Raw genomic sequence first — 57,039 nt, 5'->3', positions numbered from 1 at the left:
TCGAGAGGTCCCAGATTGGAGAGGGTGCAGGCTGGGCTGAGGGGACCCCCCCTCCCCATGCACAAATTTCATGCACTGGGCCTCCAGTCCTATATAATAAAAGCATAGTATACAAATTGTCCCCTCAATCGGGAGTTCATTCAGGAGTTCGACCAGGGGGTAGGGCTGGCTGGGGGAAGGGAGGGAGCGGCTGGCAGTGGCAGGCGACTGTCAGACGGGAGGGAGGCCCTGGCCAGCAGCAGCAGCCACAGGAGGCCAGTGGGAAGGGAGGGAATACCCTGCTGGTAGCCAGCAGTTGCTAGGGACCTTACCAGTGCATGAATTTCTTGCACTGGGCCTTTAGTCCATATATATAAAAGCCTAAGCAACAAAATGACTGCTCGACCAGTTGCTATGATACACACTGACCATGAGGGGGCATACACTCAACGCAGAAGCTGCCCCCTGGTAGTTAGTGCACTCCCACAGTGTGAGTGCTGCTCAGCTGACCGACCCATCCTGGTGGCCCACCAGCCTGGTGGTAGCTACTCACTCCCTCAGTAGTCCTGCAGGTCCAATCTCCGGAGAATGGGCCAGTCACCAATGGACCAGCACCACTGGCAGGATCACGACAGCACTCCAGGCCTCCTGGAAGTTGGCCTTGGGCTCCGCTGCTGCTTTCCCTTCCTAGATGCTCTGCAAGGAAGAAACAATATAAAAGTGGCCGCCAAGTGAATCCTGACAACCTGTGCAAACGTCAGCGGGACGGATCCAGATCCCAGGCCAGCAAGGGCTTCCCACTACCCTCCCGGAGGGCCATGATGTCCCAGCCCCCTCACACCCCTTGGATCGGGCACCTGACACAGGGCCCATGGCTGGCAAGCGCCACTGCTGCAATGTGAGCCTCTCCCAATTGGGACTGACTGGGCGCGAGCCCATGGCAGGCGCCGTGGGGCCGAGATGAGCAGGAGCGGCAGGCAGGAGGCCCGATCCCCACAGACCACCCCAAAGAACCCCACCCATTCACGAATTCGTGCACTGGTCCTCTAATACTCCTATATAATTCCCATAAAGTGTTTAAAAGTTCTAGCCCATGACAAGCACTCATTTTTTTTAATTGCCCAATCAAATGAGACTACTGACCATTCCTAAAACACAAATTACCTTTCATACTTCTGTGCCTCTCTTCCAATTTTCTCAGCCTGGACTAATGTTCTCACTGACCATCTGTCCAAATTCTACAATCCTTTAAGTTCCACTACATATGAAACTCCATGAAGTCTTATGTAATAAACTAACTGGAACATCACTCTCCTTTGAATCCCTATAGTACTTTATGTCATCATTTTCTATTTTTTATATATTCAAAGCCCAATGTTATTTTATTTCTTTAATTTGAATTGAACCTAGAGAGAGGAAGGGAGGGAGAGAGGAAGAGAGAAACATTGATGTGAGGGAGAAACATTTATCGAACCCACAATGTAGGTATGTGGGCTGACCAGGAATGAAACCTGCCTCCTTTTGGTGTATCCGATGATGCTCCAACTTCTGAGCAACACTGGTCAGAGCTACTTTGTGTCATTCTTGATACACTAATTACATACTTCCCACTGTCTTAATCACCCATAATATTGTAATCTTTGTGTTTCTCAGGGCACCTGGTTCTTTATGTAGATAAGTAAGTATAGACTAATGATGTGTTTGCTGAATGAACTAATCCATCTATCAGCTCATTGAGACAATGACACAATGCCATGCCTCAGAAATCACTTCAGTAACTACATACATTTCTTACTCTTCAATGGTTAACTTTCTCATTAAATAGCAAAAACATTTTCAAGAAGACATTGTAAACATTTATTTTCTCAAATCCCTCTCTTTTGAAGTAGAATATAAATTAGTTTAATTTATATTATCGAGGTGACAGAGGATAAGAATACTTGTTTCACAGATGAAATGAAATCCTACCTCTGTAGTAATGTTGTCATCTTCCACAAAGTAGGCCGCTTCCAGTGGACATAGAGAGAATGGACGAGGAAGGGACTATCAAGGGAATCTGCTCCAGCGGGGAGACAGATCACCCTCACATTTTATATCTCTAACAGAAACCCATTGAGCACACCTGTTGAGAGGGTCCTGTGCCCCCCTAAAAGTTTAGGAACAGGAACTAAAATCAGTCCTATCACGAACAAGGAACATGGGTGGTGTCTTAGGCCCGGCTGTGGGCACACCTAAGAACTGCAATGGTCACTGTGGGCTGGTGAATGTCCAGCCAGTATGTTGGTGTGCATCCCCACAAAGAGGAAATCACATTTTCCAGTTGAGCTGGGTGTAGCCTTTCCTCTCTGCCAGAAGAAAATTCTACCCTCATTTAACTTGAGGGATACTATTTCATGAGTTATTGTCTTTCTTCCAATTTCTCATCTCTCCATCTTCCCCAATACTTCCCCACAGTCCCACATGTAAATTACATATGAAATAGATGTCACATGTTAAATGAAACTTTGTACATGTTTGACTAGCCTAGTGAAAAAGACCCTAAAAGTATCAGGTTGAATTGGAAAATAAAAGTATATTACCTGATAAAAAATTGTTGCAGCTGAAATTTCTAGACATAATAGACATCGAGCTATCGATCCAGAACAATACCTTTAAATCCATGTAGCATTAGTGTGAGTTCTCAGGTTGTTGACTCTGTTTGTGTTGTGCTACAATAGAAGTTGGCTAAGTCTTCATGTGATAGTAAACACCACAAGACTACACGGCATGTGGCCTCTGTCAAAACTATTCCATTGTGCCTTTGTAGCACAGAAGCAGCTGTAAACAAAATAAGAACAGATGCATGCGGCTGTGATTCAATGAAAATTTATTCATGAACAGTGAAATTCAAACCTTAATTTTTACATCACAAAATATTATTTGCTTTTTTTCGTGATTAAAAGACTAAAATGATTCCTAGTTTTGCAGGCTAGTCAAAAATAGATGGCAGGCCAGATTTTCCCATGGGTGGTAGTTTGCTGCCCCTGTATAATTTAAATTTGGGACCCATAAATTAGTTTAATATTATAAATCTACTAGTGGCCTGATGCATGAATGAAGATTCGTGCAAGCATGGGCCTTTGTTCCCCTGGCATGGGCCTTTGTTCCCCTGGCACCGCCTTCGCTCTGGCAGGAGCAGCCTTTCCGCTCTGGCCCGGAGTCACCTTTTTGTCTTCCCATGCTGCCCAGAGGCCAGGAGTGGCTGGGGTGGTGCAGAACACCTGTGTCATTGCCATGGCGACGATGCAAGCGTCCTGCCCTGGCCCCGGCCCCTCAGCGCCTATGTATGCAAATTAATCTGCCATCTTTGTTGGGTTAATTTGCATACTCCTGATTGGCTGGTGGGCATCGTGAAGGTATGGTCAATTAGCATGTTACTCTTTTATTAGGTAGATTTTGCTGTAGTGTATAGATGTCAAGTATATTCAGTTCATTGTTTCTAATGATTTTCTGCCTGCTAAATCTGCCCATTTGTAATAGAGGTGTATTGAGGTCTCCAATTATGATAGTAAATTTGTCTGATTTTCCTTGCAGTTTTATTCATTTTTGCTTCATGTAGTTTGTCACTCTGTTACTGGGTGTATAGATGTTAAGGATTGTTATATTTTCTTGGAGAATTGGCCACTTTATCATTATGTAATGCCCTTCAGTATCTCTGATATCTTTCCTTGCTTTGATGTTCTATCTAAAATTATTACAGCTACTCCTGCTTTATTTTGATTAATGTTAGCTTAATATATGTTTTCTATTTCTTTACCTTAATCTATATGTCTTTATAAAGTGAAGTTTCTTATAAACAACATTTAGTTGAGTTTGTTTGAGCCAGTCTGACAATTTGTCTTCTAGTTGGTGCATTTAGACTATTAATGTTCAAAATAATTATTAGCTATAAAGGAAACTAAAGATAAACACCACTAATCTCCCAAAACTTTATAGGTCATTTAAAAATTATTTTAATGTCAGAACCTTTACTGGCAAAACAAAACAAAACTTGTACAAATATTCCAAATTATAAATTAAATTGATCATATGAAATTCTCAAAAATAACACTAAATTATAAATTTCCAAATATTGTGAATAAATAAAAAGAAAAAAATATTGTGTTTTCAATTTAATATTTCAATGCTGGAGTACTTAAAAAATTGTTAGATAATTTAAGAATGCTATTTAAGCTTTCAAAAATTGAAAAGCATAGTGAAAAATCTTTTTGTGAGGCAGATTATTTTGTGATAGTATATATGATAACTATAGTTTTTGTTGGGAAAAAAATCAAATTTGGAATTTTTTATTAAATTTATTGAGATGACATTGGTTAATAAAATTATATAGGTTTCAAGTGTACATGTCCATGATACATTGTGTGCCCACCACCCAAAGTCAACTACAATGAAATACCAGCTCACATCTATTAGAATGGCTATTACTAATATTTATAATTTTAAAGAAAAATCTTATTTTAAAAATTCTTACTGAAATATCAAGAAAGTTATAGCAGAGAGGTAATTTGGGGAAGATGAGACGGGTAATTCTAAAACAATCCAGGAAGTCATATTAAAAGAGAAATGAGGGTTCATCTAAGACATCCAGTTTTCTTTTGACCAAAAGGAGATTAACAGCTATACTCATTTTTTAAAGGCAGTTTGTGACAGTGGAGGAACATATGGCAGAATAATCTTTGATATTTTTATAGGAGGTAAAAGCTTAAATTTGAACAAATGTTTAGTTCTGGGAATAAAAAATAAATATACTTAGGAAGTGCTCATATCAATTAAATTTTGTTCTTGGAAGAGTTAACTAGTTCTTTTTACCCTAATAACAATGTACAGATTGTTACATTGGTGGGACAAACTGCTCCCTATGGGCACAGTGGCTTCCTTAGAGAATATTGCTACTTGCACCCAGAAAAATCTGAGGTAAGAGAGACCAGAGAATCAATGAGAGAGACATGACTTTTCACCTCAGTACATGCAAACTACAATTGCTACACCGATAATCTCAAAAACTAAAAAATTACATGCTGTTTTTTAGATTTATATTCTGATGCTCCTGAATACCATAAGGGGACTACATCAAATATTTACTAAGCTTTTACTATGTCTCAGGCACAGCAGGGAATGTAAGCATAAGAAAGAAGCTGGCAACTGTTGGCTCAATAGAGTATACAAGGAATATATAGTACCTGATAGTAATCACAGATCATGTAATAAGTGGTATGGCTAATGTAAGCAGAGTGTGGAAGAGAGATGAAAAACAAATCTAAATGCACCACTTCACATCATTTTTAGATTACTGAACTTTTACTTCTATATGAACTACATAAATCAATTTGTAGAAAATTAAATTACAAAATCTTTTGTAATGAAAAATGACAGCTGTACAACTAATGGAAATAACAATAAAGAACTCAGCTATATCAACATCATGGAAAAGAATCTGGAAGTCAGATGTTAGAACATGTAAAGGAACATTTACAAATATGCATGTATCTAAGTAGAAGTCTAGAAGGTGATGAGGAAATTGAAACAGTGGTGTTAGCTCTGAGTAACATTCATTTTTCTTTTATAAAATATTCTTGAAATTAAAATAAAATTAAATACCTTGTAGAATTAAAATACTCATTATTTATTAGTTTTAATATGAATTTTTTTAGTATATTTTATTGATTTTTTACAGAGAGGAAGAGAGAGGGATAGAGAGTTAGAAACATCGATGAGAGAGAATCATCGATCAGCTGCCTCTTGCACACCCCCTACCGGGGATGTGCCTGCAACCAAGGTACATGCCCTTGACCGGAATCGAACCTGGGACCCTTGAGTCCGCAGGCCGACGCTCTATCCACTGAGCCAAACCGGTTTCGGCTTAATATGAATTTTTAACATTAAAAATCACTTCTTTTGTATTTCAGTATCACAGATTTTCAAGCACTTTTAACCACTGAAATGCTTTAAATAATGGTAAATTTACCAATGTTAGAATTATATAAAAATGCATATTTACAAGCCCCCTCCCCTTTTTATTATATTAAATGCATATGAGTAGGAAAATTTTGAAGCATGAATTTCATTTTAATTTTCTGGCTTTCACAGAAGTGTTTAGTTTACCAGTTGTATAATCCTCTCACTATAGTAGATTATATAATCATATGATGTGAAAAAAACTATCAGATTCTTTTACACATTTCCAAATTTATAGTCAGATTTTGTCAACTCTTTTTAGAATAAACTAAAAGAAAAGAAAACAGAATAAATTTTAATTCTCTTACAAATATCCATTGAATACTCTGGTTTCTCTTCAGATTGCATAAATCTTTCGCCTTTTACAAACATCCATTGAGTAGTTTAGATATCCCTCCTCAAATAGTCACATTTCAAATATATTTTGGAACTGCTTAATGTTATGCTTCTATGTTATGTTTTGGATATGCTGGGAGACCATGTTTAATTATTAATAAAACATATTAGGTAATAAGTACATTGTTCTGCTGATTATCATAGCACAATAATCAATGTTTAGCTCATAACCACAAAATGAATTAAATTATCATTGTATTTCACAGAAAATCAGATCATTAACATTTAAACAAAATAAAGTTTTTACATAGGAACAAAAGGACATTGTCTATTCTCAATGTCAATAATTTTACAAGTGAAGATCATGTTCCAAAACCCTTTTCTAATGAATTCTTAATAAATAAGCAAAGGCCATCGTGTACATTTACACCATGGAATACTATGCAGCAGTAAAAAAGGATCTCTTACCCTTTGAGACAGCATGGCCAAGTGAAATAAGCCAGTCAGAAAAAGACAAGTATCACATGATCTCACTTATATATGGAATCTAAAGAACAGAATAAACTGATAAACAAAATAGAACCAGAGACACAGAAGCATGGAACAGACTGTTGAATATCAGAGGGAATCGAGAGTGGGTGGGTGGGAGGGAAGAGATTGACCAAAGAATTATATTTATATATACCTAACCCATGGACACAGACAATAGTGTGGTGAAGGCCTAGGGCAGAGGGTGGGTGCGGGATAGAAGGGGTCAACAGGGAAAAAAAGGGACATCTGTAATACTTTCAACAATAAAGATTTTAAAAAAATAAGCAAAGGCAACATATTCCCAAAACCCTGTAACAATACCCTAATCAAATGTGAGATATATAAGCAATATATTCTCATTAAGTTTTGTCAAATATTAAGCATGTGATTGGAAAATAACATTGGTTATACAATAATTGTTTCTTTCTATGATGACTTTAAAATGTATTAATTTCACTCAAAAGACATTACTAAATACCTATTCTAGAACTTTTTCTAATGTTAGTATTGGGAAATGAGAACTGGTAAAAATATAAGTGATTTTATCAAACAAAAAATGATTCAAATAAATATTTTATTATGACTGGGACTAGAAGAACAATAGTGGAATATGCAGAAAAGTATGTATATGTAAAAAATACAGGTGAAAGTAGATTATTTTACAAAGTCTTTTTATAAAGATAAATATTAAATACTAAGAAAAGGAGTTAAGGAAGATTTGAAAGTTTTTCTGAATAATTTCATCAACAAAAGAGAATACCCCAGATCTAGATAAATGGAAGCATGTGACCAAGTGTCAACTCCCTTCCCTCTTCCCTTACCTGCTGACACTTGACAAAATAGAATATTTGACTTACAGAAACCTAAATACATGCTGAAACTAAACAATGGCGATAATCTCCTAAGGCAGTGGTCGGCAAACTCATTAGTCAACAGAGCCAAATATCAACAGTACAACGATTGAAATTTCTTTTGAGAGCCAAATTTTTTCAACTTAAACTTCTTCTAACGCCACTTCTTCAAAATAGACTCACCCAGGCCGTGGTATTTTGTGGAAGAGCCACACTCAAGGGGCCAAAGAGCCGCATGTGGCTCGCGAGCCGCAGTTTGCCCACCACGGTCCTAAGAAAACCAGAAATGAATACAAACAATGAATTAAATCATGGCCAACTAGAAATTCCAAATTCTAAAATAGCATCATAATATTCCTTATAGTGTTGGGAAACTCCATTGACTAACTTGATTAGAGATGAAAAGGCCTGTTTATAAGCAAGAACCACCTTCTATCACCCACCACATAGTTTTATAAACACACAGGACAAAAAAAACAAAGGAGAGAGAATCCAAATACAAGGGCAATTGAGTTTTGGGAGAATATTTTCTTGTAGTTGGGGACCAGCCACTGAAGTATTACTCAGGGGTAAAAGATATAAAAGAACATGAAAAACTGGGAAGTTCTTTATTTGGGAGCTACATTTGCCACCACTGTGGTTTAATAGCAAGATATTGGATGAAGACAGCTGATCATGTTGGAGCAATGGGAAAAAAAAGATAAATTGGTATCACAAAATCTATACTTAAATTTATTTCCTATGCATAGCCACATGGTCAAGAATGACGTGACATCAGAGGAATGGTGGTGTAAGGGCGCAACTTTTCCTCTGCCCCAGACATTTCAACAAGTTAACCATCTATAATTCAACATAGAAATCCCTGCTCAACACAAATGCATGCCTGAGAGACCCGCACACTAAAACGCATAAAGGTGGGCATCTGGAAGAAACGAGAAAACCAGAAGGGAGGAAAGTGCAGAAGGCTTGCAGACACAGCCCTGTAGCCAGGAGCTTGGGAGCTCGTGGCTCAGCTGGCCAGGAGAGGGAAGAAAGGTGGAGGAAGCAGGCATTTTCCTCTGGGCAGGAGGAACAAAGAGCTGTGGGAGGTGGATGGGGACGTGGGGGGAGCGGGGGGGGGGGGGGGGGTGGAGGAGCGGGGGGTGGTGGTGGGGAACAGTGAGGCACCAGCAGGGAGAGTTAAGAGTGTGTGAGAAAGGGCAGTGTCTGAGTTGGCAGGTACCTGACAAAGCACAGGGTCTTGCTATGCGGCTCCCCACTGTTGGCTGGCTGCTGTTTTTTTCAGACAGAAATGGAGTATCAAGAGCTTGGCCACGGCTTGAATTCCGAAGACTTGCCTCCTATTGCCTTTGGAGTCAGATCCAGGAGCATATCATCCATAAACCAAGAGCTGTTGCAATAGAATCGCTATTTCCCTCTGTGACTGATTCCCAGGAGGGGTGGTTGGGGCGGGACCCCATGAGGTCAGGGGTTGCCATTATGATGAAGGCAAAACAAACCCCACCCACAAGCAGGGCGGCTGTATTGTCACAGGCAACTGGGAGGCTCAAATCTGGGACTGCAGAGGTAAAAAATCTTGTAATTCAGCCCCATCTAGTGGAATATAGTAGAAAGAGCTCTTCAGAGATAAATGTGAAAACAGGAGGACAGCAAATACCAGGAGGAACCCAGTAACAATGATGACCAGAAAGAAAATGAAAAATCCCCAGAAAGTAGGTGTGAACTCATGGAAATATGATATAAATGACAGAGATTTCAACTCTGTCAGTTGCAGTTTTGAAAATACTCAACTAGATGTGAGAAAATACTGACAGGCAATTCAGTGCACTCAGAAAACAAATCAATGAACAAAAATGAGTATTTTACCAAGGAAATTGAAATTTTAAAGAAGAACCAATCAGAAATCCTGGAAATGATGCATGTAATTAAGGAGATTGAGAGTAAGTTACTGAGCATAGAAAACAGAACTAACCAGTTAGAGCCGTGGTCGGCAAACTGTGGCTCGCGAGCCACATGCGGCTCTTTGGCCCCTTGAGTGTGGCTCTTCCACAAAATACCACGGCCTGGGTGAGTCTCTTTTGAAAAAGTGGCGTTAGAAGAAGTTTAAGTTTAAAAAATTTGGCTCTCAAAAGAAATTTCAATCGTACTGTTGATATTTGGCTCTGTTGACTAATGAGTTTGCCAACCACTGAGTTAGAGGAAAGAACTAGTGATATTAAAGATAGGAATCAAGAAATGATGCAGAGGGAAGAAGAGAGAGACCTGAGAATAAAAAAGTTAAAAAAAAGAAGAGCTCTATGAGACCTCTCTGACTCCATCAGAAAAAGCAATATTAGAATTATAGGCATTGAGAAGGAGGAAGAGAGGGATCATGGAATGTAGAATCTATTAAAATAAATAGTGGATGAGAACTTCCCAAATCTATGGAAAGAACTAGATCCTCAAATCCATCAATAAAACAAATAGAACACCTAGTTACCTATCCAAAGAGGCCCTCTCCAAGGCACTTGGTATCGAAGCTGTCAAAAATTAATGACGAAAAAAAATTCTCAAAGCAGCCAGGGAAAAGAAGGAAGTGATCTAAAAGGAAAAACTAATCAGAATTTCATTTGATTTCTCAGCAGAAACTCTACAAGCCAAAGAGAGTGGAACCAAATACTCAAATGTCTGAAAGAGAGGGATTACCAGCCATGCATAATATCTGCAGCAAAATTATCCTTTAAATATGAAGGAGAAGTAAAGACATTTCCATCCATACAGAAGCTGGGGGATTTTATAACTAGAAAACCTCAATTGCAGGAAATACTCAAGGGCAGGCGTCCTCAAACTACCACGGGCCACATTCAGCTGTTTTTGCTGTTTTGTTTTGTTTTTTACTTCAAAATAAGATATGTGCAGTGTGCATAGGAATTTGTTCATAGTTTTTTTTAAACTATAGTCTAGCCCTCCAACCGTCTGAGGGACAGTGAACTGGCCCCCTGTTTAAAAAGTTTGAGGACCCCTGCTCAAGGGAGTTATTCTATCTGAAAAAAAGAACATAAGGTCATAACACTATAAGATCACCAAAAAATTTACAGCATATATACTGGATAACTGTGACAACAAAAACATGCAAGGGGAAGGAGGAAAGGTTTAAACTGGTAAAGGGAGATGAATATCAGATGCACTCAAAAGGGAAAAAAACTATGGTATATATGCAACTTCATTTTTCATAAACCTAATGGTAACCACACACAAAAATCCTCAAATCAGGACATATAGCTGAAAAAAAAAGGAAACAGTGGAGAGATGTATGGAATACCACCAAACAAAAACTACAGATGGAAACATAAAGGAAAAGAACCAATGGAGGCATAGAGCTACCAGAAAATAAAAGATAAGATGGATCTAGGAAATCCTCAGACTTCAGTAATTATCCTAAATGTAAATGGTCTGAATTCACTAATAAAGAGGCACAGAGTAGCAGAGTGGATCAAAAAAACAAAACCCAACAATATGCTGCCTACAAGAGAGACAACTAAGTTGCAAAGACAAAGGTGGATTCAAAGTAAAAAGGTAGAAAATGATTATTCAAGCAAATACCATACACAAAAAGGCAGATGTAGCCATACTTATAGCTGAAAAAATAGATTTCAAGATAACAAGAAGTAAAGATGGACATATCTACACTAATAAAAGAGAAACATGCAAATTAACCATCACTCTGCTATGCCAAGCCACACCTACCAGCCAATCAGGAGTGAGTATGCACATTAACACAACCAAGATGGTGGCCGGCCACAAAGCTGGAGCAAGCAGGAGGCTTGGGTTGCCCCTGGCAATGGAGGAAACCAAGCTTCCTGCCCGCCCTGGTGGCCCAAGCCTCCGCTGAAGGCTACAAAGTTTCAATTATAGAAGATAAATAAATCCTAGATACTTACTTCCAGCCGACCCTGGCCTCTGCTCAAGGAGGCGCTGAAAAAGAAAAAAAGGAGGGGCTGGGACCTTGGGTCACCAGGCGGTGATCAGGCCAGGATGGGATGGCAGGGGCTGTTGGAGGTAAGCAGACCAGCAGGGGAGCAGTTGGGGGTGAGCAGGCCAGTGGGGAGGGAAGGTGGGGGCAAACAGGCCAGCGGGGGGTGGGGGGGACAGTTGGGGGTGATCAGGCTGGCAGGGGGACATTTGGAGGCGAGCAGACTGGCAGCAGGGGGCAGTTGGGGGCAAGCAGGCTGGCAGGCAAGAGTGGTTAGGGGCCCAGGCAGGCAGGCAGGCAGGTGAGCCACTGGAGCCAGCATTCCCGGATTGTGAGAGGGATGTCCGACTGCCGGTTTAGGCCTGATCCCTGTAAACTGGCCCGATCCTTCCAGGGGTCCCAGATTGGAAAGGATGCAGGCTGGGCTGAGGAACACCCCCCCCATGCATGAATTTCATGCACCAGGACACTAGTTATAATGATAAAGGAAACACTACATCAGTAAAACAGAACACTTCTTAATATTTATGCACCCAACCAAGGAGCACCCAACCAGGGAGCACCGAAATATATAAAACAACTACTCACAGAACTAAAGGCAAAAACAGGTCAAAACACATAGTTGGATACCTTAATACTCTACTGTTAGCTCTAGACAGATCAACCAAACAGAAAATCAATAAAGAAGTACTGGCCTTAAAGAAAAACTAGACCAAATGGACATAATTGGCATTTAAAGAACATTTCATCCCAGAACATCAGATTATGCAATCCTTTCCAGTGCACAGGGAACATTCTCAAGGATGTTCTTTAAATAAAGAGGCACTCAAATCTTTAAAGGTATATCTGATCTTTAAATAAAGAAACCATATGTTGGGTCACAAAACTAGCATCAACAAATTTAAGAAGATTGAAATTATACCAAGCATATTCTCTGACCACGATGCCTTGAAATTAGAAATCAACTGCAGAAAGGAAGTAAAGAAACCCACAAGTATGTAGAGATTAAACAACATACTACTAAAAATGACTGGGTCAAAGAAAAAATAAAAGATGAGATCAAAAGATAGAGACAAATTAAAAATGACAATAAAACATATTAAAACCTCTGGGATGCAGCAAAAGCAGTAATAAGAGGGGATTTTATATCATTACAGGTCTATCTCAAGAAATAAGAGCAATTCTAAGTAAACAACCTAACATCACATCTTAAAGTACTTGAAAAAGAAGAACAAAAGCAACCCAAAGGCAGCAGAAGAAAGGAACTAATAAAAATTAGAGCAGAATTAAGTGAAATAAAGAACAAAAAGACTATACAAAGAATTAATAAAACAAAAATCTGGTTCTATGAAAAGATTAATAAAATTGACATGCCCCTGGTTAGATTCACTAAAGAAAAAAGGGGAAAGGCCTATATAAACAAAATCAGAAATGAGAGAGAAGTCACCACAGACATCACAGATATACAAATGATCATACTAGAATATTATAGAAGATTATATGCCACCAAATTCAATAACCTAGAAGAAATGGATAAGTTCCTAGAAATATATAACCTTCCTAGACTAAATCATGAAGAATTAGAAAATCTAAATAGACCGAACAGCAGTGAGGAAATGGAAACAATAATCAAAAACCTCCCAAAAAACAAAAGTCAAGGACCATATGGCTTCCCCAGTGATTTCTACCAAACATTCAAAGAATATTTAAAACCTATCCTCAAACTCTTCCAAAATATTGAAGAAGAAGCAATGCTTCCTAACACATACTACAAGGCACATATAACCCAGATACCAAAACTTGGCAAAGAAAACATACAAAAAAATACACAACAGACCAATAGCTCTGATGAATACAGATGCAAAAATCAAATACAACAGTACATCCAAAAATCATACATCATGATCAAGTGGGGTTCATTCCAGAGGCACAAGGATGGTTCAACATACACAAATCAATCAACACAATACACCACATTAACAAAAGAAAGAATAAAATCATATGATCTTATCAATAGATTCAGAAAAAGCATTTTGTAAGATACAACATCCATTTCTGATGAAAATAGTCAATAGAAATAGAAGGAAATGGCCTCAACATAATAAAGGCCATATATGATAAACCCTCAGCTAATATCATACTTAATGGTAAAAAACTGAAAACTTTTCCTCTAAGATCAGGAACAAGACAAGGATGTCCACTCTCACCACTCTTATCCAACATAGTGTTGGAAGTCCTAGCCAGAGCAATAAGGCAAGTAAAAGAAATAAAAGGAACTGTTGGACATTGAAATTGGGTCTCAAAAGAACTGTTCGTCCAGAAAGAAACTCACTACACACTGATTCATTTGCCTGTCACCATAATCATTATTGCTTGTCTCATTTTTGGTTCTTATAAGTGTATTTCTAATAGCACATGATCTCACTCATCTAGGGGAAATAATGAACAACATAGACTGATGAACAAGAACAGACCCAGAAACAAGGAGGTATGGATCAGACTGTCGGGCCTCAGGGGGAGGGTAGGGAAGGGTGGGGGTAAAGGGGGAGATCAACCAAAGGACTTGTGTGCAAGCATATGAGCCTAACCAGCGGTTAAGGACAACAGGGGGGTAGGGGCTCACAGACTGTAAGAGGGGGTAGGCTGGGCTGAGGGACTCCCCACCCCCAATGCACAAATTTCGTGCACTGGGCCTCTGGTGTGGGATATAAAACTAAAACTCATGAACACAAACAGCAGTATAGAAGGTGCCAGAGGGAAGAGGGTGGGAAGATAAGGGGGTCTTAATATAAGGTGACAGTAGAGGATTTGACTCTGGGTGGTGGAAACGGTGCAATACAGATCTTGTAACATAGAAACCCACACCTGAAACCTATATGTACATGCTGACCAATGTCACCCCAATCAATTTGATTAAAAAAGAAAAAAATGAATATCAAATCTTACCTCTCATAAAACACAAAACTTATTCTAGATGGATCATAGATCTGAGAGTGAAAGCTAAAATTATAAAGTTTCTGGAAGAAAATATCACCAAGTTTTGGCCATTTAGTGTAAGAAAAGATTTCTTTAGAGGTAGGCAAAATATTTTTATAAGCACTTTGCAAAAAAATAAAAAAATGATGGTCAATAAGCACAAGATAAGATGGTCAGCAAGTAAATAGATTACCAAATGATGGCAAACCTCCTCAATGATATACTCTACAATTAAACTCTACATTTAAAAGAAAGTGAACTGCTGATACATGTAACAACATAGGTGAAGCTAAAGTAATAGTCCTCTGTGAAATGAAGTAGACATAAAACTGTATATTACATGATTCCACTTACATAGAATTCCAGAAATTTGAAATATATAGTTATAAGGGGAAGGTCACCAATTGTCTGCAGCCAGGGGCAGATGAAGGGATGGGCTACAAAGGGGCATAAGGAATCCCTATAGGCATGTTGGATGTGGTCTTTTTCTTAATTGTGGTAATGATTCCACAGGTATATTATGGCTCAGGATTTGTAGAATCATATACATTCAGTGGATTATTTGTACAAATTATAAAACAAGATTTTGAACATGGTTGTGCATTGTGCTACAATTTTATTTACTTATTTATTTACTGCCAAATAAGTTTTTGGAAACATATGCATACACTTGTGAGCACTAAATTTTATTTATTTTTTTTAAAATTTTAATTTATTGTTTAAAGTATAACATATAGTAGTACATATATCTCCTTTTTTCCCCCATAGACCTTCCTCCAGCCTCCTCTACCCCCTGTCACATGCCCTCATACCACGCCCCCCAATGTCTTGTGTCCATTGGTTGTGCTTATATACATGCATACAAGTCCTTTGGTTGATCTCTTTCCCCCCTTCCCCAACACTCCCCAGCCTTCCTGCTATAATTTGACAGTCTGTTCAGTGCTTTACTGCCTCTATATCTATCTTTTTGTTCATCAGGTTATAGTGTTCTTTATTTTCCATAATGAGTGAGATCATGTGGTATTTTTCTTTCATTGCCTGGCTTATTTCACTTAACATAATGCTCTTCAGGTCCATCCATGCTGCTGCAAATGGTAAGAATTCCTTCTTTTTTATAGTAGCGTAGTATTCCATTGTGTAGATGTACCATAGTTTTCTAATCCACTCATCTGCTGATGAGCATTTAGGCTGTTTCCAAATCTTAGCTATGGTGAATTGTGCTGCTAAAAACATAGGGGTGCATATATCCTTTCTGACTGGTGTTTCTAGTTTCTTGGGATATATTCCTAGAAGTGGGATCACTGAGTCAAATGGCAGTTCCATTTTTAGTTTTTTGAGGAAACTCCATACTGTTCTCCACAGTGGCTACACCAGTCTGCATTCCCACCAGCAGTGCCCGAGGGTACCTTTTTCTCCACATCATCGCCAGCACTTGTCATTTGTTGATTTGTTGATGATAGCCATTCTGACAGGTGTGAGATGGTACCACATAGTCGTTTTTATTTGCATCTCTCAGATAATTAGTGACTTTGAGCATGTTTTCATATGCCTCTTGGCCTTCCTTCTGTCTTCTTTCGAAAATATTCTATTTAGGTCCGTTGCCCATTTTTTTATTGGATCATTTATCTTCCTTTTATTAAGTTGTATAAGTTCCCTGTAGATGTTATCACTGATAACATTTGCAAATATGTTCTCCCATGCAGTGGGCTTTTCATGTTGTTTTGTTGATGGTTTCTTTTGCTGTGCAAAAGCTTTTTATTTTGATGTAGTCCCATTTGTTTATTTTCTCTTTAGTTTCCACTGCCCTAGAAGCAGTATCGGTGAAGAAATTGCTTCGGCATATGTCTGAGATTTCTCTGCCTGTGGATTCCTCTAGTATTTTTATGGTTTCCCAACTTATGTTTAAGTCCTTTATCCATTTTGAGTTTATTTTTGTGTATGGTGAAAGTTGGTTACCTAATTTCATTTTTTTGCATGTGTCTGACCAAATTTTCCAGCAGCATTTATTGAAGAGTCTGTCCTGACTCCATTGTGTGTTCATGCCTTCTTTGTCAAATATTAATTGAGCATAGCGGTTTGGGTCAATATTTAGGTTCTCTATTCTATTCCATTGGTCTATATGTCTGTTCTTGTGCCAGTACCAGGCTGTTCTGAGAACAGTGGCTTTGTAATACAGCTTGAAATCTGGTATTGAGATCCCCCTACTTTGTTCTTCTTTTTCAGGATTTCTGTCGCAGTTCGAGGTATTTTTTTATTTCAAATGAATTTTTGGAAAGTTCTTTCTAGGTTTGTGAAATATGCCATTGGTATTGTAATGGGGAGTGCATTGAATCTATAGATGGCTTTGGGTAGTATGGACATTTTAATGATGTTGATTCTACCAATCCATGAACATGGTAGGTTCTTCCATCTGTTTACTTCTTCATCTATCTCTTTTTTCAGTGTCCTGTAGTTTTCCACTTATAGATCTTTTACCTCCTTATTTAAGTTTATTCCTAGGTATCTTAGTTGTTTTGGTGTGATGGTAAATGGGATTGCTTTTTAAGTCTCTCTTTCTGTAAGTTCACTATTGGTATATAGAAATGCCATAGATTTCTTTTTTTTTAAATTTCTTTATTGATTAAGGTGTCACATATTTGTCCTTATCCCCCCATTCCCATCCCACACCCCTCCCTACGGATGCCCCAACCCCCTGTTGAACTTAACCATTGGATAGGCTCATATGCATGCACACAAGTCCTTTGGTTGATCTCTCCCCCCTCTCCCCACCCTCCCCTATCCTCCCTCTAAGGCCCGCTAGTCCGATCGATGCCTCCTTGTTTCTGGTTCTGTTCTTGTTCATCAGTCTATGTTGTTCATCATTTCCCCTAGATGAGCGAGATCATGTGTCACTAGAGATATACTTATAAGAACTGAATGTGAGACGAGCAATAATAGTTATGCTTACAGGCAAATGAATCAGTCAGTAGTGAGTTTCTTTCTGGACCAACAGTTCTTTTGAGACCCAATTTCAATGTCCACCAGTTCCTTATGTGTACATGTCAGCACTGACCCCTCAGCTCTGGATGGTGGACAAATAGTGGTAACGGAGGTCCGACTCCCTCTGGTTTGGTCCATAGATTTCTTGGCGTTAATTTTGTATCCTGCTACATTGCCGAATTCATTTATTAAGTCTAATAGTACTTTGATGGAGTTTTTCTGTGTTTTTTTTTTTATGTACAATATCATGTCATCTGCAAATAAGGACAGCTTTATTTCTTTTTTTTCCAATTTGGATGCCTTTTATTTCTTCTTCTTGTCTAATAACAATGGCTAATAATTCCAGTACTACGTAGAACAGGAGTCGTGAGAGTGGGCATCACCGTCTTGTTCCTGTTCGTAGGGGAAATGGTTTTAGTTTTTGCCCATTGAGTATGATGTTGGCTGTGGGTTTATCATATATGGCTTCTATTATATTGAGGTATGATTCTTCTATTCCCACCTTGCTGAGAGTTTTTATCAAGAAAGGGTGTTGGATTTTGTCAAATGCTTTTTCTGCATCAATTGATATGACTATGTGGTTTTTATCTCTCAATTTGTTTATGTGATGTATCACATTTATTGACTTGCAGATATTGTACCATCCTTGCATCCCTGGGATAAATCCTACTTGGTCATGGTGTATGATCTTTCTGATGTACTGCTGGAGCCGATTTGCTAGAATTTTGTTGAGGATTTTGGCATCTATGTTCAGGAGGGATATTGGCCTGTAATTCTTTTTCATTGTGTTGTCTACATCTGGTTTTGGTATTAGGGTGATGCTGGCTTCATAGAAGGAGCTTGGAAGTGTTCCTTCCTCTTGAAGTTTTTTGAATAGTCTGAGGAGGATAGGTTTTAGTTCTTCCTTGAGTGTTTGGTAAAACTCCCCTGTGAAGCTGTCTGGCCCAGGCTTTTGTTTGCCGGAAGCTTTTTGATGACTGCTTCAATTTCTTTCATAGTTATTGGCCTATTGAGATGTTTAGATTCTTCCTGATTGAGTTTGGAAGGTTGTATTTTTCTAGGAATATGTTCATTTCCTCCAGGTTGTCCAGTTTGTTGGAATAGAGTTGTTCATATTATTTTTTAACAATACTTTATATTTCAGTTGGGTCTGTTGTTATTTCTCCTCTTTCATTTCTGATTTTGTTTATTTGAGTCCTCTGTCTTTGCTTCTTGGTGAGCCTGGATAGAGGGTCATCAATCTTGTTTATCCTTTCAAAGAACCAGCTCTTGGTTTTGTTGATCTTTTCTATTGTTTTTTGTTTGTTTGTTTGTTTGTTTCATCTCTATATCTTTTATCTGTGCTCTGATCTTTATTATTTCATTCCTTCTGCTTACACTGGGCTTTTCTTGTTGCTCTCTTTCTAACTCTTTGAGTTGTAGGGTTAGGTAATTTATTACCATTGTTTCTTGTTTTTTTGCAGTAGGCTTGTAGAGCTATGAACTTCCCTCTCAAGACTGCTTTTGCTGTGTCCCATAGATTTTGGATTGTTGTGTTTTCATTGTCGTTTGTTGCCATAATGTTTTTTATTTCTTCTTTGATCTCATTGGTAACCCAGTCATTGTTTAATAGCATGCTATTTAGTCTCCATGTGTTTGTTTTTTTTGTATTGTTTTTATTGTAGTTGATTTCCAGTTTTATGTCATTGTGATCTGAGAAGATGCTTGGTATGATTTCTATCTTCTTGAATTTGAAGAGACTTTTCCTGTGACCCAATATATGATCTATCTTTGTAAATGACCCATGTGCACTTGAGAAGAATGTATATTCTTTGTCTGGGGTGAAATGTTCTGAAGATGTCCATTAATTCCATCTGATCTAGTGAGTCATTTAGAATTGATGTTTCTTTGCTGATTTTTTGTTTAGAGGATTTGTCCAGTGGTGATAGTGTGGAATTAAAGTCCCCTACTATGATTATATTGCTGTCAATCTCTCCCTTGATATCCTCCAGGAATTTTTTATGTATTTGGGTGCTCCTATATTGGGTGCATATATGTTTATCAGAGTTATTTCTTCTTGTTGGATTGCTCGCTTTAGTAATATGAAGTGGCCTTCCTTATCTTTTTTTATGTTCTTCACTTTGAGATCTAATTTTTCAGATGTAAGTATTGCTACCCCAGCTTTGTTTTCATTTCCATTTGCCTGAAAAACCTTTTTCCATCCCTTCACCATAGGTCTGTGTGCGTCTTTTTTTCTGATGTGGGTTTCCTGGATACAGCAGATATATGGGTCATGTTTTCTTATCCACTCAGTTACCCTATGTCTTTTGATTGGGGCATTTAATCCATTTACATTTAAAGTTATTATTGATAGGTACTTGTTTGTAGACATTTTTATTCTTTATGCCTGTGTTCCTTCTTCCCTTCCTATTTTTTCTTTTTACAGCAGACCCTTCAGCATGTCTTGCATTGCTGGTTTGGTTGTAATAAACTCCCTTAGTCCTTTTTTTGTCTGTGAAGCTCATGATTCCACCTTCAATTTTGAATGATAGCCTTGCTGGGTATAGTATATCTACTTTGCCTTAGGAGAATTTGTGTTAATAAAAAACAAGGAGTCCAGAGCGACAAGATAACTTGGTTTCTTTATTTCGTCTCTGGACTCTTGATTAATTTACACACAGCACCTTCTCCAGATTCTTGAACCCCTTCTAGATGTTGGATTAAGACCCCCAGTACTGGTCACCCCAACTGCCCCCCTCTGCTGGCCTGGTCACCCCCAACTGCCCCCCTGCTGGCCTGGTCGCCCCACGCAGCCTGCTGTTCAATCGTTTGGTTGTCCCTCACTAACCCCCCTGACAGCCTGGTGGTAGGCAGCCATCTTGTGAGGGCATGAGGGTCAATTTGCATATTATATATTTATTATATTAGATTATTATACAGGATATTTTGGTTTGCCTTTAGATTTTGTCTTTGCATAAGGAGAGAGGGTTAATCCAGTTCATTACTTTGCTGTGGCTAGAAAAGGAAGCTACTGTTTTATTTTTAATCTGATTTTTTAAATTACTTTATTGATTGAGGTATCACATATTGGTCCTCAAACCCCTCCACACATATGCCCCCACCCCCCTGTTGTCCATGATCACTGGTTAGGCTCATATGCAAGCACACAAGTCCTTTGGTTGATCTATCTCCCTTATCCCCACCCTCCCCTACCTTCCCTCTGAGGTCTGACAGTCTGATCGATGCTGTTCTTGTTCTTCAGTCTATGTTGTTCATCATTTCCCCTAGATGAGTGAGCTCATGTGATACTAGGAATACACTTATAGGAACTGAAAATGAGACAAGCAATAATGGTTATGCTGAGAGGCAAATGAATCAGTCTATAGTGAGTTTCTTTCTGGGCCAACAGTTCTTTTGAGTCCCAATTTCTATGTCCAACAGTTCTTTATGTGTACATAACAGCAATGACATTTCAGTTCTGGATGGTGGACAAATGGTGGTAATGAAGGTCCAACCCTCTCTGGTTTGGTCCTGGGCAATCTGCAGTGACGCACATCTGCTGACTGCTAGTATGGCAAGGCATCGTCAGCGTCTTCCATCTCTGGACTGTTTCTCTTCTGTCTTCATGGCTGGAGCACTCCTGTCAATTCCTCTCTGTTGCAGGAATCCACATGGTCTCGGAGTTGTTTTCTGAAAATATACAAACATATTCTTGACCAAAAGTTAATAAAGGAATCTTTTCTATAAATTTGACTTGCGATCCTTTTTCATTTTTTGCCCAAACGATTTTTCTTTGGCTTGTTTTGATACCATGTAAGTTTTACCTGGGTGTCTGGCTGTTAGCATTACAAATGAAAGTTAATTTTCTAAAGTAAAAATTTTCTAGATGTAACTAGAAATAACTCTGATAAAATACAGGATATTTTTCCTTACATGATATTCTTCTACTATCCCCCTTTTTTGGTTTAAATATTAGGAGGCTTTTGGAAATTTTGTGCTGCAATCTTGATAGCTTTTAAATTTTACTTTTTTGCACTAAAATGTGACTGCTTTAGGTTCATTATATGTTATGCAATTTTACCATGAGATGAACCCAATAAAAATTTTAGTTAACACTTTAGGAACAGCTTTTTTATCTAGTACAATTGATTTTTCTAGAATATTTCTTATTTCGATTGGCCAATTTAAATTAGTCTGAAAACTTGACTACTATTTTACTGTCAAATTTAATACTCTAACAACCATCTTATTTTACCCTTTAAATATTAGTGGAGAGAATTATTTGCCTTCTTGAGTATGCCCTGAGCATTCCTGGTGCTAGGCTGGATTTAGATATTAAAGACCCTAATTCCCCGCTTCATGGGTGCAAGACATCTCCATCAGGTCTTGTTGCAGTGAGAGGGCATCTGCTGTTGGCCAAGTCTCTGTTACCTGGGTCCTGATTTGAGCTGGGCATGGGAAGCAAAGCACCCCAAGTTTGCAGGGGCCTGCACCCTCACCCCTGCTGAGGGAGGTCTCCTGCCCCCATGGCTGCTTTTCTTCACATGCCCAGCTCAAATTATTTTATTAGGAAACTATTAGGTAATTTTAGTTGGAAACTTTCTCCAAGGTATATTAAAATATTTTATGGGTTTTCCAGTACAAGTATTTCATACACTAGGGTTTTATCATTCAGTCAGGATCAAGAAGGCCTTATACATCCCCTTTGCACATATGAATTCCCTCTGAGCTTTAACCACCAAGTCTAAATATACTTGACCCTAGAAACATCTAAGAGTATAAGAGTTTAGTTTTTTATGTATGTCAAAAGTGCTGTTTAGATAAATAATATTTTGATGTTCTAAGCTGATTCATCATATTCAGGAACAATTATATTTTGTGTTTTCAAGTTTCCCTTTGCTAATATGTCCCAGGCTCTAATATAATTAAATATATTTATAAAAAGTTTACATCTTATCATCTTTTGTAGATGATTACACAAAGGATTCTAAATTTCACATGCTTCACTTTTTTTTTTTAAGTTTAAAATATGGATACTAATGCCTGGCCACTGTGGCTCCGTGGTTGAGTGTCAACCTATGAGCCAGGAAATCATGGTTCTTTTCCTGGTCAGGGCACATGCACTGGTTGTGGGTTCTATCCCTAGTGGGGGGCGTGAAGAAGGCAGCTGATCAATGATATCAATGATTCTCTCATCATTGATATTTCTATCTCTCTCTCCTCCCTTCCTTTTTGAAATCAATGAAAATTATTTTTTTAAAAATATGGGTACTTTAAGAAATAAAAGTTTCAAAATAATACTACAACATAATTATGTATTTTTCTTATGGTTTTTCTTTTTTTGGAAAATAGGGGGAAAGAAAACAGCTGCATTCTCTATCTGTGACAAAGTCTTTCAATAAATGAGACGAGCAACATCAGTAATAAATAAAGCAATTTACTTCTTTCAAATATGACTATCTCTACTCAATATCAAAGCTGTAGCCAGTGGTAGAGCCCAGCAGCTAGCATGGCTAAAGTGAGTACGTATTGGGAAATCAGGTTGTCACTCTGTCAGCTACATTATACTGACAATGACAGACTAAGATTCCTGTAGAAAACATTTTGGAGCTTTCCTTTTGAGTTCACTACTAAGGAACTATCCCATTTCACTTGGTCACGGATATCATTTGAGTGACAGAAATGTATTTCATTGCTGCTACTAAAAAGCAATTAGCTTTTACTTCCCATTGTAGGCAGAGTCTAGGGTGTTCTTTAATGAGAAATAGGAAGTAATGTACTAGATGTACTAAATTGTTTCTCCGTTTTCCCCCCATAGCTCCCCTCTACCCAGTTCCCACCCCACCTTCTGCCCTTACCTCCCCCTCACTGTCCTCATCCATAGGTGTACGATTTTTGTCCAGTCTCTTCCCACACCCCTTTTCCCCTGATAATTACCAATCCACTCCCTTTATATGCCCCTGATTCTATTATATTTACCAGTTTATTCTGTTCCTCAGATTTTTAATTCACTTGATTTTTAGATTCACTTGTTGATAGATATGTATTTGTTGTTCATAATATTTATTTTTACTTTTTTATTCTTCTTCCTCTTCTTAAAGAATACCTTTCAGCATTTCTTATAATACTGGTTTGGCAGTGATGAACTCCTTTAGCTTTTTTTTTTTTTTTTTTAAATCTGTAGAGCTCTTTATCTGACCTTCAACTCTGAATGATAACTTTTCAGGTAGAGTAATCTTGGTTGTAGGTCCTTGCTATTCATCACTTTGAATATTTCTTGCCATTCCTGTCTGGCCTGTATAGTTTCTGTTGAGAAATAAGCTGACAATCGTATGGGTGCTCCCTTGTAGGTAATTAACTGTTTTTCTCTTGCTGCTTTTAATATTCTCTCTTTGTCTTTTGCCCTTGGCATTTTAATTATGATGTGTCTTGGTGTGGATCTCCTTAGATTCTTTTTGTTTGGGGTACTGTGTGCTTCCTGGACTTGTAAATCTATTTCTTTCACCAGGTAGGGGAAGTTTTCAGTCATTATTTCTTCAAATAGGTTTTCAGTATCTTGCTCTCTCTTCTTCTGGCACCCCCATAATTTTGATGTTGCTACACTTGAAGTTGTCCTAGAGGCTCCTTACACTATCTTCAAATTTTTGGATTATTTTTGCTTTTTGCTTTCCCAGTTGAGTGTTTGTCGCTTCTTTGTATTTCAAATCTTTGACTTGATTCTTGCATTCCTCTAGTCTGCTGTTGAGTCTCTGTATAATATTTTTTATTTCAGTCAGTGTATGCTTAATTTCTAGTTGGTCCCTTATCATATCCTCAAGGGTCTCATTAAATTTATCAGCCTTTCTAGGAAATTCTTGAAAAAACCTTATAACTGTGGTTTTGAACTCTATATCCAGTCATTTGTTTTCCTCCATTTCTTTAGTTTGTGATCTGTTTCTTTGTCTCCACATTTTCACTACTTCCCTAAGTTGGTAGAGTAGCTTTGTGTGGTAGGTGACCTATAAGACACAATGGGTCAGCCTCCCAGTTACCTGAGGTGGACACTCTTGGTGTACCCCTTTGTGGACTGTGTGTACAGCCTTGTTGCAGTTAAGCCTTGATTGTTGTTGATGTCACTGGGAGGAATTGACCTCCAGGCCAATTGGCTGTGAGGACCCGCTTTGTCTATAATGGAAGAACTGCTGTGCTGGAGAGACGCTTATGGAGCAGGACTTGTTTCAGTGGGGCTTTGGTACTCACTGAGTCTGCCTCTTGAATGTGTCACTTATGGATGTGAGTAGTTGAAATCTGGTGTTGTCTCACACTGACCACTAGATAAACTAGCTTCTGGATCTCCAATGGGGTGCAGATCAGCTACTGTCTGAGGCCACCCAGCAGGAGCTACAGCAAGAACTACAGTTTTCTCCTCTTTGCATGGGGTTTGGAGGTTTTGGAGCTGTCTGACCAGAGCTGCAGTATGTTAGGTTAAGCTGAGATAGGGCAGGCCATTTATATGCAAAAGCCACTGGGTGAAGCTTGGGTGGTTTTGTAGACTGTGTGGAGTGGGGTTTCAGGGAATCACTAGGCTAGGGCGTAGGAAACAGCGTTGGCTGCCAGTCAGCCATCTCTGCGTCTCTGCGTCTCCAAGTACCCGTGTCCCACACCCCAGCGCAGTAAACAATGATTGTTGTATGCACCTCTGCAAGAAAGTCACTCTCACTTTCTGACCCGATGGCAGACAGTCCAGCTTCTCCCTGTAGGAGTTTGGGTCCCCAGCGTCTCCCCAGAAACTAGAGTTCAGAGTAATTGGTAGCTTGTCTCCCTTCGGATAGCCAGTCGCCCGCCTCCAGCCCAATTTGCACACCTCCGTACCTTAGCTTTTCAGTGCCTGTGCACATCTCAATGCTCTTTTCTCTTTCCCTCTAGTTGTAGAAATTTCACTCAGCCAGCTTTCCCATGGTTCTGGGTGATAGATGTTTTGTCTTTTAGTTGTAGTTTTGCAATTGTTGTGCAAGGCAGCAGTTTAGGTGTTTACCTATTCAAAAAGTAAAATACCTAGAAAAATCTAGCAAAATATGTACAATATCTCTACAATATAAATGACAAATCATTAATGACAGAAAATGATGTAACTAAAATGGAGAGAGAACAATATTCATAAACTATAAGCCTCAATATTTTTAAGATAGCAACACTTACCCCAATTTGAACTATGCATTAAATATAATTCCAATTATGCAAATTGATAAGCTGATTCTAAAAATGAATTTCCATAAAAAGAAAAAGTTGAAAGATTTGTTCTATCTAATTTCAAGAATGAAATTACAAAGAAAACTGATATTAGTGAAAAAGCAGACATGTAGATCAATGTAAGAAAATAGAGCATCCAGAAATTGGTCCATAGCCACGGAATTTATTTGTTTTTAACAAAGATGCCAAAGTAATTAAATTTAATTTGTATTCATAAAGATTGAGCATTCTCCCTTTTCAGATGCTGTGTATAAAAATTAACTCAAAATGCAATACATATGTAAATGTTCAACCCAAAACTATAAATTTTTTTGAATAAAATAGTTTATGATCTGGTAAAACATTTTTTAGATGAGCTCAACAAAACATGCAAGATAAAAGAAAAATAAATTGAGACTTCATAAAAAATTCTTCTTCAAAAGACATCATTTATACAATTAAGAGAAAAGCTGCTGAACTGCCAGGTGTCAAGGTGGTAAATTAGGACAACGAGCCAAACGAAAAGGCAGAATCAAGGCTTTGTTCACTTACCGTATGTATCAGTTTGTGAGGACTGCCATAACCAAGCAGCACATACTGGGTGGCTAGGAGTCTGAGATCAGGTGTCAGCAGAGTTGTTTCTTCTGCGGCCTCTCTCCTGGTCTTGTAGGTGAGCATCTTCTCCTTATGTCTTCATATGGCTTCCCTCTGTGTGTCTCTGTCCCAAATGTCTCTTTTATAAGGACACCAGTCATATTGGATTAGGGCCCAATGCACAACATCGCTTAACTTTAATTAGCTCTTTAAAGTCCATATTTCCCAAATACAGTCACATTCAGAAGTACTAGGGAGTTAGGAATTGTTCAGGGACACAGTCCAACCCATAACAATGTGATAGCGCAGCCAAGAGGCAAAGAAAAAGAAAAGTGCAGACTTGCCAATGTTCCCTTTTGCCTACGGAGTGGTCCTGGGAAGGGGTCAGTCCTATGATGTGCAGTGGGAAATCATCTCAGGGCTAAGGATCCTGAAAACACAACAACTAACTCCTGCCTTTTACTGACCCAGGAGGCCAAAGGAGGGGGAGGAGGACTGCTAGGAATGAGAAAGTGCTGAGTCAGAGTGGAGAAAACTTTGTTAATAAGGAGGTTGCAGCTGTGTGGTCTTTGAATGGAGGTACCTGGACAAGAAATGCTGATATGCGTATGAACCTGGCTAGCCCAGTGTTGGGGGCTGTGTCCTTGACTACCACTCCCTCCATGCTTAAACTCTCAAATCTAGGTGTTCATGAATACAATTTATAAATTAGTGAAAGTCTACATTTTAACATATTAAGAATATGTAATCTAGAAGCAATTAAAATAAATTTAAGGGATTACTGTACTAATAAAGGAACTGTGGAAATACACAGAGACTAACCAAATGAGAATGAGCAAAAGATGTTTATTTAGAGCTGGCTATCTAGCAAAGGAGTCAGCCATCAACACTTTTGTTTGGCACAGACTCAAGGCAGGCAGATGAATGGGAAAGCTTTATATGGAAAGAAAAGAAAAGGAAGGGCTTTAAGCATCCTCTGATTGGAGGCTGTCATCATGGAGAAGCTGTCAGTGGCCTAACTGGAAGCACAGCATCCTATATGATTGGTTCTGGGTATGTATTTGTCTTCCTCTGGTTGGTCCCAAGTTAAAAGCAGGGGCAAAAATTAGCGAAGCTGTCAGTTATTGATCAAGTCCTGGCTATTTGGGGCCAATGTCTTCTGAGGCTATGTGCAGCCTCCTTGGCCTGCTTGTTGCAGGTCGAGGGGCAGAATTCGACTTTATATATCGTCTGGCTATCATCCATTTGTATATTCAGTCTCTCAGTGAAAAAGCAGTAAAACATTAGTACAGAATATTATGATCAAATTGTTATCAAAGAATTGCACAGGTAGAATTTCTCCATTGCTAGTGGGAGTGGGGTTCTTACGATATCTTGAGAAAAAGAATTTTCTAAAACTCGTCATACAGAAGAATGAGATGTGGTAGAAAGGTTTATTTGTGTGAAATTATATCCCTGTTTCCAAAGTCCATTTCCCTTAAACCAGTCCTGGAAAAGGTATAGCTGGGGATTCAGAAGCAAAGCCAGTGTCCAAAGTTTCTGTTCCATGGTGGAGTTGAGTACAGCATAAGGCTAATTTTTAGTCCTTCAGTCCATGCGTGTGGATTCCACATGGCTGTAGATCATGTGGTTGAGTGCAAGGCATGAGAGCATACTCCTTGCAACAAGAATCCCAAGAGAGCAAGAGGGCCAAGGGAGGGAACTCCCTTTGTTCAGAGCTTATATATCTCAGGTTTTGTGCCCTGTTCTGGCCAGTTACCTGCTCCAAGGTGTGACTGCAGGTAATCACCTTTGCTATGTCACTCCGACTTTACAGGGCATGCACCTATTCTTTCTTTGTCCAACCCTACCCCCAGGATCTGTGGGGAACAGACCTAGCCAGTGTGAAACTGAGCTTCCTGGCACAAATGACATGCCTCTATCATATGGCCTTCCCTTTACTCCATTCCTGTTAATTAATAATCAGATTATATTCAGTTTCTAAATATAGCCCAAGTAATATATATTCCTTTGCATTGTTTTCTGAAAATTAGAACTTATGTGTGGATTTGAAAGTACCATTAATATGTTATATAGAATTAGAATTACATTGTAAAGTAGGAAAAGTGTTCACAAAGCACAAAATTACGTGAAATAAGCATGAACATTCTATAAAACACTGAGCAGAAAAAAAATCAAAGCCTGTAGTTTCCCAGAGGACAGCAAATGCAATGCAATTCAAAAATAATGCATACACAAGATCAACAGATTCCAGATCCTAAAGGCAAATTATAAGTTTTTAATTCACCATATTTGGGTGAATTAACCATATTGGAATAGCATGTTAGAGAAGACATATATTCAAGGCATTGATAAAATTAATAATGGGAGAACAAATAAAACTTTGAGCTCTCTCAGCCAGGGTAAAAATAAATGTCATTGCATTTGCTCCTTTATTTAAAAGAGTGAAGAATACCAAAACCTTAAAGAAAAGAAAGTAATGTTTTACTCTTAATACTGAAAGACATTTCTGAGTCTGGTAATTTGATATTCTTAATTATTAATGTCACATTTTACATAGTATAGTCTCTGAAATCAAACTGCCTATGATCAAATCCTATATTGGCCACTAACAAACTGGTGGGGAGATGCATGACAAAAGAGAAGTGAGTAAGAAGTTATAAAATAGTCACCCAGGCTTGGTAGAGTGGCCTTACATATTAGGTGTTCGATAGGTTTCAGTGGCACAGTCTCCCTAACCACCCAAGCTGGTCACTTGAAGTACACACCCCCCCATGTGGGCTGTACACCCTTCTCTTATAGTTGAGCCTTGATTGCTGTTGGCATCACAATAGGAAGGCTTTACCCCCAGGTGAATCAGCTGCAAGGACTGGCTATGACCACCAGCCTCTGATCACCACGGAGAATCAGCTGTGCAGGGGCCCACCCAACAGAGAAGGATTTATTTCAGTGGGGCTGATGCCAACTGAGTCTGCCCCTTGAGTATGTCACTTGTGGAGGTGGTTGGGTGTTGGTGCTTTTATGTGGTCTGAATCTTTGCACTGGGTGCACTGGCTCTGGGACCTCTGGGGAGGTACAGGCCAAGGTCAGCTGCCACCTGTGTTCTGCTTTGGGCCACCCAGCATGAGCTACAAAGTGATCTGCAGGTGGCTGCTAGCTCTGGAGGTGCCCAGGAGAGGCCAAGCTGTGAACCAAGGCTGGCTGCTGGTAGTGACAGACCTGGGGCCACTTAGTGAGAGGTACAGGACATGCTGAGGCCAGATGCAGCTTGTTTGAAAGATTTTAGGTAAATCTGAAGCATGAACCAAGATGGGCCATTCACTTGGAAAGACACTGGAAACAGCTTGTATGGGTCTGAAAATTGGGTGGGGTGGGACCTTAGGAAATCACCAGACTGGGGCATATTGTGTGATCCAGGTTGATGAAATCTCAAACGTGGTGTCCACCTGCTGGCTCTGTTGGGTGAGGGCTCATCAAAGGCACAAAGGCCTCTGCCAACACTTCTGTCTGGGAGAAAGCTGCCTCCCCAGCTTTTCCCCTGATACTGAACTCCCTGTATGTCTCTTGTGCCTTTTGAGCTGCTGCCCTAGTTGGAGCTCAGAGGGAACAAGTCCGAGTAAGTCTGAGTCCATGGGCCCTTTAAGAGGAACTGCCTGGGACTCCAGCAGCCATCCTTCAGCCTCAATCCCTGCTGGTTTTTATAGCCAGAAGTTATGGTGATTTCTCTTCCTGGCACTGGAACCTTGGGCTGCGGGGGCCTGGTGTGCAGCTGGGATCCCTCACTCCTCAGGGGGGACCTCCACAGCTGATGTATTTCACCCTATTTTTATCCACCACATATGGGTGTGGGACCAGCTTGTTCTGAGTCTCTACCCCTCCCTCCTGCCAGTCTTGATGTGGCTTCTTTAATTCCCTAGTTGTAGTATTTCCATTCACCCAGATTTCAGAAGGTCTTAAATGGTGGTTGTTCTGTAGTTCAGTTATAATTTTGATGTGGCTGTTCCTCTTCTATATCCTGGGTCATTTTCCTTATGAAAAGATAGAATATAACAATTCTGTGAACTACTGAATTTTTATCTCAGTTAATTTTTCTGCTACTCATGTTTCATTACTTATAATTCTTCTAACTTCTAATATTACAATCTATTCTACTCTTGTTCAAGCCTATGTCAGATAATACAGAATTTCTTATTTGTACATTTTTAAAAATCAGGTACAATGGACATATAACATTGTATTAGTTTCAGGTACACAACATAATGATTCAATATTTGTATATATTTCAAAATGATCCATTACCATACATACTTTTTTTGATGAGGACTTTTGAGAGTTACTCTCTTAGCAACTTTTAAATATGCAATACAGTATCTATACTAATAAAAGAGAAACATGCAAATTGACTGTCCCTCTGCTACACCCACAAGCTAATCAGGAGTGAGTATGCATATTAACCCAACAAAGATGGAGGCAGCCATGGAGCTGGAGTGAGCAGGAGGCTTGGGTTGCCCCCGGTGATGAAAGAAGCCAAGCTTCCTGCCCGCCCTGGCTGCCCCTAAAGGAGTGGCTGGGGGCCTGGGTCACCAGGGGCAACCCAGGCTTCCAGCTGGCCCTGGCCTATGCTCAAGGAGGTGCTGGAAAAAAAAAAAAAGGAGGGGCTGGGAGCCTGGGTCGCTGGGGGGTGTGGCCAGCCTGAAATGGCCCTCAGCCCCTTACCCAGGCTGGCCATGCCCCCATGGAGTAAGAGTCCCCACTGGGGGGTGTGGCCAGCCTGCAAACAGCCATCAGTTCCTCACCCAGGCTGGCCAGTCACCCCAGTGGGAACCCCCACCCTGAAGGGAATGTGGCCAGCTTGAAAACAGCCCTCAGCCTCTCACCCAGGCTGGCCAGGCACCCCAGCAGGAACCCCCACCCTGAAGGGGGTGTGGCCAGCTTGAAAACAGCCCTCATCCCCTCACCCAGGCTGGCCATGCTTTCTTCTAAGTTTCATAGTTTTAACTCTTACATTTAGGTTTGTTTTTTTTAAAATCCATTTTGAGTTAATTTTTGTAAGGTTAGGGTCAAGCTTTAAGGCTTCCATTGTTATTAAATGGTCACAAACTGGATGTGAAAAGGTTGTGGAATTTGCTGCTGTTAGAAATGTAGTGATAGCTTAGGCTATAGATGAAACACTAGTTTTATACTATTGATATTTCTGAATGTTTTGGGAGTTCAGAATAGTCTTCAGGTGGTTCTCAATGATGATTGTTCTATCATTTAGTTGTAATTTTGGATGTGGTCATGAGTAGAGGGAAGCAACCATAGTGTTTACCCACTCCATCATCTTGCCTAGTAGTCTGAGATGAATTATACTTATTTTTCATACTAGGTATAATTTTTCTCCTTTCTCAGAGATTGTGGAATGATCTGAAAGCAGCTTTGGATAAGATTGATCAGCAATACCTGAATGAACTTGTGGGTGGTCAAGAACCTGGAGAGGAAGATACACAGAATGATTTGAAAGTTCATGAAGAAAACACCACAATTGAAGAGTTAGAGGTAATCACTATTCCTACCTTACCTGATTCCCCATCACATCTTTCATTCCCTGGAGAAAATGTTTCAGTTCAACAGATTGCTCAGGTCAGAGCACCCTGTCTTCTTTGGTCATTACATAGGACCTTCCTTCATTTCATGCTTTCATTCATCCAGTCCCTTTTTTTTTTTCATTCTCTACTCAGATTCCCCTATTTCTTGCCTTCAAAAGTAATCATTCTAATATGTTTTATGTACATTGTTTTATTTGTTGGTGGTCTTCTAAAACTAGTAGTGTTTTGAGAGCATGTGCTTTTTATTTCCATAAATGGTTGTACTATAAAATTTATTTTCTGCTTTTTCCTTTTCATACTTTGAACTGTGTTTTTAATATCCATCCTTGATGCCTATGTACATCTAAAACTTTGCTTGTAACTGCTAAGTAATAGTTTATACCCCATGGCATTTACTACCTTCTACCTTCACTTACCTATAATGGTGGACAACTAGATTGCTCCCAGCTCTTATTATCACAAAGCTGTTTATATCACCCCTATGGACTCAGAAGTGGGATTGTTTGGTTTATGTATATTTAACTTGTATAACTACTGCTAAGTTGCTCTCCAAAATTGCTGTACTAGTCTGTACCCCACCAACTGGGTGTGTCTCACTTCCCTAACTCCTGTCAACACTGGGCAATCTCTTGCTTTCTAATTTTTGCCAGTGTAATGACTGTGGAGTGATATATGTAATCGCAAATAAAGAGCAATGTTATATCATCCAAATATCTAACTCTAGAAAATAATAAGGCTTAGTTTAAAGCTCTTAATACTTAGTAAAATGTAAAGTGTTAGTTGTCTTTTCCTTTCATTCCAGGCACTTGCACATGTGGACATCATAAAATGAGGAGGATATATCCTTTGAATTGCACTCCCTTACACCGAAACACCTATCTATGGACTCTAAATTTTATTGGAATCATTGGTTTGAGCAACCAGTTCTGGGCTTTTTTTTTTTTTTTTTTTTTTTACCCATTTCCTTTCTTTAACTGCTTTATAGAGAAATTTGCAAGCCATACAATTTACCAGTTTAAAGTGTACATACAATTAAATTGTTTTTATTCATAGGATGGTACAATCATCATCACAACCTAATTTTAGAACAATTCTGTTTCCCTGAAAAGAAAACTAAATGTATTAGCAGTCACTCCCCAGACCCCCTCTTCTGTCTTTCGGTTCATCAAAGATAATATGCTTTCAAACTTTAATTGGCAAATTGTATTTATTTTTAATATCTAGAAATTCCATCAGGTTTTAAATAGAAGTTGGACAGTCCATGTAATAAAGAGACATATTTAGGCTGATGTTGATAACGTTTATATTCAGTAATAGCTCTTTACTAATGAGCGGGTGCACTATTTTTCTTTGGGCATTGGGAGAATTTTTAGGAAAAGGTGATGATCATAAAGACACTAGAGGCCCAGTGCATGAAATTCATGCATGGGTAGGGTCCCTACGCCTGGCCAGAGATCAGCGCCTATCAGATTTCCTGCCTCCCCACCTTCCTGCCTCCTTCCTCAGCATCCCTCTGCTGCCGTTGGTCAACCGCAATGTTCTGTGCCGCCCTCTGGTGGTCAGCGCACATCAAATGCCTGGTCTCCTGGTCAAACTCCTGAGGGGACACTGCATATTAGCCTTTTATATATATAGATGGGCATCATCACCAAATTCCTTAAGGTATGTACTTTTAGGCTAAGAAAGGAGGACATTTTGATTGGCAAAGAACTGTTTTTATATTTTAGGATTATCAGGAGTTAAGGGGAGGGAAAGCTCAATATACATTTCTGGCATGTATACTGTTTATGATATTGTTATGCACTAGGATATAGTGGTCAATTGATGTTTATGTTCCTCCTGGCACTTTTCTGTTTATGTTCCTCCTGGCACTTTTCTTTAAAGCTCACTAACATAAACATAAAGAAAGAATTATAGCAGTGGAATGAACGAGAAGTTTGGGGAGATCTACCTTTTTTTTTTCCTTTATTGATTAAGGTATTACAAATGTGTCCTTATCTCCCCATTTCTCCCCCACCCCCCCCCCACTCATGCCCTCAGCCACCTGGTGTCTGTGTCCATTGGTTAGGCTTATATGCATGCATATAAGTTCTTTGGTTGGTCTCTCCCCATTACCTCCACTCTCCCCTGCCTTCCCTCTGAGGTTTGAGCATCTGATCAATGCTTCTCTGTCTCTAGATCTATTTTTGTTCATTGGTTTATGTTGTTCACTATAATCCACAAATGAGTGAGATCATGTGATATTTATCTTTCTCTGACTGACTTATTTCACTTAGCATAATGCTCTCCAGCTCCATCCATGCTGTTGCAAATGGTAGGAGTTCCTTCCTTTTTACAGCAGTGTAGTATTCCATTGTGTGGATGTGCCAAAGTTTTTTAATCCACTCATCTGCTGATGGGCACTTAGGCTGCTTCCAAATCTTAACTATTGTAAATTGTGCTGCTATGAGCACAGGGGTGCAAATATCCTTTCTGATTGGTATTTCTGGTTTCTTGGGATATATTCCTAGAAGTGGGATTACTGGGTCAAATAGAAGTTCCATTTTTAGTTTTTTGAGGAAACTCCATACTGTTCTCCACAGTGGCTGCACCAGTCTGCATTCCCACCAGCAGCGTACGAGGGTTCCTTTGTCTCCACATCCTTGCCAGCATTTGTCATTTGTTGATTTGTTGATAATAGCCATTCTGACAGGTGTGAGATGGTACCACATTGTCATTTTTATTTGCATCTCTTGGATTAGTGACTTTGAGCATGTTTTCATATGTCTCTTGGCCTTCCTTATGTCTTCTTTGGAAAAGTACCTATTGAGGTCCTTTGCCAAATTTTTTATTGGGTTGTTTGTCTTCCTTTTATTAAGTTGTATGAGTTCCCTGTAAATGTTGGAGATTAAACCCTTACCAGAGATATCGCTGGCAAATAAGTTCTCCCATGCAGTGGGTTTTCTTGTTGTTTTGTCGATGGTTTCTTTTGCTGTGGAGAAGCATTTTATTTTGATGTAGTCCAATTTGTTTATTTTCTCTTTAGTTTCCATTGCTCTAGGAGTGGTATCAGTGAAGAAATTGCTCCGGCATATGTCTGAGATTTTGTTGCCTTTGGATTCCTCTAGTATTTTTATGGTTTCCCATCTTATGTTTAAGTCCTTTATCCATTTTGAGTTTATTTTTGTGTATGGTGTAAGTTGGTGGTCTAGTTTCATTTTTTGAATGTGTCTGACCAAATTTCCCAGCAGCATTTATTGAAGAGACTGCCTTGACTCCATTGTATGTTCTTGCCTCCTTTGTCAAATATTAATTGAGCATAGTGGTTTGGGTTCTCTATTCTATTCCATTTGTCTATATGTCTGTTCTTGTGCCAGTACCAGGCAGTTTTGAGAACAGTGACTTTGTAATACATTCTGATATCTGGTATTGAGATCCCTCCTACTTTGTTCTTCTTTCTCAGGACTGCTGCAGGTATTCGGGTTGTTTGTTTGTTTGTTTGTTTGTTTATTCCAGATGAATTTTTGGAGAGCTATTTCTAGATCTGTGAAATATGCTCTTGGTATTTTAATGGGGAGTGCCTTGAATCTATAGATTGCTTTGGGTAGTATGGACATCTTAATGATGTTGATTCTACCAATCCATGAACATGGTAGGTTCTTCCATCTGTTTACTTCTTCGTCTATCTCTTTTTTCAGTGTCCTGTAGTTTTCTACTTATAGATCTTTTACCTCCTTAGTTAAGTTTATTCCTAGATATCTTAATGTTTTTGATGCAATGGTAAATGGGATTGCTTTTTCAATCTCTCTTTCTGTAAGTTCACTATTGGTGTATAGAAATGCCATAGATTTCTTGGCATTAATTTTGTATCCTGATACATTGCTGAATTCATTTATTAAGTCTAATAATTTTTTGATGGAGTCTTTAGGGTTTTCTATGTACAGTCTCATGTCATCTGCAAATAAAGACAGTTTTACTTCTTCTTTTCCAATTTGGATGCCTTTTATTTCTTCTTCTTGTCTGATCGCAATGGCTAGTACCTCCAGTTCGATGTCGAACAGGAGTGGTGAGAGTGGGCATCCCTGTCTTGTTCCTGTTCTTAGGGGAAATGGTTTTAGTTTTTGCCCATTGAGTCTGATAGTGACTGTGGGTTTGTCATCTATGGCTTTTATTATGTTGAGGTATGATCCTTCTAGTCCCACCTTGCTGAGAGTTTTTATGAAGAAAGGGTGTTGGATTTTGTCAAATGCTTTTTCTGCATCAATTGATATGCTTATGTGATTTTTGTCCCTCAGTTTGTTTATGTGATGTATCCCATTTATTGATTTGCAGATATTGTACCATCCTTTCATCCCCAGAATAAATCCCACTTGGTCATGGTGTATGATCTTTCTAATGTAATGCTGAATCCAATTTGCTAGAATTTTGTTGAGGATTTTAGAATCTATGTTCTTCAATGATATTGGCCTGTAGTTCTTTTTTTTTTTTTTTTGTGGTGTCTTCATCTGGTTTGGGGATTAGGGGAATGCTGGCTTCATAGAAAGAGCTTGGAAGTATGTCTTCCTCTTGAATTTTTTGGAATAGTCTGAGGAGGATATGTTTTAGTTCTTTGAATGCTTGGTAGAACTCCCCTGTAAAGCCATCTGAACTAGGGCTTTTGTTTGCTAGAAGATTTTTGGTTGCTGCTTCAATTTCTTTGGTAGTTATTGGCCTATTCAGGTTTTTTTATTATTCTTGATTGAGATTTGTAAAGTTGTATTTTTCTAGGAATATGTCCATTTCCTCCAGGTTGTCCAGTTTGTTGGAAAAGAGTTGTTCGTAGTATTTTTTAACAATCCTTTGTATTTCGGCAGGGTCTGTTGTTATTTCACCTCTTTCATTTCTGATTTTGTTTATTTGGGTCCTCTCTCTTTGCTTCTTGGTGAGTCTGGCTAGAGGTTCATTAATCTTGTTTATCCTTTCAAAGAACCAGCTCTTGGTTTTGTTGATGTTTTGTATTGTTTTATTTGTCTCTATGTTGTTTATCTCTGCTCTGATTTTTATTATTTCCTTCTGCTTACGCTGGGCTTTTCTTGTTGCTCTCTTTCTAACTCTTTGAGTTGTAGGGTTAGATAATTTTTTTTACCATTTTTTCTTGTTTTTTTGAGATAGGCTTGTAGAGCTATGAAATTCCGTCTCAAGACTGCTTTCACTGTGTTCTATAGATTTAGGATTGTTGTGTTTTCATTGTCATTTGTTGCCATGATGCTTTTTATTCCTTCTTTGATCTCTTTGGTCCCAGTCATTGTTTAATAGCATGCTATTTAGCCTCCAAGTTTTTGATTTTTTAATTGTTTTTATTGTAGTTTTATGCCATTGTGATCTGAGAAGATGCTTGATATGATTTCTATCTTCTTGAATTTGAAGAGACTTTGCCTGTGTCCCAATTTGTGGTCTATCTTTGAAAATGACCCATGTGCACTTGAGAAGAATGTATATGCTGTGGCTTTGGGGTGAAATGTTCTGAAGATGTTGATTAATTCCATCTGATCTAGTGAGTCATTTAGGATTAATGTTTCTTTTCTAATTTTTTGTTTAGAGGATTTGTCCAGTGGTGTTAGTGGGGTATTAAATTCCCCTACTATGAATGTATTGTTTTCAATCTCTCCCTTGATATCCTCCAGAAGTTTTTTTTTTTTTTTTATGTATTTGGGTGCTCCTGTATTGGGTGCATATATGTTTACCAGAGTATATCTTCTTGTTGAATTGCTCCCTTTAGTATTCTGATTTGGCTTACCTATCCTTTGTAGGTAACTTTCTGTCTCTCTCTGGTAGCCTTTAAGATTCTTACTTTGTCATTGGTATTTGCCAATTTAATTATAATGTGTCTTGTAATGGCCTTCACTTTGAGGTCTAATTTGTCAGATATAAGTATTGCTACCCAGCTTTATTTTCATTTCCATTTGCCTGAAAAACCTTTTTCCATTCCTTCACCATCAGTCTGTGTGAGTCCTTTGTTCTGAGGTAGGTTTCCTGTAGACAGCAGATATATGGGTCATGTTTTCTTATCCACTCAGCTATCCTATGTCTTTTGATTAGGGCATTTAATCCATTTACATTTAAAGTTATTATTGATAGGTACTTGTTTGTATCCATTTTTATTCTTTATGCCTATATTCCTTCTTCCCTTCCTTTTTCTTCTTTTTATAGCAAACCCTTTAGCATTTCTTGCATTGCTGGTTTAACTCCCTTAGTCCTTTTTTATCTGTGAAGCTCCTGATTTCACCCTCAATTTTGATTGATAGTCTAGCTGGGTACAGTATTCTTGAATTCAGACCCTTCCTTTGCATGACTTTGTATATTTCAATCCATTCCCTTCTAGCCTGATGTGTTTCTGTTGAGAAATCAGTCACTAGTCTGATGGGAGATCCTTTGTAGGTAACTTTCTGTCTCTCTCTGGTAACCTTTAAGATTCTTACTTTGTCATTGGTATTTGCCAATTTAATTATAATGTGTCTTGATGTCAGTCTTTTTGGGTTCATCTGGTTTGGGACTCTGTGAGCTTCTTGGACTTGTGTGAGTTTTTTTCTTCCCTATATCAGGGAAGTTTTCTGTCATTATTTCTTCAAACAGGTTTTCTATTCCTTGATCAGTTTCCCCTCCTTCTGGAACCCCTATTATGTGGGTGTTGTTTCGTTTCATGTTGTCCCAAAGTTCCCTTAGGCTCTCCTCCTGTGTTTTTTTTTTTTTTCTAGATGCTGCTCTGCTTGGGTATTTTTTCCTACCTTGTCTTCTAGCTCACTGATGCAGTCCTCTGCTTCTTTTAGTCTACTGTTGATGCTTTCTATTGAGTTTTTTTATTGCAGCAATGTCATTTTTCATTTCTTCTTGGTTCTTCTTCATTTCCTCTTGATTCTTACAGATATTGTTGAATTTGTCTTCTATCCTTTTCAGTGACCTTATGACCATTGCTCTGAATTATTTTCCTGGCATGTTGCTTTCTTCCATTTCATTTACTTCCTTTTCTAGTGTTTCCTCCTTTTCTTTCATATGCAGGCTATTTCTTTGTCTCTCCATGAATGCTCCTCTCTGGGTGTCTGGTTATGTAGCTCTCTCTCTCCTGCATTGACTTAAAGGCACAAAATACAACACAACAAGGCACAATGCACAGGGCACCAAACAAAAATGTATTTACGATACTAATAACCCCAAATAAAGGTGACCACCAGGGAAAAGAGAATTAAGCGGTAGAAAAGAGTGCAAAAATTATAGTGAGAAAAGAAAAAATTGTAAGAGAGAAAAGAAAGAGAAGAAAAAAGGAGGAAACATATATGTATATGGGGATAAAACTCCAATAAAACAACAACTAATCCAAAAAATGCAAACAACAAACACCCAGAGATGAATGAAAACTACAAACAACAACTAGTGCAAAATATGTAAACTACAAACACCCAAACAACAAACACACAGATGAATCTGAGGAAGCAGAGCTTTTCTAGGTGATATCTGAACCCTCCATCCATGGATTGCCTCACCACTGTGTTTAATTCTCCAATTCCGAGTGGATGTTATTTGATTCAGCTGTTCTTTCTATCTGCTCTGTGAGAAGGCACAGGGCTCGTCCGTATATTCGCGCCACTTTGTCTTCCCCTTGACAGACTTTCTAGGCACCTGCAGTTGGGGAGGCTGTAGTCCTGGAATTCCTGGGTTTGCAGCTGAGGCAGCTGGTCCCTGGGTATTGTGGCCGTAAGGTCCCAGGAGGTATCTGAGGTCTCCCCAGTTGAAGGTAAGGCTGGGCTTCCGATCACAGCCACTCTCCCCTTCAAGATGGTTTGGTCTTTGCATCAGAGCTGGAGAAACTTTAGCAGCAGCAGAGGCTGCTCAGCCAGGGGAGCCCTGTCTGCCACTATCCAACAGTCCCTTGATATATAGCTGTCCCTCACTCACAAATACAGACACTCCCTACATGTCCACGCACTCTTCTTTTGTTCTCTCACTCACACACTATCTTGTAGCCTGCCATCCTGTCGGCAGCCATCTTGGATCTATGATCTACATTTTTTAAAAACACTAGGAAGGAGCACAGTTAGGGGAGAGGTCTAGAAGCTTTTATAAGCGGTAATGACAGTAAGGAAAGGAAGTAGGTAGGAAGACACTGGCAGTGATAAAGCAAACACATTATAGCCTTTCAGAGAATGCTCATTTTCTCAATTCTACAGACAGCTGCTTATTTTTGTTATGATATGCTCATTCCATCTTTCTTTCTTCTCAGCACTTCTGTCTTCAGTAGTCTAGGTAGAGTGTGTGCAAATGCAGACTTATTTTAGCATTTACTTACAAATTATTTGTGATCAGGCCATGAGATTTAAGTGCAAGAAATGCTTTTACTTGCATTTATAGTTTAAATACAGCATAGTTGTAGCTGTCATCAAGATTCTGAATATAGGAATGCAGAGCAGGAACCAAGATGGTGGCATAGGTAAATGCCTGTACTTGCTGCCTCCCACAGCCACATCCAAATTACAACTAAAATACAGAATAGCTATCATACAGAACTGTAGGAGAGCTGGCTGAGTAGAAGGACTACAACTAGAGAGGTAAAGAAGAAAGCACACTGAGACTGAGAGGAGGTGTGGAGGCACGGAATGGGCTGGTCCAGCACGTGGGTGTGCTGCTTTTTTAACTGGGAGGGAAATAGTCTCTTTGGAGGCCACCTGGAGGAGCAAGGAGTCCCAGTCCCATACTGGACCCCCAGCCCAGAGTCCCAGAGCTTGGGAGGGAAGTCCCTACAGCAGTAAGAACTGCAGACTGTAAAAACAAGTGCGGATTGGGGCTGAGTGATACACAGGCTTCTGGAGACCCAACTGCTCCTCTTAAAAGGCTGGCACTGTGAAATGAATTTACAAGCTCCCGCTTGTTCTGAGCCCCAGTGCCGGGTAAGGCTCTGGGAGACCCAGACACATACGGGGAGAAACTGGACTGTCTGGCATTGGGGCAGGAATATGGGGACACCTTTCTTCCAGACAGAAGTGATTGCAGCGGTCTTTGTTCCTGTGCTGGGACCTCCCTAGTGCAGGACTGACTGGCAGCCATTTCTGTTAGCTTTGCCCTGGAGATCCCCTGAAACCCCACCCCACCCAATCTACAACCCCACCTAAGCTGTGCACAGCGGCTTTTGCATATGAATGGCCTGACCTTTCTCAGCCTAAAACATGTCAAACAAGCTTCAGCTGGGTCATGGAACCCCAATGCTATCAATAAAAGGCCCAAGACTGGCACCAGCACCAGCCTGCCTTGCTTCACAGCTGGGTCTCGCCCGGGCACTTCCAAAGCTGATACAAAGAGAATGAATCTGCAGATCTCTCTGTAGCTCCTGCTGGGTGGCCCCAGGCAGTGGCTGACTTTGCACCTCCCTGGAGACCCAAGATCCAGTGTACCCAGTGGTCAGTGTGAGACCATACCAGATTACAACTCTTCACATCCATAAGTGACACACTCAAGGGGCAGACTCAGTGATCCCCACTGAGGCAAGTCCTGCTCCATAAGGGTGTCTCCTGCACAGCAGCTCTCCCACTGTATTTGCAGCTGGTCCTCACAGCCAAATGGCCTGGAGTCAATTCCTCCCAAAAATCAAGACTCAACTATAACAAGACTGTGCACACAGCCTACAAAGGGGTGCACCAAGAGTGTCGACTTCGGGTGACTGAGGAGGCTGAGATACTGGGCCCTATAGGATACTTATTACACAAAGCCACTCTATCAACTCAAGGAGACATAGCAGCTCTACCCATTACATAGAAACAAACACAGGGAAGCAGCCAAAATGTGGAGACAAATAAATATGTCACAAATGAAGGAAATGGAAGAAAGCAAACTACTGGTTATAGAGTTAAAAACCACAGTTATAATGTTACTTAAGAATCTTCTAGAAACCTCTGAGGTACTTAGTGAGACCTTCAAGGATCTTAGTGAGAATGCCAAAAATATGGAAAAAGACCAGTCATAAATTAAGCATACACTGACTGAAATAAAGAATAATATACAGAGATTCAACAGTAAAGGATCCTAAGAATCAAGTCAATGATTTGAAATACGAGGAAGCACCCTAACCTGTTTGGCTTCAGTGGATAGAGCATCGGCATGCAGACTCAAGGGTCCCAGGTTCGATTCCAGTCAAGGGCATGTACCTTGGTTGCGGGCACATCCCCAGTAGGGAGTGTGCAGGAGGCAGCTGATCGATGTTTCTCTCTCATTGATGTTTCTAACTCTCTATCTCTCTCCCTTCCTCTCTGTAAAAAATCAATAAAATATATTTAAAAAAATACAAGGAAGCAAAAAACACCCAACCAGAAGAACAAAAAGAAAAAAGAATCCAAAAATATGAAGATAGTGTAAGGAACCTCTAGGACAACTTCAAGCATACCAACATCCGAATTATGGGGATGCCAGAAGAAGAGAGAGAGTAAGATAATGAAAACCTATTTGAAAAAATGACAGAAAACTTCCCCTACCTGGTGAAAGAAATAGACTTCACAGACAAGAAAAAGCTAAAGGAGTTCATCACTGCCAAACCAGTATTATATGAAATGCTGAAAGGTATTCTTTAAGAAGAGGAAGAAGAAGAAAAAGGTAAAGATAAAAAATTATGAACAACAAAGTGACAAGTACATATCTATCAACAAGTAAATCTAAAAACCAAATGAATAAAAAATCTGATGAACAGAATAAATTGGTGAATGGAATAGAATCGGGCAGGGAAATGGAACAGGCTGATGATTCTCAGAGGGAAGAGGGCGTGGGGGGGTGTGGGAAGAGATTAGACAAAGATCTTATATGCATGTATGCAGTATCTATGAACACAGACAATAGGGTGGCAAGGGCCTGGGGTGGGGTGGGAACTGGATGGAGGGGAGCAATAGGAGGGAAAATGAGGGACATCTGTAATAATCTCAACAATAAAGTTAAAAAAGATTCTGAATCTATTGAGGAAATGAAAGGGAAATAGATAGGGCATGGGAACTAGTTATGCAAAAGACTTTTCCTAGAGTGACAGCCTCTCCTTATATAGGATTACACAGGGAATGCCACTAGGGGGACATTTTCTACATGGCCTTCACGGTTTACCTGCTTCTAGAAGGGTGCTCTTTATACTGATAAACCCAAGGGGCACTGCAGTACTTTTCAGGGGTGGGTATGGGTAATAGTTTATTTTATTTCTGTTCTTTTCTTTCCTTCTCTTTCAGTTAGGTGCTTTAGTGGGAATTTTTAACTGAATTATTGTCTCTACTGCAAAAGTAGAAAGTCCAAGTACTACTAGAACAACATACCTGAGGGATTTATTAAATATCACAGCACATATGGTATGATGGCTGATAATCTAGGTGGGGTGAATTTTATGTAATAGAAATACAAGTTAAAGTTTATTTCTATCAAATATTCATGTAATTTGGTAATTCTTTTTAGAGGAAAATGGATTATCTTTGAGCTAGGAATATACGTATATAGAATAGGAAAGTTTGTGAATTGCCAGATGTGCTACTTCAAAACATATGACAGAATAAGTAGATATAGTTCATTCATTAAGTATTAGTGGATGATACTGTAATCACTTGCGTAATTTACTCTAAGGGATAATAGTATACTGGTTTTTGTGTTAGGGAACTTTAAACTTGTTCAACCACTGGGTGGCACTGTAGTCTAATTTTATCAATTCAACAGTTCCTGGTATTTGGGCTAAAGAATTGAATGCCAGAGACCATGTGAGGTGCAGTGTACAGGGTAAACTGCACAGTGCTACTCAAAAACAGACTGGGTGCTATCTCATACCCCTTTTCAGAAAACTATGGAAAAGGGTGATCTTTCTAAAAAATGCTTTCATTAACTGATTTAAAAAAATAGACTATATATCCCCGCTGGCTTAGCTCAGTGGCTGAGCGTCTACCTAAGAACCAGGAGATCACAGTTTGATTCCCATGTTGCAGGCTTGATCCCCAGTGGGGGGCGTGCAGGAGGCAGCTGATCAATAATTCTCTTTCATCATTGATGTTCCTATCTCCCTCTCCCTCTCCCTTCCTTTCTGAAATCAATAAAAATATTTTTTTTAAAAATAGAATATATAAAATTAGAATAAATGCAGTCTGTAACTACACAGTAGCATCCAAAATTAGTTATGCATTTTTCTTTTTATTTTTTACTCTTTATTGTTGAGAGTATTAACCCTTTGCACTCGCTTGCTTTTTTCTCGATTCCTGCTACCCATGCTAACCGTGTCGAGTCACACTTGACATCCGAGTGCAAAAGGTTAAAGATGTGTCCACTTTGTCCCCCACTTTGCTCCCTCTACCTGGATCCTGCTCTACACCAGGCCTTCTCCACCCTATTTATTTTCTATGTCCATGGGTAGTACATATATGCACATAAATCCTTTGGTTAATCTCTTCCCACGCTTCCTTCCCCCTTCCCTCTGAGATTCGTCAGTCTGTTTCATGTTTCCATGCCTTTAGTTACATTTTATTCATCAGTTTATTTTGTTCATTAGATTCCTTCTTTGTTTATTTAATTTTTATATTCAATTGTTGATATTTTTTTTTTGAGCCCCGGTGCATGAAAATCATGCACTAAGGGGGTCGGGGGTTCCCTCAGCCTGGCCTGAAATCGGGGGTTTCATAGTCTGGGAGCCTTCGGGGGATATTCAACTGATGGCTTAGGACCACACCCACCACCACTGCTGAGCTCCCCAGCCATGAGCCAGGCTAAGGGCTTCTGCCTGAACTGCTCTCCCCCTGTGGGAGTGCACTGACCACCAGGGGGCAGCTCCTGCGTTAAGCATCTGCCTGCTGGTCAGTGCGCATCATAGTGACAGGTCGTTCAGCAGTTCAGTCTATTTGCATGTTAATCTTTTATTATATAGGATTGTTAATCCTGACCCAAGAATTTTTTTTCCATTTATTTCTTTTTTAGACAGAGTGGAAGGGAGGGGGGGGGGGGAGAGAGAGAGAGAGAGAGAGAAACATCAATGTGAGAGCGATACATCCATTGGTTACCTTCCATATGGGCCCTGACCAGGGCCTGGGATTGAGCCTGCAACTGAAGTACATGCCCTTGACCAGAATTGAACCTGGGACACTTCAGTCCAAAGGCCCATACTCTATCCACTGAGCAAAACTGGCTAGGGAAATAGATATGTATCTATTTTTATCTTTTCTTTTCCTCCTTCTCCTTTTTCCCTTCCTTCTCCTCCTCCTTCTTATTCTTCAAGAACCTTCAACATTTAATATAATACTGGTTTGGTGGTGATAAACTCCTTTTGCTTTTAATTTTTGTCTGTGAAGCTCTTTATCTTACCTTCAATTCTAAATGATAGCTTTTCCGAGTAGAGTAATTTTGATTGTAGGTCCTTGCTTTTCATCACTTTAAATATTTCTTGCCACTCCCTTCTGGCCTGCAAAGTTTCTGTTCTGAGAAATAAGCCCACAGTCATCAGTGCTCCCTTGTAGGTAACTAACTACTTTTCTCTTGCTGCTTTTGAGATTCTCTCTCTATTTTTAACCTTTGGCATTTTAATTATGATGTGTCTTGGTGTGAGCCTCTTTCAGTTCATCTTGTTTGGGACTCTCTGTGCTTCCTGGACTTGTATGTCTATTTCTTTCATCAGGTAAGGGAAGTTTTCTATTATTATTTTTTGAAATAGGTTTTCAATTTCTTGAAGGAGACTTCTGGCATCTCCATAATTTGAATATTTGTATGCTTGAAATGTTCCAGAGGCTCCTTACACTATCCTCATATTTTTGTATTCTTTTTTATTTTTGCTGTTCTGATTGGATTTTTTTTTATTCATCATATCCCAAATCGCTGATTTGATTCTCATCATCCTCTACTCTACTGTTGATTCTCTGTAAATTATTCTTCATTTCAGTTAGTGTATCCTTCATTTCTAACTGGCCCTTTTTAATGTCATTGATATTCTCACTAAGTTCCTTGAAGTTCTCATTAAGATCCTTGAGCATCCTTATGCCCATTGTTTTGAAATCTGTATCTGATAGTTTGCTTGCTTCCATTTTATTTACCTCTTTTTCTGGAGATTTCTTCTGTTCTTTCATTTGTGACATGTTTCTTTGCCTTTGCATTTTAACTGGTTTGCTGTGCTTGTTTCTATATATTAGGTAGAGCTGCTATGTCTCCTGAAATTGGTAGAGTGGCCTTATGTACTAGGTGTCCTGTAGGACCCAGTGGCTCAGCCTCCCCAGTCAGCTGAGATAGGCACCTTAGGTATGTCCCTGTGTGGGCTGCATGCTCTGTCCTGTTGTAGTTGAGCCTTGATTGCTGTTGGCCTCATTGGGATGGATTGACTCCCAGGCCAATTGCCTGTGTGAATCCGCTGTGACTACAGCAGAAGAGTTGCTGTGCAGGAGCCAATGTTATGGAGCAGGACTTGCTTCAGTGAGGCTTTGGTGCTCACTGAATCTGCCCCTTGAGTGTGTTATTTGTGGATGTGATAGGGTTATAATCTGACATGGTCTGAAGCTGACCACCAGATGCACTGGCTCTACAGCTTTCTGGAAGTGCAAAGTCAGCTATTGCCTGTGCCCCACTTGGGGCCACCCAGCACAAGATACAGAGTGATCTTCAGATGACTGCTACTTGTGTTGGGCTTGGAGGTGCCCAGGAGAGGCCAAGCTGTGAACCAAGGCAGGCTGCTGCTAGAGCCAGGCCTGGGACCACTTAGCAAGAGGTATGAGTCATGCTGAGTCCAGCTGTTGCTTGTTTGAGAGATTTTAGGAAAGTCTGAAGCCTGAGCCAGCACAGGCCATTCATATGGAAAAGCCACTACAAACAGCTTGGGTGGTGCTGAAAATTGGGTAGGGTGGGGTCTCTGGCAGTCACCAGGGCCAGGCAAACAGTGTGAGCCAGATTGATGGAGACTGCTTGTTGGCACTGTGGCAGGGAGGTCTCAGCAAAGACACAATGACCTCTGCCAGCACTTTTTTTTTTTTTGGGGGGGGGGAGATAAAGTTGCCCCTGAGTTCTTGACAAGATGCCAGACAATTTAGTTCCTCCCTGTATGTCCCTGGATCCTTTCAAGTTACTGTCCCATTAGTCAAGCTCCGAGGGGTTGAGTCCAAATAAGTCCATGCACCAGCTCTTTAAGAATAACTGCCTGGAAAAAAAAGAATAACTGCCTGGGACTCCAGCAACCCTCCTTGTCACTTAGTCACAATCCCTGCTGGTTTTCACAGCCCAAAGTCATGGGAACTTCTCTTCCTTGCACTGGAACCCTCGTCTGAAGAGTCTGGTGTGGGGCTGGGACCCTTTGCTCCTTATGAGAGGACCTCTATGGTCAAGATAGCCCTCCTGATGAAAATGATGCCACATGGACCAGTCCATTCCACACCTCAGCCCCTCCTACCAGCCTCAAAGTGGCTTCTTCTTTAATTCTCTAGTTGTAGGGCTTCCAATCAGCCAGGTTTCAAACGATTCTGAATGACAGTTGTTCTGTGGTTTAGATGTAATTTTGATTGTGGGAGGATGCCTGCATTTTATTTTATTTTTCTAGAATCTTCCTGCTGATATTGAGGGATCCATAACAGATATTATTAAATTCATGTTGCAGAGAGAATATATGAAGAAACATTACCATGCTGTGCATTGGAAGTATGGTTATTTATCTAGGTTGTGTATATAATATGTTCACTTAGTATGGGAGTTTTCTACATAGGAGATTTAAGAATAAATGTGAAATGAATTAGTGGTAAAATAAAAAACACCTTTTATTTTCTGATGTTTTGTAAGCTTTATTGTTAGGCATTCAGTATTAAACTTTCAGGCAACACTATATTTTTTAGTCATTTTTAAGGTAGGTGTAAAGATTCTTCAGATCATGTACTGGATATAGGTAATGTTCATGTCATGAATGGGGTTGAATTTCAAAATTTATAGATTGGTGGTTATATCTTAGAACAAATTTTGAAATAGAAACTATGTTATGCAGGTTCCTTTTGCAGGCCAGCTATAAAAATTTAATACTTTTCTTAAAATGTATTTTTATTGATTTCAGAAAGGGAGAGGGAGAGAGAGATAGAAACATCAATGATGAAAGAGAATCATTGATTGGCTGCCTCCTGCACACCCCACACTGGCGACCGAGCCTGCCACCCGGGCAAGTGCCCTGACGGGGAATCGAACTGTGACCTCCTGGTTCATAGGTTGACACTCAACCACTGAGCCACACTGGCCAGGCAACTTAATTCTTAATATAGCTGAGCTGTTGTACTAATGATACAATACAATTTGACCACCCTTTATACTGATTTCTATGAGAAAATGTTCTAAGTCAGGCTGCCAGCATTTATCTCTTCCGTTTAATGACTGGAGCCATAGTAGACCCCTGGAGGGGAAGACGAGTCCCTTGCTCCAGTGTCTTTCCTCCTGAGTGGGCTCTGGGTGCAGGGGAAAAAGCTCTGGATTCCAAGCGCTGCTAGGGCAGAGTTTAGAAAGGGAAGAGTGGAAGCTGTCAGTTGGTGGAGTGGATCAAGAAGAGAAGGGCCTAGTGCACCAGTAATGGGGCCTGGACATGGGACACTGCTTGGTGGGCCATAAGCTGAGGGTGAGGAGGGGGCTTTGGGTGGCTGTGCCTCCTGAGAGTAGCAGGTAAGAATTTCAGTGCAGCAGTTACAGTGACAGGACCAGAACAGGAGACAGGCCCTGACAGCGAAGTGGGAATGACATTGCTTATTTCTGTGCTCTGAGTATCTGTATACATAAGAAGGGACTGCTGGCCTTCCTGGGTGACTGTGTGGGCTCCATGATCTGAACCACAAGCTAATGAGGCTAAATATTGTTTTTATTCCCTCTATAAAAGAGCCAGTTGGTTTCATCAAAGAAAATATTTTTGTTTTATGGCTATAAAGTTTATTCTTGGATAGTTCTGTTAGTTGCATGCTGCTTACTAAGGACAGCATTGGAATGAGTGGATAGGTCACTATCACTGCAGAAAGAGTCCAGGTCACTTGCCTTTCCTCTTGTTACATTTATCATCCTATCTAATAAAGAGGGAATATGCTAATTGACTGCCATGCCCTCAAAGATGGCAGCGCCCACAGCCACAAGATGGCGGCACCCAGTCCCTTCAGCCCCACCAGGGCGGCAGGCGTGCCTGCTTCTGAAGTTCCCCAGTCCCCTCAGCCCCCCAGCTGCCCATGGCCGGCCCAAGGCGCAGGCAAGCCTCGAGCCAGCCAGAGGTGCAGGCAAGCCTCAGATGGTGGCTTCCCAGCCACCCAGGGCACCCGAAGCTCAGGTAACCAGGGCTGGCTGAGGCTTGCACTGCCGGCAGTGGCAGCAGCAGAGGTGTGATGGGATGTTGCCTTCCCCTGATTGCCGGGTCATCTCCCGCCCTTGAGGGTTCCTGGACTGTGAGAGGGGGCAGGCCGGACTGAGGGACGCCCTTCCAGTGCATGAATTTTCATGCACCGGGCCTCTAGTCCTATATAATAAAAGCCTAATATGCTAAATGTCTGGTCATCTGATCGTCCGTTCAACTAATCAAAGTGTAATATGCTAATGACATGCTAAGGCCACTCAACCACTCACTATGATGTGCACTGACCACCAGGGGGCAGACGCTCCAACTGGTAAGTTAGCTTGCTGCTGGGGTCTGGCCGATGGGGACTGAGTGAGATGGGTCAGACACGCCCTGGAGCCCTCCTGCATCCCTCCAGGGCCCTGATCATGCACCAGTGGGGTCCCCCAGCCTGGCCTGCACCCTCTCGCAATGCGGGCTGAGGGATCCCCGCCCCCCCCCCCCCCACCGGCATGCACGAATTTCATGCACTGGGCTTCTAGTTCTTATATATGAGAATCAGGTGAAAATTTATTTTGTATAAACTACGGAAAGGACCAAAAAACTTAATAACCTATTTGGACAGTTTTCTTTGGAAATTTAGGGAATCTAAATATTGGAAATGTTATCAGTAAATGTCCAGTGTTAAAATTTACATACATAGAAATATGGAAATCTGTGATAAAAATGTGTATATGCCCTTTTAAAATTAAGCTTAAAAAATTTGAGTAGAGCTATTTGTAGTACCTGCTTGTTATTTAAAAAAGAAAAAATTCTATATATCAATCACATAGGTGTTTGATTTTTTTTCCCCCCTTTGGTTAATCCTCACCCACAGATATTTTTTCCATTATTTTTTTTCTAGAGAGAATGGAAGGAGGGGGAGGAGAGACAGAGTGAGAGAGAAACATCGATGTGAGAGAGACACATCAACTGGTTGTCTCCTGCATGTGCCCTCACCAGGGTCAGGGATCGAGCCTGCAACCCAGGTATGTTGACTGGAATCAAACCCATGACCCTTCAGTCCTCAGGTAGACACTCTAACCCCATGATGGGCAACCTTTTGAGCTTGTGTGTCAAACTTCACCAAAAAACTGAGCATAACTCGGGTAGTGTGTCACTTTGAGGAAAAAACATTATTTCGCAAATGTTTCATCCTCAGGAGCAGCAAATGTTTCATCCTTGGCATGCGGCCGCCTCAGCGGCCACGTATCATCAGAAATGGCTACACGTGTCAGTGCTGACACATGTGTCATAGGTTCGCCATCACTGCTCTAACCACTGAGCAAAACCAGCCAGGGTGCTTTTTAAATTAAAATCTTCTGAGGTCTGGCTATAGGCTTCTCTGGGACCCTCGGGGTCTTTTAGAAATTCCTTGCTTTCTACTTTGTTTTTCTTCCTCTTTTCCTTCCTCACAAGTTGCCAGGCTTGGTTTAGAAAAGGAGCCATTTGTCTTCATTGGTTTCTGTCTTTACATTTTGTAGCTTTCATTTTAAGGTTCCTGGTAGGTGGAAGGTGTGGGGGGCCAAAGTGAATCGATCTCATCCTTTAGCTATTTGACTCCAGGGCCAGTAATTAATCTTTGGTTTACACTCCGTCATGGGCTCTATGTAATAGTCCCCGTGTGCAGAGGCCCACTGCTTCAGAGGTCCGACTGCTGTTCAGGGAGTGGACATGGTTTCAGGTTGGATTATGGAAAACTAGTCAGCCTCTGTCTTCTGTGTGACCAACCGGGGAGAAGACTAGGTGGAAAGGAGATCCACACTAGGGCTTCAGTCAGTACATCAAATTAGCTACCTAGTAATCCCAGATCAAAACGCATTCATTTTCAGTGCACAGAGGCTGCAGAGGAATGTTTGTCTTTTTACTCACAAGGTTAGCTTTGGTTTCTGTTTTTCTGTGGACTTTTGTGGTCCTGGGCAATCTGTCATCCAAATTTTAACTTAATTTTTTTTGTTTTTAGTAAGGGGAATGGTAATATTTTCAACATGCTTAAAAGACGGATGAAAATTACATCATGAAGACCTATGAAATATTTGATATCAAAATGTGGACCAATACGTTATTTCTGCCTTTCTGATATCTCCTTAATCTTTCTTTCTAGGCTAATGATGTTTATCTTCAGATGGCCGTTGGAAATGCTCCTTGGCCCATTGATGTTACTGTCAGAAAAAGAAGGGAAAATATTTCCTCCAAGCATGTTGCACATGTTTTAAATGATGAAACCCAGGGAAATATATTCAGGTAAGCAATTTGGAGAGAAAGACATTTCTCTGAAAATCAACATGCTCCAATTTTAAAATTAAATTTTGAGAGCAAAAGAACTATAACAAATACGACATAGCATGATAGGATATACTAGTAAGTCCACTCCTTATAAATACTTGTGTTTAAGACATCTTCGCTGAATAAAATAAAAACCTTATAAGTTTCAAGTCTGATGCAAAACAGGGTGAAAGGTTATGCTTTATTTACCTTAAAATTGAAATAAGACTATTGCAGTTTGCTTTGGGAGTTTAGTGAAGAGCAGCAAATTTAGAATACTTTGCAGTAAGTCTAGTTTTATTACTTTCAAGGTAGATTTAACAGCTACTAGGATAAAAGGTACAAATAGTAAAAATTTGGTTTTAATGAACATAACTTTTAAGTAACATATTATAACACTTCTCTACACAAATAGGTCTGAAGTATTTTTATAGTTTATTTTCTTAGTGGTACATACCTCATGTAAACTTGTGCGTATCATTGTTGGTTAAATTTTTCTTAGTGGGGGGGGAAAAAAGCAACTGTATTCTTAGCTTTTGCCAAATTGTCAAGAATCCCAGGTTGTGTTCATAGAATAACTTCTGCTGAATGTTAATTCTCAAAAGTAGAGCTGCTTGAAAATTATACTCTGAAATTTTACTTAAAATTTAAAATGTACTTAAAATATTAAAAATGCTTTCATATTTTGTGCAGAGAACAATCATTACCATATTCATGAATTATCTATTTGTTTGTATCTCAATTCTAAGTGTTAAACATTAATTTGTGTTATGCTTTATTCACATATATACGTATCTTAACAAGTGATTTCAACCTAATTTTCTAGTATGAATGGTAGAGTTTGTAAAGTTCAAATATACTTATGGGAATTTTAGGACATTTCCATTTTTTTAAATAACTACCAGTGACTCTATTGGGGGCAAGAAGCTTTTTGTTGGCAAAAAATAAAAAAAAAAGTTGTTTGGCTTTTAACAACAGAAAACAATTCCTAATGATAAAATTTGCTAACTGTGTTCAACTATACACTGGTCAAAGATATAGTGTGTATCAAGGTTCAGATAATTAATAGAAGAACATTTCTTTTTAAAACAATGGTACCTCCCCATAAACTGGTTTTCTTTTTAATAAAATGTATACATAGTAGTTATTTATAAAGCTTTCTGGTTTATATGGAAGCTGCATAGTGATGTAACCTCCTGTAGTTGTTCATCCCTTTTAACTGTTGTCATCTCATATTTTGTGCATGTGTATTTATCCTTAGAATAAACCTGAGGATCTTTATTTCCATTGCTTTTCAATGGAAGGAAGGAAAGGAGTGGGGAGAGAGAGAAAAACAAAAACAACATCAATGTGAAAGAGACACATCGACTGGTTGCCTCCCGCACACACTCAGACTGGGGTAGGAAGTGAACTGCAACCCAGGTACGTGCCCTTCACTAGGAATTGAATCTAAGACCCTTTGGTACATGGACTGACACTCTAACCACTTAGCAACACTGGTCAGGGCTTTACATTGTTTAAAAAATATTTTCCCCCAAAGATAATTAGGGAAAATTGATGATCATATTATATCTGAATTTTGGGAAGGTGTTTGACCTAAACACAATAATATTTTGGTGGACAGATGTATACATGACAGTACAATCAGATGACTCACAGCTTGTTGAGTGAGGGAAGCCATGGAACACTGAATAATGAGTCCATGTGTACTTGGTGCATGCTAGTAACATCTGCCATAGGTTCTTAGTGAACTCAATACTGTCCTATTAAACATTTTAATGACTGATTCAGATGATTATACAGAGAGGTATATTTGTCAGATTTATAGACAGCAAGAAACTAGAAGGGATAGGGTGTGCGCCAAGGTAGAAAAGAAACTGGCATTCTAGAAGTTCTTTTTTTTTTTTTCCAATTTTTTTTATTAAGGTATTATATGTGTACATATTTTACCATTGCCACCCCCCACCCCACTCCCATATATGCCCTCACCCCCCAGAGTTTTGCATCCATTGGTTATGCTTATATGCATGCATACAAGTCCTTTGATTGATCTCTTATCTCCCCCACCTCTCCCTAACTTTCCCCCTGTAATTTGACAGTCTGTTTGATGCTTTACTGTCTCTGTATCTATCTTTTTGTTCAAGTTTATAATGTTCTTTATTACCCATAAATGAGTGAGATCATGTGATATTTTTCTTTCATTGACTGACTTATTTCACTTAACATAATGTTCTCCAATTCCATCCAGGTTGCTGCAAATGATGAGAATTCCTTCTTTTTTATGGCAGCATAGTATTCCATTGTGTAGATGTACCACAGTTTTCTGATCCAGTCATCTGCTGACGGGCACCTAGGCTGTTTCCAAATCTTAGCTATGGTGAATTGTGCTGCTATGAACATAGGGGTGCATATATCCTTTCTGATTGGTGTTTCTAGTTTCTTCGGATATATTCCCAGGAGTGGGATTACTGGGTCAAATGGGAGTTCCATTTTCAGTTTTTTGAGGAAGCTCCATACTGTTCTCCACAGTGGCTGCACCAGTCTGCATTCCCACCAGCAGTGCACGAGGGTTCCTTTTTCTCCGCATCCTCGCCAACACTTGTCGTTTGTTGATTTGTTGATGATAGCCATTCTGACAGGTGTGAGATGGTACCGCATTGTTGTTTTGATTTGCATCTCTCGGATAATTAGTGACGTTGAGCATGTTTTCATGTGTCTCTTGGCCTTCCTTCTGTCTTCTTTTGAAAAGCTTCTATTTAGGTCTGTTGCCCATTTCTTTATTGGATCATTTATCTTCCTTTTATTAAGTTGTATAAGCTGCATGTAGATGTTGGAGATCAAACCTTTATCAGTGATGCCATTTGCAAATATGTTCTCCCATGCAGTAGGCCTTCTTGTTGTTTTGTTAATGGTTTCTTTTGCTGTGAAAAAGCTTTTTATTTTGATGTAGTCCCATTTGTTAATTTTCTCTTTAGCTTCCATTGCCCTAGGTGCAGTGTCAGTGAAGAATTTCTTTTGGCATATGTCTGAGATTTTGCTACCTGTGGATTGCTCTAGTATTTTTATGGTTTCCCGTCTTATGTTTAAGTCCTGTATCCATTTTGAGTTTATTTTTGTGTATGGCGTAAGTTGGTGATCAAGCTTCATTTTTTTGCATGTATCTGTCCAATTTTCCCAACACCCTTTATTGAAGAGACTGTCTTGACTCCATTGTATGTTCATGCCTCCTTTGTCAAATATTAATTGAGCATAGTGGTTTGGGTCAATATCTGGATTCTCTATTCTGTTCCACTGATCTATATGTCTGTTCTTGTGCCAGTACCAGGCTGTTTTGAGAACAGTGGCTTTGTAATACAGCTTGAAATCTGGTATTGAGATCCCTCCTACTTTATTCTTCTTTCGCAGGATTGCTGTGGCTATTCGGGGTCTTTTTTTATTCCAGATGAATTTTTGGAGAGTTCTTTCAAGGTCTGTGAAATATGCCATTGGTATTTTAATGGGGAGTGCATTGAATCTATAGATTGCTTTGGGTAGTATGGACATTTTAATGATGTTGATTCTACCAATCCATGAACATGGTATGTTCTTCCATCTGTTTACGTCTTCCTCTATCTCTTTTTTCAGTGTCCTGTAGTTTTCCGTGTACAGGTCTTTTACCTCCTTAGTTAAGTTTATTCCTAGGTATCTTAATTTTTTTGGTGCGATGGTAAATGGAATTGCCTTTTTAGTCTCTCTGTCTGTAAGTTCACTATTGGTGTATAGAAAGGCCATAGATTTCTTGGCGTTAATTTTGTATCCTGCTACATTGCCAAATTCATTTATTAAGTCTATTAGTTTTTTGACGGAGTCTTTCGGATTTTTTATGTACAATATCATGTCGTCTGCAAATAAAGACAGCTTTACTTGTTCTTTTCCAATTTGGATGCCTTTTATTTCTTCTTCTTGTCTAATTGCAATGGCTAATACTTCCAGTACTATGTCAAACAGGAGTGGTGAGAGTGGGCATCCCTGTCTTGTTCCTGTTCTTAGGTGAAATGTTTTTAGTTTTTGTCCATTGAGTATGATGTTTGCTGTGGGTTTATCATATATAGCTTTTATTATGTTGAGGTATGAGCCTTCTATTCCCACCTTGTTGAGAGTTTTTATCAAGAAAGGGTGTTGGATTTTGTCAAATGCTTTTTCTGCATCAATTGATATCACTATGTGATTTTTATCTCTCAATTTGTTTATGTGATGTATCACGTTTATTGATTTGCGGATATTATACCATCCTTGCATTCCTGGGATAAATCCTACTTGGTCATGGTGTATGATCTTTCTGATGTACTGCTGGAGCCGATTTGCTAGAATTTTGTTGAGGATTTTGGCATCTATGTTCATGAGGGATATTGGTCTGTAATTCTCTTTCATTGTGTTGTCTTTATCTGGTTTTGGTATTAGGGTGATGCTGGCTTCATAGAAGGAGCTTGGAAGTGTTCCTTCCTCTTGAATTTTTTGGAATAGTCTGAGGAGGATAGGTTTTAGTTCTTCCTTGAATGTTTGGTAAAACTCTCCTGTGAAGCCATCAGGCCCCGGGCTTTTGTTTGCCGGAAGCTTCTTGATGACTGCTTCAATTTCGTCCATAGTTATTGGCCTATTGAGCTCTTTAGATTCTTCTTGATTGATTTTTGGAAGGTTATATTTTTCTAGGAATATGTCCATTTCCTCCAGGTTGTCCAGTTTGTTGGAATAGAGTTGTTCGTAGTATTTTGTAACAATCCTTTGTATCTCAGCGGGGTCTGTTGTTATTTCACCTCTTTCATTTCTGATTTTGTTTATTTGGGTCCTTTCTCTTTGCTTCTTGGTGAGCCTGGCTAGAGGTCCATCAATCTTGTTTATCCTTTCAAAGAACCAGCTCTTGGTTTTGTTGATCTTTTGTATTGTTTCTTTGGTCTCTATGTCATTTATCTCCGCTCTGATCTTTGTTATTTCCTTCCTTCTGGTTACACTGGGCTTTTCTTGCTGCTCTTTTTCTAGCTCTTTGAGTTGTAGGGTTAAGTAATTTATTACCATTGATTCTTGTTTTTTGCAATAGGCTTGTAGAGCTATGAACTTCCCTCTCAAGACTGCTTTCACTGTGTCCCATAGATTTTGGATTGTTGTGTTTTCATTGTCATTTGTTGCCATGATGTTTTTTATTTCTTCCTTGATCTCTCTGGTGACCCAGTCATGGTTTAATAGCATGCTGTTTAGTCTCCAAGTGTTTGATTTCTTTCGATTGTATTTATTGTAGTTGATTTCCAGTTTTATGCCACTGTGATCTGAGAAGACGCTTGATATAATTTCTATCTTCTTGAATTTGAAGAGACTTTGCCTGTGACCCAGCATATGGTCTATCTTTGAAAATGACCCATGTGCACTTGAGAAGAATGTATATTCTGTGGCTTTGGGGTGAAATGTTCTAAAGATGTCAATTAATTCCATCTGGTCTAGTGATTCATTTAGGATTGCTGTTTCTTTGCTGATTTTTTG

General features: G+C 39.6%; 1 protein-coding gene and 1 long non-coding RNA gene across 2 annotated transcripts; one reads left to right on the top strand and one right to left on the bottom strand.

The window, feature by feature from the left end:
- Nucleotides 1–20,799: 20,799 nt before the first annotated feature.
- On the bottom strand, nt 20,800–29,140 carry LOC129151412 (uncharacterized). The gene is made up of 3 exons (XR_008558095.1): nt 29,052–29,140; nt 26,338–26,518; nt 20,800–21,267 (listed from the first exon to the last, which is right to left on the bottom strand). It is a non-coding gene; the product is annotated as an uncharacterized LOC129151412 (long non-coding RNA).
- Nucleotides 29,141–29,688: 548 nt separating this feature from the next.
- Nucleotides 29,689–51,540, top strand: PRPF18 (pre-mRNA processing factor 18). The gene is given in 8 exon segments (XM_054724840.1): nt 29,689–29,725; nt 31,748–31,916; nt 33,321–33,375; nt 33,603–33,633; nt 43,647–43,780; nt 47,482–47,568; nt 51,368–51,491; nt 51,494–51,540. Coding segments are annotated over 8 exon segments (684 nt in total).
- Nucleotides 51,541–57,039: the final 5,499 nt, after the last annotated feature.

This window comes from Eptesicus fuscus, chromosome 2, assembly GCF_027574615.1.
Source record: "Eptesicus fuscus isolate TK198812 chromosome 2, DD_ASM_mEF_20220401, whole genome shotgun sequence".
In the NCBI taxonomy this organism is placed as follows: domain Eukaryota; kingdom Metazoa; phylum Chordata; class Mammalia; order Chiroptera; family Vespertilionidae; genus Eptesicus; species Eptesicus fuscus.
The sequence above is the reverse complement of the archived record's forward strand: the minus strand, read 5'-3'. Positions and strand labels throughout refer to the sequence as shown.